At 43.5% G+C, this 68542-nt stretch overlaps 2 protein-coding genes across 3 annotated transcripts in view; one reads left to right on the top strand and one right to left on the bottom strand.

Annotated features, from left to right (window-relative positions):
- Nucleotides 1–9565, top strand: part of LOC109915642 (coiled-coil domain-containing protein 9-like) — an 84294-nt gene extending 74729 nt beyond the window's left edge. For both annotated transcript variants that reach the window (XM_048599774.1, XM_048599773.1), the window contains exon 9: nucleotides 7489–9565. In XM_048599774.1, the coding sequence (XP_048455731.1) occupies nucleotides 7489–7493 (5 nt within the window). In that variant the 3' untranslated portion in view covers nucleotides 7494–9565. The remainder of the gene's footprint in view (nucleotides 1–7488) is intronic.
- A 9739-nt stretch (nucleotides 9566–19304) lies between these two features.
- On the bottom strand, nucleotides 19305–49263 carry LOC109910641 (putative transmembrane protein INAFM2). Its single transcript, XM_048599772.1, has 2 exons — nucleotides 48241–49263; nucleotides 19305–20155 (listed from the first exon to the last, which is right to left on the bottom strand). Exon 1 carries the CDS (start codon nucleotides 48836–48838, stop codon nucleotides 48269–48271), a length of 570 nt encoding a protein of 189 aa, XP_048455729.1. The 5' UTR covers nucleotides 48839–49263; the 3' UTR covers nucleotides 19305–20155; nucleotides 48241–48268.
- Nucleotides 49264–68542: the final 19279 nt, after the last annotated feature.

The following is a 68542-nucleotide window of genomic DNA, read 5'->3' as shown; positions in this document are numbered from 1 at the left end:
CCTTCACAGGTGCTGCCAGACCTGCTGAGCTTTTCCAGCAACTTTGTTTTTGTTCCTGATTTACAGCATCCGCAGTTCTTTTGGTTGTTATCCTGCACTGTAGGATTGCTGCTCTGCTCATACTTTTTTTTCCTGTAATGACCAAGTTCCACGTTTCTGGCCAGAAGCCATGATGCTGGCCTCTTCAGAAATCTGGAGTGCATGTTAGATTGAACTCCTTCCTCTGGCACTGGATTGTTAGGGATAAACAAGCAATGCCTCCTTTTCATGGTATTAGCTGCCGCATTCTGGAAAGATCACTCAATGACAGACTTAAAAGCTCTGGAACATTTAAACAACTTTTCGGTGTGTTAGTGAATGAGTGGATTTGTGAGAGAATAGGTGAATGTGTAGGTGTGTAAGGGAGAAAGACTGGATCTGGTCAGCAGTTCGGGAGAGATGAGTGAGAGCATTCAAATCAGATTAGGATGGTCAAGGGGTGTCCAAGAGAGTGGTTTGAGGGAGCGATTTTTTTTTTCAAGAGGGAGATGTGTGTAGGGGTCACTGTAGAAGTGTGTCAAAACTGTCGAAAGTCTGTTTCTCAAACTCAAAATCAAAATTTTTTTGGAGGGAAGCAAGGAAATTATCCATTGGAAGTTCATACTCCCTGGGCAATTCCCATAGAGTTGGTGTACCACATCTTCAGTCTCTGGTCATATGTTCAGTGTCCAACTATCTAGAGACTAGATGATGTGAGTCAGTATTCCAGTTGAGGTTGAGTCATTGTTTTATAACGATTCACTATAATGCTTTTACACTCCATGTGCAAGCCCACAAAATTATAGATCTGTTTACTCCGATTTCGTAACTTAAATGAATTCTAAATCCGAAGAAATTGCAGTAGAAGGGTAACCTAAACTATATTCAGATGTTCTTTGCATGTATTTTTGGTTTTGCTATCTGAGCCATTGGCGAATAATAACTGGAACATCAGAGATATGATAAATTATTCTACTTCTCCATTTCTCCCATGGTGATCAACATAACCGAATTTTGTGTACATTTTTAAATTCCTCTTTCACTGAGAGAGAATCCATTCTTCAGTGATCACATGAGATTTTTTTTTCTACTAATATTGTGATTGATTGAATGGATTCATCTGGTTATTTTTAAAGGACTTCAGCCACGTGTCTATTCTGTATTTACATGCAGCTTTGTCTTTCTTCAGGGACACCTGATGTTTCAGCAGTTGCTTTGAAGCCAAGCTCAAAGGTATCACCCGATGCTGCCATTTTAGACATTACCAATACTATAATTGGGATGATGGTACAATTAAGAGAATTTTTTTTTCCAGATAATTGTTGTTTCAGTTCACAAAAAATCTTAATCTGTTGTTTAATTACTCTTCTTTCCTTTATTCGCATTTGTTGATTAAATACATCTTAGGTAGTCTCTCAGGATCGAGATGATATTCTTCCACTCTGGAGTTGAGGCTCCTGATGTGATTAAACAGTCCATTGATGGATCCACATACCCTACTGGAGGTGGGGCAGGTGGTGTTTGAAGATGTGGCTGGGTGGCATGCTCGGGTTTTCTTACTCTCCTTATGGTGTTTACGCTTGGCCTCCACCTGAGCCTGTGGGAGATGCTCGAAATGGTTGTTACCTTCACAAATGCCCCTTCTCCTGGGCAGTCTTGGACTAGAGACTGTCACAAGTCATTGAGGTTATTGCATTTTTTACAAGGAGGCTTTAAGGACTTGAAATGTTTTTTCCACTACCCTGGTAACTGCTTGCTGCGACGAATCTCACAGTGGAGAGCTTGTTTAGGGAGCCTTGACAGGCACTCAGACATTATGGTCTACCCAACGGAGCAAATTGACTGTAACCTGTTTCAATGCTAGGGATGCTGGCCTGAGAGAGGACACCGATATTGGAGAACGCATGCTGCCAGTCAATTTGTAGGACTTTGTGAAGGCATAACTCTTGATACTTCTCAATTCTATACATTGTTCAAGTCTCCAATGCATACTGGAGGGCTGGTAGTACTACTATCCTGTAAAACATGAGTTGTTGTTGGTTTTGAAGTCTTTGTGAGACTACCAGAGGCTGTGCTGGTACAGTGAAGGCAATGTTGAGTTTCATCATTGAAATCTACCTTTGCTGTAAATAATGCAGAGTATGGGGATTATTCCACATTGTCCACTGGCTCATTGTGAGGGGACATTGTTGTGTGGTTAGAGCAGGCAAGAAGAACTTTGTCTTGCACATGTTTAGCTCAAAATCCATTTTCTGCTGTGCTCTGGATATGTATCAACCATAGTTTGGAGCTTGGATCAAACAAGAATCATTTGCATTTGGCAGCTCAACATCAGAGATTGAGGTGGTCTTGTTTCTGAACATTTTAAATTGAACAGTTTTCCACTTGACCTGTAGCGAAGCTCCAATCCAGTGGGAAGATCCATGGATATGGGTTGGAGTGTCGCAGTTGGGAAGTTGGAAGCTGGTGCAATGGTGCATTGCTTGTCCCCAGTTTGCACTGATGGTCTGTGATGGATTCAATGGTGAGGATCACAACGTGTTTGCTGTGATGTAGCAGCCAGAGGATAGTGATAAGTTTCCGTGGACCATAAGGTTTGAGGACGACATTCCACAGTGGCTCTTGGTTAACAGAGTCAACAGGCTTGGTGAGATCAAAGAAGGCCATGTGTATAGATTGCTGCTGCTCCTTCTGCACTTATCATGCAGTATAGATCATGTCCACTGTGTTTCTTGATGGACAGAATTGTTTTGTGGCTCCAGGATGAGCTCTTCAGTCTCTGGAGGAGGTGATTGATGTGAATTATTGCAATGAGCTTCCCTGTGGTGGACAGCAGGGATATCCCTCTGTGGTTATCATATTTGGTTAAGTCTCCATTCTTGAAGGTAGTCACAATTACAGCACCTTTGAAATGCCCTGGCATGCTCTTGTATTTCCAGATGAGAGAGATGGGTCGTGTATACGAGCCAGAAGAGCTTCTCTGCAGTATCTCAGTGTTTGAGCAGGCATCTATCTACATCATTGGTCTTGTTGATTCTTAAGTATCAGATTCTTAACTTTTCAGCCTTATGTTGGAGGTTGTCGAGGGCAGCACACTGAGGGGTGAGGTTGAGGGCACCAGGGTGGAGAGGAGCAGGATGAGGTTGAGGAGAGCAGGCTGAGGGCAGTCACACAGGACTGAGGGCTCAAAGTGCTCCTTCCAACAAATGCCTCTTTGTCCTTGATGAATGCCACTCTGTTCTTAGCTGTCTGTGGGATAGGTCTTTGCGTACATGAACAATGTATGGCCTTGACTGTGTTGAAGAATCCACGCTTGTCACGGCTGTTGGAAAGTTGCTTTATTTCCTTGTGCTTTCCCACCCACCATGTGTTCTTTATTTTCTTGTTCTCTTGTTTGACTTTGGCCTTAATTTGACTGTGGACTTGCTTTCTTTCCCTCAAATTTTGATGGTGTTTCCGATACCGGAACACCTTGTGTTTGTGACTTAGTCATTCCTGGCCAAATCAGTCTTGATGTTTCCTGAAACCTCAAAGCTCCTTCGAGGTAGCTTTATTATGGAGTTAAGGGCATTCCAGACACTTTAGACATTCTGTGGTTCCTCTTCGTTGAGTGTTTCCAGGTTGGCTGTGAGGCATCAACTGGGTAGGTCTTCCTTCACGGAGATTTTGAATCCATTGAGATTGATTTACCTGAGGCAGCTTTTCTGAAGCTGCTGCTGTTTATTAGGCCGGATGATGAGATCATAGAATCATAGAATTCCTACAGTGTGGAAGCAGGCTATTCAGTCCATCGAGTACCCACTGACCCTCCAAAGATCATCCCAACCACACCCAGCCCCTCTACCCTATCCTTGTAAACCTGCATTTCCTATGGCTATTCCACCTAGCCTGCACGTCCCTGGATACTATGAGCTGTTTAGAATGGCTAATCCACCTAACCTGCCCATCTTCTGGACTGAGAGAGGAAACTGGAGCATCCGGAGCAAGGCCACGCAATGTGCAAACTTGACACAGACAGTCACCTGATGGTGGAATCGAACCCAGGTCCCTAGTGCTGTGAGGCAGCAGTGCTAACCACTGAGCCACCGTGCCACCCACTGGTTGGTCTAGCAGTTGGTCAGCTCCTGTCATGGCACGGGTGGTGTGTTTATCCTGGTGCTGCCTCGATCTAATGACGACCCAGTGAAGCAGGTACCAATGTGTGGAACGAGGCTGTTGCTGAGGTCTTGTATTTGTCTGTCTGATGAAATTGTGTGTTTGTTATGCTCTAGGCATTTCGTCAGGAGGAGGACTCCATTATGTTTACCTTCCTTTTGTCTTCCTTATCAATCATACCTTTCCAGAAGCTTGTGTCTCTCCCAGTTCTGCCATTAAAATCACCAGAGAATCAGCTTGTTTTCCTGACACGGGATCCTCCGGTGGTTCCACAATCCGTGGAGGAACACAACCTGCTCATCTGACCCAAGTGCGTACACACCGCATGCTTCTCGGACTCTGGTCACTCGTGGTAACTGTGTGCCAGTGGATGAGTGCTTCTTTCATATACCCAACTCTTTGAATGACATAGCCATGACTGGTCCCTTGCTGTGTTGTTGCCTCCTCCCACTTCATCTGTTCCAGATCCAGTGCAAATCCTATATCATCCCTCGGAAGTACAGTCTAGCCTTTAATAAGCTGAGCGTAAGCTCGTTAACAGATTTAGTTGCTCAGAATCACTAGGTCTGTATGTCAGCTGGTTTACAAAATAATATACCCAGTCTCCTTCAGTTCCTTTCTCCAATTGTCTACCAAAATCCTGCCCTTGAGTAGAATTTATATAACAGTAAGGTTCTGTCAGTCAAGTGAACGTTTCCTTGATTGAAATTGGAAATCACTACTTTCGTTCATAATTTCTGATTACATTCCAGAACTGGGAATTCTTTTGAAAGTTACTCTGCTATTTCATTTGAAACAGTTGTTGATTTGTGGATTTGCACAAATTGCATTTCATAAAGTAGTGTATCTTAAAACAACTAATGGTGAATAAATCCAGATATCAGTTGCTGAGTTGATTGCACCTATTATGGTTTGCAAATTGTGCACATTTTTTACTGTGCAACCTAAACCAGAGCCTTCATTTGTTTATTTGATCAAAATCTTAAAAAATATACACACATCAGTCTGTAAAAATGTGAAAGAAATCAGAGAACTCAGCAGGTCTAATCACATCTATGGAGAGAGACAGTTAACATCGGAATCAGTATTCTACTTTTCTAAAGATCTAATTTTTTTTTTAAAAACATCTATATAATGTAACTTTCTAACCTGACCAATTGTAAGAAATTGGCTATTTTTAATAAAGAAATCTTGCTGCAATTGAATAGGGCTTTACGCAGAATTCTGTGTGCAGTTTTGGTCTTGTTTAAGGAAGGATTAACTTCTATTACATTGAAGCTAGGAGCAGGAGTGGGCTATTTGACCCTTCTGTCATTCAGTATGGTCATGGCTAATCCTCTATCTCCATGCAATATTCTCACTTTCTCCCCATAGCCTTGATGCCTTTAAAATCTAATGATGTATCTATCTCTCTCTTGAACATACTAAGTGACTTGGTCACCATAGTCTTCTGTGGTAGAGAATTCCTGTGCTTCACTACTCTGAGTGAAGATATCTTTCCTCACCTCATCTCCTTAGTAGTCTACCACATATCTTGAGACTTTAACCCCTGGTTCTTGACCTCCCAACCAGGAAAAACATCCTCTTTGTATCTAGTCTGTCCAGCCATGTTAGAATTCTATATGTTTCAATCAGATCCTCCTCATCCTTCTAAACTGTAGTGAATATGGCTCAGTCGAATTAATATTTTCTCATAGGACAGTCCTGATATATTTGGTATCAGCCTAGTGAACCGCCATTGCACTCCCTCCATGGCGTCTATATCCTCTGTTAGATAAGGAGACCAAAACTGCAAACAATACTCTGGGTATGGTCTCACCAAGGCCTTGTATAATTGCTGTAGGGCATCCTTTCTTCTGAACTCTATCGGAGGTAGGACACTGAAGGTTCACTAGATTAGTTCCTGGGCTGAGGGGACTGTCATTTGATAAGAGGTTGAGCAAATTCTCTGGCATTCAGAGGAATGAGAGGTGATGTGATTGAAACATAGAAGATTCTAAAGGGTGGACTGGGTGGACACGAAGATTTTTGTTTCCTCTGGCTGGGAAGTCCAGAACATGGACACAGTCTCAAGATAATGTGGGAGATCATTTAAGACTAAATAGATGTTTTTTCACTCAAGGAATTTTGAATCTTTGGCATTTTCTACCCAGAGGATTATGGATGCACCCACCATTGAATATACTTAAGACTGAGATAGACAGATATTCTTGTCTCTCAGGGACTCAAGACATGCAAGGAGTGAGGGAGTCTGATGCTAGTCATATACATGTTGGTGGAATACAGATATGAGTTTGTGATGCAGCAGAAGAAAATCGACTTGAAACCCGGAGTTAACCATGATCAGACTAAATGGCAGAGCAGGCTAGAAGAGCGGTATGGTCTACTCCTGCTCCTATCTCTGATGTTCTTATATGTTCCCAGTCATTTTTGTTAAAAGCAGAACACTTTTTGTTTTGCTAAGAATGCCGCCTACCTCTATAAATTGGGAGGAGACCTGTAAACCAGTAGCATTCATGCCACCTAAATGTCAGCCGATGATCACTGATAAGAGAGAATCTAAACATTGCTGAATCCCCACCATCAACATCCCATCATCGACCAGCCTGGATAAGCCATATAAATACTGTGACTAATAGAATGGGTTAGAAGCTGAGAATTCTACATTATGTAGCTCATTCCATGTTCCCTCAGTGCTGTCCCCCATCCACAAGGCACTGATCAATGTGATGGAATATCCTCACTTGCCTGGATGAGTGCAGCTCCAACAACACTCAAGAAGCTCAGTACCATCTAAGTCAACATAACCCACTTTGGTCAGCATCTCATCCACCCTTGACTCAGAGGGTCAGGAATGTGTATCATCTACAACAGGTACTACAGCAATTCACCAAGGATCCCTCAACAGCATCTTCCAAACATGTGACCATTGCCAGGCCAGGGGCAGTGGATGCCAGGAAACACCGAAGCTTGAAATAATGTTTTCCAAGGCGCCTCTGTTCATTCACAATTGCTGGGTCAGAAGCCCTTCCGAGCAACACTGGGTAAACCTACACCACATGAATTACAGTTGTTTAAAAAGCAGCTCACCACCAGCTTCTCTTGGGTAATTATGAATGAATAACAAATGCTAGCTTTGCCAGTGGCACACTCACATCCCACAAAGAATAAAGTAGTTACATCTCACTGATGGCATATTGCAGGGATGTAGCTTGCAAGTGATGTGATTTCATGATGTGCTGATGAAATAGTTCAGTTTTCGAAGATGCACATCCTCCTAATTAATGGTTGCTTGCCTGTGCTTTTCTTTTCCAGATTGAAGAAAAATGAACTGCCATACCGACGGTATTATATAATCAAGATATCGAGATTCTCTGCTTCTTGAGTGCACTCCTCACATCAGTAATTTATTAACAGTATCTCTCTTGCAGTGTCTAAGCTATAAGTGCACAAATAATATTAAAAAATCAGAAACCTTGTATTAACTGAGGCCATATATGTTTACTAATTACCAAGCAGAAATGCAATATTAATTTCACTTGCTTCTCTAATTTTATTTGTTGCAATTACAGTATATTTAAGCACTTTATTTCTACTATATAATTTTATTTGAATTTTGAGAATGTGCATATGGTGTGGTGGTTGCAGAATAGGTAATGCTTGATAGATGGATTCAATTTAAAAATAACATTGTTCTCTAAATGTGATTTAATTTAGGATCTGGGTTTAACACGTGTTTTAAAAATTTTTGGCCTCTTTAAGGGACATACAGGTTTCAACAAATGCCTGTGGACAATATTGATGTGAATTGTGGTGTGCATTGCTGTTATATTTATGCTTTGCTAACAGAATTGGTTTAGAAGGTTGTAACTTAGTCCCTGGCAGAAAATGCAGAACAAAACATTAATGTGCATTGATATGACAAGGATAGTATAGAGAAAGCTAACTTACATGCTCTTCAGATAAAGTATAAATAGACTCTTAGAGGGTCACAGCAAAATTAGTTTAGACTCGTCTCAGTCCAGTTTCCAGTAGACCCTGCTTAAACCTGACACCACAGTTGATGAATTTGACACTTCTGCTCAGACAGGAAGGTGTTCGTGTGTGTTGGGAAATGCAATAACTCCGTATTAGGAGAGAAGAGTATTCAGGCGCCAGGGCTGATGATACACTGGCAAGGCAGTCTGTCGAAAGGAGATTGCTGCACTAAATATGATTCCTCCATTATATGTAACTCAACAACATATTGAGTGTTCTTCCAGCCTTGTCTCTTCAGGTGACAGCCCATTACCCTCTGTTTTTAAATCATTCTTACAAGTCTACAATCATTTGCATTTTGAGGAAGAAAATAATTTACACCTGAAATAACAGGTACATGGATGCAATCTATTCAGTTGTATCTTGATAACAAGCAGTATTATGATGAACCTGCAGGTTACTTTTGTTAGTGTGGCTGTATTGTTAAGTCTGTTTGTGGAATATGCTGACATCATTTATGGCAGATGGCATCACAGCACGTTTTGGTACAAAGCCACACAGATTTAAATCTTGGAGGAAGAAGTAGCAGCTTTTAACCAGAGTTTTCCAGGATTGAAATCTCTCATACTCTCAATATGCTGATACCTATCAATTCCGGCTAGAAATTGGTATCTGTATAAGGCAGGTAGCATGTTAGCTGATTTAGCAATTTCTGAATTCTTGGAGCATTACATTGAGGTTAATTTATAACCTCTCAAATTGTGCATTAGACTTCAAAACACAAGATTTGTCATTGTTAAAAAAATTGAAAATATTGGCAATCCCAGCATTGTGTTCCTCGTGTTAATGAGTGAAGAACATAGTTTTTTTTTCAATAGGGAGCACTTGTGTGAATACAGTGGGTTGGCGAAGATATTTAGGGACTGCAATCATGCAGGATTTCCAGCTTTCATCTATAATTATCATTCTTTAAAAGCAGAAAGGTTAAATTCATCTGAGTGATACTGTTCAGTATTAAAGGTTGGATCGGAAGTGGGAGCTGCTACGTGAGAGAGGGTGGGAGACAGAGAATGCTTTTAGATTCAGTAGCAGGCTGAAATATCGGCATAGTTCTGTGTTAATAGACACTTTATGTTTACACATTTCAGTAGTGTATAGTGTTTGATATTTTATTTGTATTTACAGTTGAATTGATATTTTTGTTACTCATGTCATGTAACCAACAATTAAGATGAAGTGAGTCCTTGGAAACCACGGTTACTGATGTACATGCTAGGGCATGGTTTGGAGTTTATATATTTAAAGCAATTAATATCTGTGGCGACCTTAGACTGGATTGAAAGTTAGAATAGTTCATTTTGAAAGCTGATATAAAATTCAATGAAATTATTAAAAACAAATTGTCTTGTTTTAATCGTGCCTCTGACAGAGTTTTTCTTGTAATCGTTGAAAATTTCATATAGAGTTCAATAACTTGTTCCTAAAATGTTAAATTGAGTTTAATCTGTAGAAATTGGTGATATTACATTGATTGAGATGCAGCACCCCACATGATGTACTGAAGATTTGTGTTCATAGTTACTCCTGCCATCAGGAAGATGGAGAACAGAAGCTGAGCACTGAACACAGGCAGGGAGAAAGGCAAAATGCATATCAAGTTCCTTCCTCCTGTTCACATATTTTAGGCAAGGTCTGGATACAGATTATCTGCCCATTTGCAGAACATATCCTCTGACAGAGGGAAGTTTGAAAAAGAATTATTTAAATGAAACCATTTTAGGTCGAGTATTTCTGTATTAAAATTGGTGAAACCGTCACTGGCTTCTGCCTCAAGTTGTTTCATTGAGGATTTATAAAGTGCAAGTGTTGGGAAAGGGATATTGCTGTGGATAATCTATCCAATCTTCTCTTTTAATACATAATGCGTCTTGTGAAATGTGTGTATTTTCCTGATGTTAGGTCTGTTTTAATAAATGTAACTCTTTTGAGTTTGTGAAATAGTTAATAACGTGGCGCGTTTTTGCAGAAGTGACAAGTGAGTTGAATGGACGGAGCCACTGATGTTTGCCAGGGCCAGTTCTGGGTGTCTTTGAGGAGCTGACCCCTCAGCAAACAATGTAATAGCCCAGAAATTCCAATTTGTTTTAGAAAGCCTACTTCCAACAATGATCTTGGAGGAAGAAAAATATACACGGTTACATTTTGCTGATCTGTACTGTGGAAATTCTTGGGTGGGAGCTGAGGCCTGTCCAGGAATGTTCGCAGCCAGCAGCAGAGGGAATAGTCATGGAAACCGTGTCCCCTTTTTTGGTAATCTGCATGCTACGTTCTAGGATGTATGTGTCAAGCAGCACAAACACCCAGTTTGACAGCTCCTGTAAAAGGATAAGTTTGTAAGTTAATTGTGAGGGGATAGGGTGCCACATTATTGAGCGCAGGGTGTTGGTGGGAAGGGGTGTCAAATGCTAGGTGTATGAGGGATGTGAGGGCTACCAGGTAATTGGATGTATGTGTAGGGTAAGTCAAGGGATTGGGTTAGTGATGGGAGAGGAACCAGGTCAGGTGGGCTTTGGAGGCTGCGAAGAGGTCCCTGGGGTTGGGTTTGGTTGATGGGGTTATGGGGAGTGGGCAGAGGTGGAGGCAGGGGTCAGTAGTAAATTTGGCAGTTCACTATAATAGGTACCCAATAGATGGAGTAGATTTTTAACCCTCTAATATTTCCTGGGTAATTGTTAATATTAAGTGAGTTAGAGCCTTCTGAAATCTCCTCGTTTTGGGGCTTTTTCAGAGTGGTCCAGATGTAGGGGAATTGCCATTAGGATTTTCAATTTCCCAGACAATTCCATCAAAGTCTGAAGAAGGGTCCAGACCCGAAACATCAGCTTTCCTGCTCCTCTGATGCTGCTTGGCCTGCTGTGTTCATCCAGCTCTAAACCTTGTTATCTCCATCAGTCAGCTGCGTTAGAAATTTCCACATGTTCCCAATGTGCGGCTCCAGTCTATGTTGTCGGTATGACTACCTGAACATTGAAATATCTGGGCTAATGTATTGAATAAGGTTTTACCGAGTTTATGTATTGCTCCTCATCCAGGGACAGTTGTGAATTGTTACGATCCTGATTCAAGCAGAAATTATTTCCTTAATTGTGTTCATGTTAGAAGTGAGTTTATGTTTCAGCATCTACTAGATATCAGTATAGCTAACATCATCTTATGATAGAAACTCAACCCATTAAGATTATGTACAAATGGCTAATGTGTTAAAATAAAAAGTTATTGTTTTTGTAAATGCATCCCCCAAGAAATGTAGCGTAAGGCTGTCAGGTGAACCTCAACATTCAAATGAAAGAAATTTTGAAAATTGAAGTTTTCTTGATGAGTTTGATTTTCCAGGGCTGTAAATCAGGTCATTAGCAACATAAACTATTCGTAATCAGCTAACACCATGTAATTTGAGAATTAATCTAAGCTTTCATTGATGAGCTCAAGATCATTATTCTATTTGGTTCAAAGCCTCAGCCATATTTTTGTTTGTTTTCTGTGTTCAGGAAGTAGTAACCAAAGCCCATGCTTAGTTTTCAATTCCTGACTACACTAAGTGTGTTCAGAGTAGTCCATGCTGACAGTCCAAATCTTAAATAAGAGATAACAAGGTGTAGAGCTGGATGAACACAGCAGGCCAAGCAGCATCAGAGGAGCAGGAAGGCTGACGTTTCGGGCCTAGACCCTTCTTCAGAAATGGGGGAGGGGAAGGGGGTTCTGAAATAAATAGGGAGAGAGGGGGAGGCGGATAGAAGATGGATAGAGGAGAAGATAGGTGGAGAGGAGACAGACAGGTCAAAGAGGCGGAGATGGAGCCAGTAGAGGTGAGTGTAGGTGGGGAGGTAGGGAGGGGATAGGTCAGTCCAGAGAGGATGGACAGGGCGGCGGGATGAGGTTAGTAGGTAGGAGATGGGGGTGGGGCTTAGGGTGGGAGAAGGGGATAGGTGGGAGGAAGGACAGGTTAGGGAGGCAGGGACGAGCTGGGCTGGTTTTGGGATGCGGTAGCGGGAGGGGAGATTTTGGACATTTTGAAGCTTGTGAAGTCCACATCGATACCATTGGGCCGCAGGGTTCCCAAGCGGAATATGAGTTGCTGTTCCTGCAACCTTCGGGTAGCATCGTTGTGGCACTGCAGGAGGCCCAGGATGGACACGTCGTCTGAGGAATGGGAGGGGGAGTTGAAATGGTGCGCGATTGGGAGATGCAGTTGTTTAGTGCGAACATAGTGTAGGGTTCTGCAAAGCGGTCCCCAAGCCTCCGCTTGGTTTCCCCGATGTGGAGGAGGTCACAATAGGAACAGCGGATGCAGTATACCACATTAGCAGATGTGCAGGAGAACATCTGCTTGATGTGGAAAGTCTTCTTGAGGGCTGGGATGGGGGTGAGGGGGGAGGTGTGGGGGCTGGTGTAGCTCTTCCTGCGGTTCCTCAGACAACATGTCCATCCTGGGCCTCCTGCAGTGCCACAACGATGCTACCCGAAGGTTGCAGGAACAGCAACTCATATTCCACTTGGGAACCCTGCGGCCCAATGGTATCAATGTGGACTTCACAAGCTTCAAAATCTCCCCTCCCGCTACCGCATCCCAAAACCAGCCCAGCTCGTCCCTGCCTCCCCAACCTGTCCTTCCTCCCACCTATCCCCTTTTCCCACCCCCATCTCCTACCTATTAACCTCATCCCGCTCCCCCCCGCCCCGACCTGTCCGTCCTCTCTGGACTGACCTATCCCCTCCCTACCTCCCCACCTACAATCACCTCTACTGGCTCCATCCCTGCCTCTTTGACCTGTCTGTCTCCTCTCCACCTATCTTCTCCTCTATCCATTTTCTATCCGCCTCCCCCTCTCTCCCTATTTATTTCAGAACCTGCTTCCCCTCCCCCATTTCTGAAGAAGGGTCTAGGCCCGAAACGTCAGCCTTCCTGCTCCTCTGATGCTGCTTGGCCTGCTGTGTTCATCCAGCTCTACACCTTGTTATCTCAGATTCTCCAGCATCTGCAGTTCCTGCTATCTCAGTCCAAATCTTAACCTTGATTTCATCTTCTGAATGTAAATGCTGCAACACTCTAGTCAAAGATGTATCACGAGCATCCAGTGAAATAAAGTATTCTGTACAGTTCTTCAAAAGCGTCAGTATGAATTGTGTTTTGAAAAATGCTGTTGCCTTTTATACAGTTTGCTAGTGACATTTCAGCTAAACTTGCAATGAATTGAGTCTGCACCACTATGATTAGATGCCTACTTTTACTTTTGACCTAATTTAGTCCACAGTGATAGGGTGAGAGCCTTGCTTCCAATAGGATCCTATGTGTACTTCCAGCAGGCACAGGTCTGCAGTGTTAATTGCCAATACTGCTCAGGCCCAAAGATGACTAGGGCAGAAACGGTGTCATTAAGTTATATAGGGGTGCCGAAGATTGAGCAACATTGAGTAAAGTGAGCTGAGGTTTACTCTGCACCTATCTTTACGTTATTATCACGTATAGCAGAGCGATGTGGAAATGAGGGAAAGTTTTACTGGGTGACTTGCCCAAGGCAAGAAAGAAATCTGGAAGTTTGGGGTTGTCTGTGTGCTCTGGCATTTGAACTGCACAATGTGTTCGTGATGTTACTGACAAGTTCCCTGTCTTGAGGGTAGCCTGATTGACAGGTTTGGGTTCCAGTTGAGCAGGGAAGCCTGCAAAAGAGGCAGCAGGACCAGGTAGGTCATATCCCTGGACACTGAAGGGTCCAAACTTTGGCTCAATGGAAGGATGCACCATTTGGTTTGTGAAGAAGTTTGAGGTTCCAGGAGGAAGCACTTCAGCCTCTTCTGGCCCACAAACCGGTCTCTAGGGGCTGTCCTTGCCTTGGTGCGGCTGTAAAAGGTTTCTAACTCCTTGAGAAGTTTGGTCAAATAGTTAAAAGCTAGAATATCAGATTAAACCTGAGGTTTATAATCCTATTAGTGGGCGACAAGGTCCTGTCATTCGCAGTCACCATCACTGAATTAAGTTATTATGCAGACCATTTTGCCCATGGAGGATCCAGTGTTTGCTTAGCCACCGTTTTCAGGGGAGAAAAAACTTGTAGAAAATGTCAAAAAAAACTAAGATATGTAAAGTACAATGACATAATCCTCTAATTCCTGCATTGAACTGCCCAACATCACCTGCCATTTTATTACTGGAGTGCTTGCATCTGGGTGTGCATTGTTCCAATCATCCTATTGGAAGACTGTCCAACAGAATAAGGATGTGTGACAAATTTTATATAATTATTTTATTGAGCTTTTTTCTTCCAGTAGGATATCTCTGTTTGCACTAAAGCACTGATGTTGTTCTCTTTCATTGTCTACGTTTGTATCAAATATGTTCATTGCTGATGAAGTTTTCCAAAAACATAACACTTGCAAACATGGGAATTTACTGTTTTTTAAATGCCTGGATTTTGGCTATCCTGTCTGAGATTAAAAAAAAACAGAAGTTAACAGGTTGGAACTGACATGCTTCCAAGTTTGGGAATTTAACCCCCTTCAGCTACCAATCCCAACCTCTACTCCTGTGATAAAATTCCACAAGTGCATGAAATGCAAAAATGACCATTCCCCAACATTTAGTAATGTACTTCTTGGAATGTGAATGGAACTACACTATAGGCCACTAATATTTGAACTGGCAGTGGAGGAATGGAGACCCAAACAAATAATTTTCTGATTGAATTTTTCCAACAGAATTTCCTGTCTAATTTATAATTTATGATATCACTAAGCTCTTAACAACCCCTGCACTATAGCTAACACTTGGCCCAGTTTACTTAGAAGATCTTTTAAAATTTGCACAAAGAACTTTGTCCTGCCTCTGAGGCACTAGTTACATCACAGCTGGAATACTGTGGACAGTTTTGGGCCCCTTGTCTAAGGAAAGATGGACTGCCCCTAATGCTAGTATAAGGTAGGTTTATTAGGCTGAGCCCAAGTTGATTAAAGCAGTAGTGTGGAAAAGAGGGGTCCTATTTCATGGGGCACTGGTACAGGTATTAGGACAGGAGGAACTGTAACATTGGAACAGGCTCTATGTGAACTGATCTAGGAATAATGTTCTTGCGGCAAATAGAGTGGTGGCAAGGACTTTAAACTAGTAAAAGTTGGGGTGGGGAAGAGAGCTAAGGGGATGTCAGTACAGTTTAAACATCAAGTAATGGGGCACAGTAAAACAAAATGTTCAGGAATCCTATTCCAGGTATGGCAACACTGTGAGAAGTGTAGTGATTGTACAGAGAAACAAGAAACAGGAGAGTAAAACATCAGTGCTAAGGGACAGGTTACAGTGTATGACCCAAATAAGAGTTCAATATATGAATGCATGAGTATAGGGAATAAATGAGCTGCAGACACAAATTCAAATTAGAGATTATGATATAGTAACCATTACTGAAACATGGCTGCAGATGGTTGGGACTAGGAATGAAATATACCAGGCTGTAAGATAGGGACAGATAGGGAAAATGGCAGAGGTGGAGTAGCCCTACTGATTAGAAACAAAATTACTTCATTGGTGAGGAAGGATATAATGAAGGGAAAACATGCAGTGGAGATTGAATGGATGGAACTGAGGAACGGTAAAGGATCTAAAACTAAATGTAGTGTATAGACCCTCTGGTAGCAGCTCTGAAGGGCTAGATTGTGTGAATGCAGAAATTAGGCAAGAATGCAGCAAAGCCAGAATATTATTAACAGGGATTTTAACTTAACCTAGATTGGGAGAGGCAGACAAGCACCTGTCAAAAGGTAGTGTGTGTGTCCAGGACAGTTGCCTACAGCAGTATGCCCTGGTTGCACCAAGAGGACAAGCAATATTGAATTGAGTAATGAGCCAGATTTAATTCATAACCTAATTGTGTGTGAACATTTATCAAATATTGATCTTAACGTGATTGAATTCAGTGTAGAATCTGAAAGTGAAAAACATGAATTAGCTACTAGAGCTTTAGATTTAGGTCAAGGCTGACATTAATGAGACTGACACTGTCCACAGTAAACTGGGAAAATTTAATGGATAAAACAACTGAAGAACAGTGGAGGATGTTTAAAGAAACATTTAACATAATACAACACTAGTTTATATCCCTGAGAGGAAAAAGATTCAATTCACAGAAAAAAGAGGACAACAATAGACAATTAAAGAGATAAAGGACAATACAAAACTAAAAGGAAGGGCTTACAAAAATGCAAAACAAAGCGTACGTCCTGCTGAATGAAAAAGATACAAAGACTAGCAAAGGGCCAGAAAGTAGCTTATAAGAGCTACAAATAGAGATTGTCAAAGAAAACCTGCAAGAGACATCAAAATCAATGAGAAGGAATTTTACAGTCTATAAAGGCACAGTGGGTAGTCAGGAGCAATGTTGGCCCACTAAAGATTGAAAGTGGAGATATTAACAATAAGTATGAGGCAATGGCAGACATGCTGAATAATTAGTTTGCCTCAGTATTTACAATATAAAAAGACGATAGCTTACCGAAAGTCCCAAGGAAATTAATAGTAGAAGAGACCCTTCTACTTTTTTTTGTAGTTGAAGAGATGGCTAAGGTAAGACAAATTTCTGTTATGTTGTTTATATGGACTTCCACAAGGCATTTGATAAAATTCCACAAAAGAGACTGTCAACTAAGGTTCAAGCCCACAGAATTGAGGGCAAATTACTGACATGGCTAGGGAAATTGGTTGAGTGGCAGGCGACAGAAAATAGGAATAATGGGTAGGTATTAAATTGGCAGGATGGGACCAATGGTGTTCCTCAAGGATCTGTGTTAGGGCTTCAATTATTCACATTCTGTCCCATTATCCAAGTTGTTAATAAATAAATAGTCATATATTAAAATTTGCTGATCATGCAACGTTTGGCAGCATTGGAGACAGTGTAGATTATAGCATAAAATTACAAAGGGATATTGATACACTAATTGAAAGAGCAAAACTATGGCAGATGGAGTTCAATGTAGGCAAATGTGAAGTCATTTTTTGGAGCAAAAAAGGGGGGATCAAAGAACTTTCCAAACGTTACGAAGTTAAATACAGTGGATATGCAAAGAGACTTAGAGGTTCAAGTTCATAAACCTTTAAAATGTCACAAACAGGTGCAGAAAGTAATCAAGGTGGCTAATGGAATGCTGGCTTTATATCTCTAGGACTGGAGTACTGTGTGCTGATCTGGGCATCACTTAGAAAGGATATATTGGCTTTGGAGGGAGTAAAACATAGGTTTACAGGAATGATTGCTGAACTTCAGGAGTTATGAGGAAAGATCACACAAATTTTTCTGTTTTCTCTAGAATTTAGAAGGTTAAGGGGTGATCTGACTGATGTCTTCAAGATATTAAAAGGAAAAGACAGGATAGATAACAATAAACTATTCCATTGGTTGTAGATTCTAGAACTAGGGGGCGTAGTCAAGAATTAAGGCCAGAGTGTTCAGAAATTTGGAAGGTTTGAGTTATAAAGAAAAGTTATAAAAATAGGCTGCAACCTTTTTCACTAGACCGTAGGGGATTGAGATACCTTATAGAAGTTTACAAAATAATGAGGGGTGTAGATAGAATTAATGGTATTGTCTTTTGCCTAGGATGGGGGATTTCAAGATGAGGGGCCACATTTTTAAGGAGGTAAGAAAGACTTAAAAAAGACATGGGGGCAGATTTTTTTTGTTTTACACAGGGTGGTTCGCATGTGGAATGAACTTCCAGAGGAAGTGGTGGATGTGGGTACAAATCCAAACGTCTTTTAAATGTTGTAAAAGTAAAGGTTTGGAGGGATATAGGCCAGGAGCAGGCAGGTGGGACTAGTTTAGTTTGAGATTATGTTCAGCATAGACTGGTTGGATCAAAGTGTCTGTTTCCGTGCTGTATGACTCTGAGAGATGTTAGGAAGCATTTTTTACACACAAAGGCTGGTAGAGGTTTGGAACTTCTTCCACAAATGGCCGTGGATGCAGGATCAGTTGTTAATTGTAAATATGAGATGCATACATTTTTGTTAAGCAAAAATATCAAGGGAAAAGGGTCAAAGGCAGGTTTATGGAGTTAGGCCACAGACCAGCTATGGCCTCAGTAAATGGGGTAACATGTTTAATGGGCTGAAAGACCTATTTCTGTTCTTTCAACAAAACATTGATGAGGCCTCTTCTGGAATACTGTGTCCAGTTCAGGTTGCCCAGTTAAAGGAAGGATGTTTTAAAGCCGCAGAGGGTTCAGAAGAGATCTACCAGGATGTTACAGGGTGTGGAAGGTTTGAGTTATAAAGAAAGGCTGGATGGGCTGGGATATTTTTCACTGGAGCATAGGAGGTTGAGAGGCGACCTTATAGAGGTTTATAAAATAACAAGACTAGGGGGCACATTTTTAAGGAGAGAGATTTAGAAAAGACAAGGGGGACTTTTTTTTTTAAACAGAGGATAGAATGCTTTACTGCAGAGCATTGTTCAGAAATCAGTAATCAAAAAGGAAATCAAGGGTTATGACGAAAAGGCAGAAGAGTTGATTTGAAGATTATCAGATCGACTAAGGAGCTAATTGAATAGTCTACCTCAACTCTTATGTGCTACTTGGTGCACAGCATGGCCACACCGAGGAAGATCCTAAGTTTAATCTTCAGGCTCTAGTGAGATGGCTTTCTCTTGGCCAAGAAAAAAGTTGACTTATATTCCTGTATCTGATTACTGTTTCATGGCCTCAATGGAAACATTCAAAGTATGTATATTGTGAGAGGGCATGATGAAGCAATATCCTTTGTAAAGTCCTTAAGGCATGACAAAATGATTGAGTTTTAGTTACAATTGCAAAAATGAGAGAGAAATGTATTTTTTTCCACATTGCACAGGTCTACCTAGGGGAAGCGAGTTTGCACAAGAAAGAAGATGCAAGATTCAGCAGTTCTTTACTGCATGAATACATTTATGAAAGCAGGACCTGGAAGGGAAGGTCATCTTATGTTTGAATGTGCCCACTGCTGAGGCTTGCATTTGGCAGACGGACAAGAAACCTTGCCACTTGTTTGTGATAATGCAAGTGTAAGGAAACTCCAGATGTAGCAGTGACAAAATTAACCTTATTTAGTTAAGTAGACAGGTTACAAGTAAATAAATATTTGTTTTATTTCCCCACGTTACATAACAGTGTAGCCAACCTCACCGCAGAATGTCACAAAAAGAAAAAGCTCTAAGAAATCAAAATCTTTACAAAGGTTCACTTCAGTACTTTTATACTTCGGTATAAATATGTATAAATATTTTAATATCTGCTTTTTGGGTGTATTGAGGAAATCTCCTGTAAACTATATTTTATTCCCATGTTGATAATAGGATCAGCTATGATGTTTTGGTGGGATCAAAGGATCATCCCTGTGTTAATGGTCTAGTTTGATGGGTAGGGGTGGATTTGGCTTGCAATCCCTGCAGAATAGCTTTCAGAGAGTTTCAGAACTCTGAACAGCCACATCCTGGAGCTTAAGAGTAGAGGCCTGCTGGTTTTACACATGTTTACTGAGTAGTTTGACTAGGGAATTGTTCTGAGTTGCTATATGAAGCTGCCATTTCTGAGAACATGGGTGACAGATTTAGACATGTCTGCCATATCTGTCCAACTAGATATACACTGCTATACAATGTAATCATGGCACTAGACTGCAGGCTGTGGCCTTTTGCAGAGCTGCCTCTGATGTTCTCCAGATGCGAGGCTGGAATGTTGGTCAGTGAATCCTAGGTCCATTACTGTAATGACAGCTGGCATGGTATAGCCCAGAGACAATCCATATAGATGATTGGATATATTGATGTTCTTTTCCTCAGCAGCATAGTCACCTGTGTAGACTTGAATTCTATCACTATTAGAATAGTGTCTCTGCTCGTCATTGGAACCCTTTCTAGTTGTCCTAAGAAACTGTGATGGCATCATGCAGCAACTCAATCCTGGGATGTCGAGAGTTCATCTGCAGAAAGGCAGAAAGGTAGTTTCATTATCAACTTTGAAAATTTACAGAATGTGTGAGGTTGTCGGATTGCTCGCCAAGCTGGCTGGCTGTAGTTCAAACTTTTCGTCACCGTGCTAGGTGACATCATCAGTGTGGCCTCCGATGAAGTGATGTTGTTCTACTCTGCTTGGTATTTATATGATCCGGTCTGTTAAGTTGAATTGTTTAATCTCCGGATCTGTTCTGCATGGGTTTGTATATGGGGTCTAATTCCACATGTTTGTTGATTGCATTACAGGTCGAAAACCAGGCCTCTAGGAATTCCCATGCGTGTCTGTGGTTGGCTTGAGCTAGGATGGTCACGTTGTCCCAGGTAAATTGATGGCCTTCCATGACATGCAGGACTAACATAGTTTACAAAATACCTTGCTATGACTACAACAAACATTACATTAGCCAGACCGGAAGGAAACCAGCCATCAGGATACATGAACACCAGCTAGTGGCAAAACAACATGACAAACTTTCCCTCATCTCAGTGCAACCGGACAACATGACTATCCTAGCTCAAGCCAACCACAGACATGCACGGGAATTCCTAGAGGCCTGGTTTTCAACCCGTAATGCAATCAACAAACCCATGGAATTAGACCCCATATACAAACCCATGCAGAATAGAAACAGAAATGACACAACCCAACTTAACAGACCGGATCATATAAATACCAAGCGGCGTAGAACAACATCGCTTCATCGGAGGCCGCATTGATGAAACGCCTGAACGATAACCAGACAGCTCAGCAAGCAAGCCAACAACCTCATCTACAACCCGAGCTACAAATCTTCACATGAACCTTACAGAATATGTAATAAGACGAACGATAAAGAAAAGCCCAACTTTACATTGAACAAATGTGATTATCAACGAGTTTTTATAATCTTCCCACTTCCTACAGACAAAGGGGGTGGCCATGGGTACTCGCATGGGCCCAAGCTATGCCTGCCTCTTTGTAGGTTACGTGGAACAATCCCTCTTCCGTACCTACACTGGCCCTAAACCCCACCTCTTCCGTTACATTGATGACTGTATTGGCGCCGCCTCGTGCTCCCACGAGGAGCTCGAACAGTTCATCCAATTCACCAACACCTTCCACCCCAACCTTAAGTTCACCTGGACCTCTCTGTCTCCATCTCGGGCAACCACCTAGAAACCGATATCCATTTCAAGCCCACCGACTCCCACAGCTACCAAGAACACACCTCCTCCCACCCACCTTCCTGCAAAAATGCCATCCCCTATTCCCAATTCCTTCGCCTCCGCCGCATCTGCTCCTAGGATGAGGCATTCCACTCCCGTACATCTCAGATGTCCTTGTTTTTCAAAGACCGCCCTCGACCGTGTCTCCCGCATTTCCCGCAACTCATCCCTCACACCCCGTCCCCGCAATAATAACCAAAAAAGAATCCCCCTCGTCCTCACGTACCACCCCACCAACCTCTGGATCCAACGCATCATCCTCCGACATTGCCATCTGCAATCCGACCCCACCAGCAAAGACGTTTTTCCCTCCCCACCCTTATCTGCTTTCCGGAGGGACCACTCTCTCTGTGACTCCCTTGTCCGCTCCACACTCCCCTCCAGCCCCACCACACCCGGCACTTTTCCCTGCAACCGCAGGAAGTGCTACACCTGCCCCCACACCTCCCATCCTAGCCCCCAAGAAGACTTTCCACATCAAGCAGATGCTAATGTGGTATACTGCATCCGCTGTACCCGTTGTGGCCTCCTCTACATCGGGGAAACCAAGCGGAGGCTTGGGGACCGCTTTGCAGAACACCTACGCTCGGTTTGCAATAAACAACTGCACCTCCCAGTCGCGAGCCATTTCAACTCCCCCTCCCACTCCTTGGATGACGTGTCCATCCTGGGCCTGCTGCAGTGCCACAACGATGCCACCCGAAGGTTGCAGGAACAGCAACTCATATTCCGCTTGGGAACCCTGCAGCCCAATGGTATCAATGTGGATTTCACAAGCTTCAAAATCTCCCCTCCCCCTACCGCATCCCAAAACCAGCCCAGCTCGTCCCCTCCTCCCTAACCTGTTCTTCCTCCCACCTATCCCCACCTCAAGCCGCACCCCCATTTCCTACCTACTAACCTCATCCCGCCCCCTTGACCTGTCCGTCCTCCCTGGACTGACCTATCTCCTCCCTACCTCCCCAACTACACTCACCTTTACTGGCTCTATCCCCGGCTCTTTGACCTGTCTGTTTCCTCTCCACCTATCTTCTCCCCTATCCATCTTCTATCCGCCTCCCCCTCTTTCCTTATTTATTTCAAAACCCCCTTCCCCTCCCCCATTTCTGATGAAGGGTCTAGGCCCGAAACATCAGCCTTCCTGCTCCTGTGATGCTGCTTGGCCTGCTGTGTTCATCCAGTTCCACACCTTGTTATCTTAGATTTTCCAGCATCTGCAGTTCCTACTATCTCAGATTCTAAGGTGTGCTGTCTTTTGAATTGAACAATTAGGCAAAGCTCTTTAGTGAACTGATGTATATCCTTGGCAGCTTTTAGCTTTTCAGTGCACTCTCCTGCTCACATTTCCCCCATCAATGTCGTGAAATTTCACTTAAGTAGCCTTGTTATCATAGTTCTTTTGCACTCTTGCAAAGATGATCTGTCTTGTTTTGAATGCATTCTGCAGATAAACTTGGTTAACTTTTTAACCTCTGAAAAACTGTTCCCCATCAACTGTTATCATTCTCTACTGCACAAGGTAAAATTGTTCTTTCGATGGAATGATAAGCAATTGAAATTTAATGAGGTTAAAAGTAGAGTCAAGCTAGAAGTTAGACACGATCAGGTACTATCAGCTTTACTACTGGATGTCATTTAAGACTTATTTCAAAAGTCTGTGGATTCAAATTCAAATCCAGATACACGAGCACAAAACCGAGGGGGAATATTTAGAATGCAGTATTGTGTACTGTTGCAGTTATCGTCTTTTGGATGAGTCAATCAGTCAGATTTTTTTTTTTGCTGTCTCATGGCCGTAAACAGTCTCACTCCAGGGTTTCAAAGAAGAGCAAGGGTATTCTCTCTGGTGTTATAGTCAGTAGCTAATCCCTCAAACGAATGATTGGTCACTGGCATACTGCTTTGTACGGGAATTTGCTGTGGGCAAATTGTCAGCTGCATTTCCTACATTATGAACGTTGGGTGTAGGCCCCTTAGCCTCTCCTGCCTACACTACCATTCAATAAGACCATGCTGCTGTTAAACTTTCACTCCCTTGCACACGAAGAACTTGTCTCAGTCTTAAAACATTCACAGACCCTGCTTCCTTTTGAAGAAGGGAGTTCCAAAATCACTCCACTCTGAGGAGAAACAACAGTTTCTGTCTAAAATGGGCAAGCCTTTATTTTTAAATGATGACTCTTCATTTTAGATTGTTCAGCAAAAGGAAACATCCTTTCCACATCCACCATGCAAAGACCCCTGTGGGATCTTGATTTTCAATCAAGTTGCCTCCTCTAAACTTCGGTGGATAAAGGCTTAGTATCTCCAATCTCTCCTCGTAAGACAACCTGCCCATTGCAGGTGTTAGTCTGGTAAACCCTATCTGAACGTCCAACACATTTACATCTTTGCTCAAATAAGGATACTGTACACACTACTCAAGGTTGTGATCTCAGCAATGCTCTGTATTACTAGAGCATAGCCTCCCTACTTTTGTATTCAACCCCCTTCATCATAAATAGTAATATTCTATTTGACTTTCTATCTACTTGCTGTACCTGCATACTAACGTTTTTGCAAAACATGCAGTAATATGCCCAGATCCCTGTATAAGTTAGAGTTCTGCAATAACTCTATTTTCAGAATATGCCTTTTTTTTATTTCTCCTGCCAAAATGAACAATTTCACACTTTCCCACATTCTAGTCTCTCTCCCAAATCTTTACTCATTCACTTAAGGTGACTACAAGTGTTAGTCTTCACAACTTACTCTCTTACTCCAAGTTATCATAAAAATAGCCCTACCTTTGGTTCCTTTCATATGACTTGTAAAATGTTGAAACCTCAGCCCCAATCCCTGTGGAACACTGATTAAAATCTTGCCAACCAGAAAATTGCTAAACACACTGTTTCCTTGGCTAATTATCTCTCTATGCCAATATTTTACGCTCCACACAGAGTTTTTATTTTTTGCAATAACCTTTGACATGGCACTTCGTCAATTGTCTTCTGATAATCTAAACACCATAATATCCCCCCTTTATCCACAGCACATGAACAGAACATAATTTCCCTTTGACAAAACAATATTGACTCTGTCTTGAATTTTCTTAAATATTCTTTCCTAACATCCTTTAATAACAGCCTCTGAACATCTGCAATAGGGAAAATAATCAGTTAATTGGCCTGTTTCTCGCATTTTGATTAAAAGCAGTTACATTCATAATTTTCCAAACTATGGGAATCCTCCATAAATCTAGAAATTTTGGTTATTTACTATTTACTGTTAAGACAAGGGCTTTTAGTGCTGTGTCAACATATGTTGCCCATCCCCGTTACCATTTGTAAGGTGGTGGGCTTGCTTTTGTGAAGCACTATAAAGCTGCCTTCTTGAACCACTGTAGTTTGACCCAGTGACACTGAAAAAAAGGTGATATATTTTTACGTCTGGACAGTGACTTGCTTAGAGGGGAGCTTGCAGGTGGTGTTCCCAGATATCTGCTGCCCATATCCTTTGAGATCAAGGATTTGGAAGATGCATTCTAAGGAGACTTGATGAGTTGTTACCATGCATTGTGTAAATTGTACACACTGCTGTTACTGTATTTCAGTGGTGGATATAGTGCCAAGCAAGTGGTCCGTCTTGTCAATTTGACATTTGGCAAGTGGACAGTATTCCACCACACTCCAACTCATGCCTTGTAAATGGTGGATAAGCTTTGGGAGCAGGGATGAATTACTCACTGCAAGATTCTTAGTCTCTGACTTGATTTACAACCACGGTTTATATATGGCCAGTTCAGTTCAATTTATGGCCAACACTAACCCCTTGGATGTTGATGGTGGGTGTTTCAGTGATGGAGATGATAAATTTGAACATGGACTGTTTCAGTGTCAGAGCAGTCATGAATGGTGCTGAACATTGTGCAATCATCGGTGAACATCCCACTTCTGACCTTACGATAGAGGGAAGGTCATTAATGACGAAGCTGAAGATGGTTGGGCCGAGGACACTACCCTGACGAACTCCTGCAGAGATGTCCTGGAACTGAGATGACTGACCTCCAACACCACAGCTATTTTCCAACGTGCCAGGTATAACTCCAACCAGAGGAGAGTTTTCCCCTGATCCATTGATTTTAGTTTTTTTGGGCCCCTTGATGCCACATTCAGTAAGTACTAACTTGATGTCAAGGGCTCTCACTCTCACCTCACCTCTGGCATTCGACTTTTTTTCTGTACACGTCTGAAAAAATTGCTGAAATGATGTCCAGAGTAGAATAGTGCTAGTGAAACCCACACTGGGGGGGGGTCACTGAGCAGGTGGTTACTGAGCAGATGCTGTTTTATAGCACTATTGGTGACACCTTCCATCACTTTACTGATGATCAAGTGTACACTGATGGGCCGTATTGGCTGGGTTGGATTTATCCTGCTTTTAGTATCCCATCACCGCTGCCTCTTCCCCCAATGCGTTGTTTAATTGTCCACCACCATTCACGACTGGATGTGGCAGGACTACAGAGCTTAGATCTGATCCATAGGTTATGGGATCGCTTAGTTCTGTCTATCACTTTCCTGTTTGACGTGCAAGTTATCCTGTTTGGTAGCTTGACCAGATTGACACCTCATCTTTAGGTATGCCTGGTGCTGCTTCAGGCATGCTCTCCTGCACTCTTCATCGAACCAGGCTTGATCCTCTAACTTAATGGTAATGGTAACGGTAATGGTAAAGTGCTGGGCCATGAGATCACAAATTGCTTTCAAATAGAATTCTGCTGTTTACTATGGAGGTGTATTAATTAATCCCATGGGTGCTAACCAGCAGGAGCTTTCTTTGCCCATGTTTGACCTGATGCCATGAAACCTTGTGTGGTCTGGAGTCAATGCTGAGGACTCTCAAGGCAAATCGCTCCTGACTTTATGCCACTATATCATTGCCTCTGCTAGATCTATCCTGCCAGTAGAGAAGGCTACATCGAACAATGGTGCTGGCACAGTTTGAGACATAGTCATACTCATGGAATCGTACTTTACAGACAGCGTCAGGTGTTTTTCTTGACTAGTATGTGAGACAGCTCTCCCAATTTTGGCACCAGGCCCCAGATGTTAGTGAGGAAGACGTCGCAGGATCGGAAAGGTAGTGTTTGCCATTGTCATTTCCAGTGCCTAGGTCAATGTCATGTGGGCTGTAATTTCTTTTTTGAGACTTTATAGTGGTTTGATACAACTGAGTGGCTTGCTAGACAATCTTCGAGAGCAGTTAAGAGTCAACCACATCGCTGTGGGTTTTGGAGTGGGCCAGACCGGGTAAGGATGGCAGGTTTCCTTTTCTTAATGGGATTAGTGAGCCAAATGGGCTTTTGTAACAATCAATAATGGCTTAATAGTCATTATCTGACGTTAATTACAGATTTTGTTGAATTCAGATTCCGTCTGCCTTAGTGAGATTTGAATCTGAACATTATCCAAAACGATGCCACTAGTTCATTTCAGGGACCCGGGTTCGATTCTACCCTAGGGCAACTGTGCACGTTCTCCCCATGTCTGCGTGGGTTTCCTCTGGGTGCTCCGGTTTCCTCCCACAGTCCAAAGACATGCAGGCTGGGTGGATTGGCCACGCTAAATTGCCCCGTAGTGTTCATGGATGTTTAGGCTTGGTGGGTGGGGGATTCTATGATTTATCACCTCTGTCTGTCACAAGTACTTCATTAACTGGCGCACACATTGGGACATCCTGAGATTGTACAAAGTGCTGTACAAATGCAAAGTTCATTTTGATTTCAAATACAGAACCACCAGCAGTAACTTTATGCTTAAAATTCCTACTCCACCTGAAGCATCAGCTACACATGCAACTAAAACATGCACCTTAGTTGAACTATTTAATCGGATGGATAGCATATGGGGATGTTGAGTTTGTAAATTATTCTATTTAAATATAAATTGATAACTTTTACTCAGCTTCAAAAAGTAGGATTTAGTGCAACATTCTGGCAAATTAATCTGTTGGATTGGTTTAATTTATTTGAACCCAACAGATTGAGGGAAGAAATAGCATCATATAGGCAGGTTGGAATGGGAAAATTCATGGAAGAACAAGAGGTATCCTCTAATAGAACAGGAAATACTCAGCAGGTCAAACAGAATCTGTGCAGAGTTAACGTTTCAGGTCAGAGTCACACATTGGAAGTATTAGCTCCGTTTCTCTCTCCACAAATACTGCTATATTTTAGATTACCAACACCTGCAGTATCTTGCCTCTGTCAGTGAAATTTATATGAAATCGAGCAAGATCACAGCATCCAGGACACACTGAGCAAATTTCATTGTTATAAATCCATGCTATTGTATGACTAGATAGTAAAGGTATTTTCCATATCTTGGTGATTATGATATCTTTTTGGAGCAACCTGTAGCTCTGAATCCAACAGGCTAATTAGTGCAGACCAACAATTTGTAATGACTATATAGCAATCTTAGTTTTGATGAGAGGCAACAAAAATGATTAGCCTCTATGAGATGGTACAGAGCCAGCAGTTTATATATGTGAAAGCTTTGGAAGCAGTATTTTATGACCACATTTCAATTTGAATATTTAACAACAGACAAATAAAATTCTATCAAGTTACTAGACCACCCAGCAAGTATTTTCTGGTTGTCCACTTGAAAAGCTATTCCCAAATTCTGATTCTTCAAAATGAATATCTAAGTATTCAAGACTTGATTTATTTGCAAGCCTGTTGTTTTTGTGCTAAGAGATGTAGCAATGACAAAAGCTTTACTCCACAATTGACTGCACAAGAGTTAGTTTAATTGAGATTCCCAACTTTGAGCTACACCATTGTCGTCAAGCTGTCAAAACAGCCAATCGCATCAAAGAATTTCAGCAAACCACCAAACAGGGAAAGGGACGACTAATCTACTCACTTTCTAAAAAAAAACTTACATTAGTAAAAACTGGGGCCAAGATAGAAATTGTAATATAAACAAAAAATTTGATAATTTAACAATCAGCAAATATAGATTTAACTTTTTTTAGGACTTGTCAGTTGTTCAACAACATCATTTACTCACATCATCATTAAAGACCAGTTGTATGTCAAATGAGCATGGCTGAACATTTTATGGAATTTTTTTTATTTTTGTGGATATAACAACTGAGGACATGATTTGAAGTCCAGGTAAGGACTTGTATATGTAGAATTCTACAGACTTTTACTTAAAAGACAGCAGCTTTAAATTTCCTAATTAAATTCCACACTTCTTAATCATGGCACAAGGAGGTGTAGTGGTAATGTCACTGGACTGACAAACTTGAGGCCTGGGACCATCTCACTGTGGCAGCTGCTGGAATTTAAATTCAATTAATTACAGGAATTGTCTTAATAATGTTCACTAATTATCATTGATATTTTTTAAAACCCATCTGATCCACTAATCGCCTTTTGAGAAGAGAATCTGCCATCCTTATCTGGTCTGGCCTACATGTGACTCCAGACCCACAGCAACGTAGTTGACTCTTAACTGCCCTCTGAAATCATCTAGCAAGCCACTCAGTTCAAGGGCAGTTAGGGATGGGCAGCAAATATTGGCCTTTGCCAGAGACACCCACATGCCTATGAACGAATAAAGAAAAACATATTTGCCACTCTCCAATCCTCTGACACATTACAATAGTATCTAGAGAAAATGGGAGAATTATGGCAATCCCTTTACACCATCTCCATCCCAATTTCTTTTCACTACCTGCAGTTGCAAGCAAAACAACTTATCCAATCTAAGAATTGTCAGTCTTTCAGTTACATCCTTTTTCAACCCTATCCATTCCCTTTACCATCTTTCCTGTTACCAATATTTTGGCAACATCCCTTTCCTTAGGAAATGCCAAAACAACGGACAAGTACTTGCCCGGTATATCTAAACATGTTATCCTATTTGTCCTCCATAGGAGGCACCGTGCCTCTTAATAGTTGCTTAATACTTAGAGGCCAGTAAAGGATTTTTAGTTTTCTTTTCATGTTGTTTACTATCTGTACTCATATTCCCTCTTTGCCTTATTTTCTTCTTCACTTCAACTTATTGTATCAGATCAGTCTCTTAGAATCATAGAATTCCTAGTGCAGAAAGAGGCCATTTGGCCCATCAGGTCTGTATAACCTTCCAAAGAACATCTCACCCAGATCCATACCTTCAACCCTATCTGCATAACTTCACTAACCCAGCTAGCCTGCATATCCCTGGAACTACAGGACAGTTAGCATGGCCAATCCACCTATACTGCACATCTTTGAACTGTGAGAGGAAACCAGAGCACCTGGAGGAAACCTACTTAGATGCAGAGAACATGCAACACATACACAGTCACCTGGGGCTGGAATTGAACCTGGATCTGTGGTGCTGAGGCAGCACTGCCAACCACTGAGCCTTTTTGAAGAATTTACTTGCCATGTATTATACATTGTCTTTTTCTCTTGCATTCTATATCTGTCTCCTTTGCCATGAGGCAGGACTTGGTTTGGTTTCCTTAGCTCTCACCATTATTGGAATATACCTAGCCTGTACCTGAGGCATCTCTTCCTTCAAGATCACCCATTATTCCATGATTTTTTTCTGACCCTCTAACAAGGGGAGAAGGGTAACTTCTTCAAGGTAGGCATCCTTAGAAGACGCAACTTGTTATCTCAGATTCTCCAGCATCTGCAGTTCCTACTATCTCTGAAACAATTTTAACCCCACTGCGAAGCCTCTTCTAAGGATGCCTACCTTGAAGAAGTTACCCTCCTCCCTCTTCCTGCTCCTCTGATGCTGCTTGGTCTGCTGTGTTCATCCAGCTCTACATCTTGTTATCTCAGATTCTCCAGCATCTGCAGTTCCTACTATCTCAGTACAGGTATATTCTGACCCTTCAGCACAGTGCCACAATTTTCTCATAACAAAACAAGCTGCATAAATGAACTCAACGGATCCAATTTGCACTAAGAAGTAGGATTTCTGCTCAGTACATATATTAGATGGTATAAATTCATTCCTCGATGTTTAGATCTGTTAATACATATTGGTCATCATCCCAGTCTTTCTTTTGTGTTGGTGATTTGGGTCCACCTGCCTGTTTTGCCATCATTATCTGATCTACTTCCAGAACAGTTGCAGCAAGCCTAATTCCCCAGCATTTAACCAAGAATGGGTCTACTATTCCAGCCTCAAACATGTCCTTGAACCTTCACCCTCTAATCAAAATCAATATTTTTGTTTCCCTCCTGATGTACTTCATATAGCTTTGAAATTATTTCATTACATACAACACTTCTTCAGAACTCGTGTCAGACTTGAAACGTTAACTGTTTCTCCACAGATGCTGCCACATCTACTGACTTTCCAGTTTTATTTCAGATTTCCAGCATTTAATACTTTGTTTTGATGTCACCATCTACACCTGTCCTTCAGCTTTGTTTGAATAAATTTAAAAAGACATAAATACTACAACACTTACCTTTTCTGAACACTTTGTATTTGTGAACATTATGTCTCCAATCTGTACCAGTTTTAGGCCACATTCCATTCTGGTTCTAACATCATATTCCCACTCTATTCATGTTTGTAGCTTACCAGCTTTAATCTTTATGATTTGTGTGTTTACATACACATGTATCGGAACCTTGTCTTTGTGTTTCTTGTTGTCCTTCTTCATCTATTCCTATCTAATATGCAGCTACTTCCATCTGAAACTCCATCCTTTTTGCACCTTATTACTTTCTTTATTTTCTTTTATTTGCTGGTGCTGATCCCAGCGCCAAACTGATCACCCCCTTCAAGCTCGATTCATGATTTCTCTATCTCTTCCTCCCCTCCCAGCAACCACGTGTATACACACACACACACAAGGCAATCATTGTCTTTCCAGATTGCTGGGCAGGGAATGAAGTAAGAATATAATACGATTAAAACCAGCCTCAGGTTTTCCCCATTCCTGTGCTCCCTACTTCTCATTTGTAATCAAGGCTTCACTGGGTGAAATGCGGCATTCCTACAGACACCTGGGAATCACTGGCCCAAGACCACGCAAAGTGGAAGAGGATGAGGAAGAGGAGGAGCATCCGGGAAGGCGTCGAGCACCTCTAGACTTGCCGTCAGGAAAGAAATGGAAGCCTGGCGCAAACGGCAAAAAGGAACACACTGCCACACCAATGCTCCACCCACCTCTTTCCATAGCCATCACCTGCCCCAAGTGTAACAGAGCCTGCAGTAGCCATGTCAATCTGTACAGCTGCCTACAGATTCACTTTGAGAGTGTAAGACAGTCATCATCGTCTGCGAGGATGATGATTTGTAAATATTGGAGCATTGCAGTCTGGATGAGGATTTCATGTAATTATGGGTTTTTTTACTCATTTAAAACAGATTCTTCTCCCACATTTTATGGGAAATTCAGTAACTCTGGCAACTGCCGATGCTTAGAACAGATATTTTAGCACTACTCAGCAATTAAACTTGGAACTGCACCTTCTGTATGGCTCAGCAACTCATTATCTTTAAATAAACAGTGCCCACAGGTAGCTGAACCATCTGAACACCCTAATGTTCTCATCTTGGCTGCATAAAATCTGCCACCGCCCTACTCTCGTTGCTTTCTCAGCACTTTTCTTGTTCTGAATCTTATTTTCCATCCAGGTAACTTCAAATCAAAGGGTTAAATATTTTAATCTTTTCATAAAACAAATTTGAGCATTGCAAGTTCGTGTCTTCCTCACTGGCAGTAAGATCAGGCAGGAGCATTTGGAACAGGGTCAGCGTGTGGCTGAATAAGGCATCATTTACTATACAACAGGCTCGACTTTATGAGACAGCAGATGGCAAATTCATATTTGAGCCTTGAGTAATCAAGGTGTTTCAGCACAAGTTATTGAATAAAGCCTGTTGGATTAACTGTAGTTACATCAAGCACAAGAAAGTGTATTCGTGTATATCACAGTATCGCAGAATGCAACTGCAGACCAACAGGTCGTTTAGTCTGCCATTACTTTGCTGGATCTTTGAAAACACAGCTGTATTTGGCTCTGCGTCGCTTGTTTCCTTTCATCTGTAACACTAAGTTCCCAACCTTCAGGTCTGATTCCCTTTTAATACTATTTATAGACTTAGCTTCCACCACCTTTTCAGGTCCAGCATTACTCTCAGTGGAAAAAAAAAAATTCACTCATTCAAAAGCAAAAGTGCAGAAGCCCGAAATTACTGATTCAATTTGTTTTAATACGTACACAGCCTCACATATTATTAAGACAGTTCTAGGGCATTATTTCCTCACAGTCCTTTTATCCACACATATGCAGAGCTAATCTCTCTTGCAAAGTGACCAAGATGGTTCCAAAGAAAAATATCATATTTTTAAATAAAAACCGAAAGAACCGCGGATGCTGGAAATCAGAAACAAAAACAGAAATTGCTGGAAAAGCTCAGCAGGACTGGCCTTTCCCAGTCCTTTCCGAGAAGGGTTACTCAACTCTAAACATTAACTCCTGATATCTCTCCACAGATGCTGCCAGACCTCCTGAGCTTTTCCAGCATTTTCTGTTTTTGTATCATATTTGTAAAACTTAATACATTTAAAAGTACAACAAACGTTGCTCTCCTTCACTCAAGACGTTTCAGCATTAGATGTGTAAGAAACTTATATATCTGTGTATAGGACTTCCGTCTTTTTGTAAGATGAATGAACATGTTGTCTTTAAACTAAATGGAAAGATTGACAGTATAAATGATTTTATGCTCCATTCTGGGTGACGTACATGTATCACTGAACTATTTATCAGTTTTGCCAAACCCAGTCCCTTTCATAAAATGACGATGGTACAACCTGTATTGTCACCTTCTACTGAAAATGTTGTCAGATTTTCAGCATATTATAACACATCACAGTTCATTAATTCAACCTGCAGCTGGAGTTGAATTCAGCCGGGAGATTTCTGTTTGTGACAGTAAAATCATATTTATTCCTCAAGTGACTCTGTTTTCAAGGCAAAATACACTGAACAATTATTAAGGATTCGTCATGATTCCACTGCTGGATATAAATGGATTACTTTCAGGTTCTGACAAGTGATATGCCAGAGACTGGTGGTGTGGCCTCAGTTATTTATAATTTATATCAATGACTTGGTTGAACAGAACTGAATGTTATGGTCATCAAATCTGTTGCTAATACAAAATTAGGCAGGAAAGTAAGTTGTGAAGGTCTGCAAGGGGATATAGATAGGCTAATTGAGCAGGTAAACATTTGGCAAATTGAATATAGTTGTAGGAAAATATGAACTTTGGTAGAAAAACAGCATATTATTTGAATGGAGAAAGACTGCAGAAGTCTGAGGGACAGAGGGATCTGGATGTCCTGGTACATGAATCACAAAAAAAAAAAGTGTTAGTGTGCAAGTAGATGAGTGTACAAGAGATGAGGAAGGCAAATGGAATGTTGTTGTTTATTTCGAGGGGAATGGAATATAAAAGTAAGGTTGTTTGCTACAGTAGCATAGAGAATTAGTGAGGCCACATCTGGAGCACTGTGTACAGTTTTGGGTTTCTTCCTTAAGACAGACATAAATATATGTTAGACACGATTCAGAGAAGACTCACTTAACTGTTATGTGGGATGGAGAGAGATTATCTTACAGGGAAAGGATGGACAGGTTTGGCCTATACCCGTTGGAGTTTAGAAGAATTTCACTGAAAAATAAAAGATCCCAAGGGGACTTGGCAAGGTAGATGCTAAAAGGAATTTCCTCCTTATGGGAGAGACTAGAACTACAACTAGAGCTAGAATAATTTCAAAATAAGGGGTACCTTGTTTCAGACCAAGATATGGAGAATTATTTTCAATCGTAAATCTTTCAAACTTCCTGCCCAAATCAGTGGTAGGCAGGAATGAGGAGCAGAAGGTACAATCATGATATTTTTATCCTTCATTCACTTCTGGGAAAAGGGCGTCGCTGGCTAGGCAGCATTTATTGCCCAGCCCTAATTGCCCGGAGGGCAGTTCAGAGTCAACCACATTGCTGTGGGTCTGGAGGGATTCAAATTCCAATTTGAATCCGGGTCCCCAGAACATGAACTGGATCTCTGGATTAACAGTGCAGTGATAACACCACTAGGCCATTGCCTCCCCTAATCTTACCGAATAGCAGAGCAGGCTAGCGGGTGCTGGTCAGCCTAGCTCTGATCCTGCTTTGTGCATTTTTATGCTGGATATCATACCACACATTTAGTTTTCTGATAGACAACCATTACAGTATCTGTAAGAGTGGCACAAAAATGAAACAAGTTTTGGAAGAGGATTCATTCTCCGAGTTAGGAAAACCTCAAATCTGAACAAATTATGATGGTCCTTTCGAAGACAGGAATACAAGTTACACACAGATCAAACCAGGTAATATTGGCGGGTCTCCTACCCTGAACGAGATTAATCGTTCGGTTGCATTTTTACCACAATCTTCCAGCATTACTGAAACCATTTTTTAAAATCATCTCAGAAAAGTTTTAACATTTAGGAGTGGAATGGCAGTTCAGTGATTAGCACTGCGTCCTCACAGTGCCAGGATCCCCGGGTTCGATTTCAGCCTGGCCAACTGTCTGTGTGGAGTTTGCACATTCTCCCAGTGTCAGCATGGGTTTCCTCCCACAGTGCAAAGATGTGCAGGTTAGGTGGTTTGGCCATGAAACGTAGGGTTACAGGGATAGGATGGGGGGTCTGGGTCTTGGTGAGATGCTTTTCAGAGAGTCAGTGCAGATCCAGTGGGCTGAATGGCCTCTTTCTGCACTGTAAGGATCCTGTGATTCTACATTATTAGATCAGTTCTTTGGATGACCAGGCCAGTAACCACTACAGTACTGTACTGAGTCACTGTTTTGATAAGTCGTACTAAACACTTCCCATAAGTCAATGAACAAAATTCCAGTTTACAGAACAGTACAGTTCCAGCAGCATCTAATCAAATGAACTGAACTTAACATTCTGCAGTGGGGGTGGGGGGGGAAGAAAGAGGAGAACTGGTTTTGAAATCAGATTGCCATATTTGACTGTACAAACCCAGCTGACCACTTTGACTGAAAAGGATGTTTCAAGTTCCAGAGTAGGGAAAAATGAAAGCTATATTTGGACTAAGTATAGAATACACATACTCACTGTCTTGAGTTTATACCAATACCAGCTGTTTGAGTAATTTACTGTATCTCACCTTTAGGAGATAAAACATAATGGAAGAAACTTGGGAGAGGGAAAGAAAGGGATAATTAAAAATTCAGATGAGTGCCAAACTATCATTTTTATTTTTCTCAATTTATCTCTTCAATAAAGAAGTCGCCTCTCCTGGAGTTAGTTTTAAAAACCCCAGTGCCCATTATATTCATTTTGGTCTTGACTGTCCTTTGTCACCTCCTATTTCTCATTTATATAAAATCCCTACAGGGTGGCAGCAAGCCATTCAGCCCATCAGGTCCACACTGAACCTCCAAACAGCATCCAATGCAGACCCATCCCCCCTATCCTATCCCCGTAACCCCACCATTCCCATGGCTAATCCACCTCGCCTACATATCCCTGGGCACTATGCGCAATTCAGCAAGGCCAACCCACCAACCTGCACATCTTTGGACCATGGAAGGAAACCCACACAGACACGGGGAGAATGTGCAAACTTCACACAGTCACCCGAGGCTGGAATCGAGTCTGGGTCGCAGGTGCTGTGAGACAGCAGTGCTAACCACTGAGCCATCATGGTGGAGGTCCCATGTATCACGTTCTCAGGAAGGTTCACCGGACCCGGAACATTAACTCGGTTTCTTTCCTTCTTAGATGTTGCTGAGCTTTTCCAGCAACTTTGTTTTTGTTCCTGATTTGCAGCATCCGCAGTTCTTTCGGTTTTTACCATGTATCTGCTGCCCGGATCTCCTCTGATGACAGCCTGCTCTAATTCACCACACCTCTCTGGGCTTTTATGTTGTCAGCCTGCCATCCAGTTATGGATCAGCCCCAAAAAGTGAACATTGTGAAGCCTGAAGCTGTTTCCTTTGACCCACTATAAACTCTCTGGTTCAGCCAGATTGTTCTTTGGCATTTAATTGACCCTGAGGTGAGATTCCAAACCCAGAAACCTCTTTCACCAAGACCTCTGCCAACTCCACTTCTGAAAACGGCGCATTATTTCTCTGCGTCAGCTCATTTTCCGAAATCCCCATCTGTACTTATCCCAATGCTTTCCTGGCAGGCCTGCCATCTTCCACCCTTTATAAACTTGACCTCAAGAATCTCTACTGCACGTTTCCTCACTTACATGGAGTCTGTTCACCTATCCCTCGTGTAGATCACCCATACTTGCTGACATTGTTATGAAATCCAACAAGCATCCCACGTTAAAAATTACTGCCTCTGTGTTCAAATTTCTATATATGCTTGCTCCTCTCTTTCTTTGCAACTTCCTCCAGCCAAATAATCCACTTTGATGTTGGCATTCCTCCAACTGTTGCCTTCTCGTGTATCTCCCACTTCCTTTATCCCTCCGTTGGTGGAACAGCCTTGAACCATCCGGTCCCTTAGCTCTGGTTTTCCTTTGCAAATCTTTTCATTGCTCTCCTCCTCTAAGGCACCCCTTTCTCTTTTAGACCAACATTTTCATCAGCTGTTCTAATGTCTATTCCTTTGACTTAGTGTCAGTATTGCTTGGCAATGTTGTTCTGAAACACCTTGGCATTTTATTAAAGATTCAATATTAATATGTAGCATCTTCAACAGAGCAAAACATCCTAAGATGCTTCCCAGGAGCATTACATACGATGTTGCAAATATCTTGGCTCAGAAGTCAAATTTTAGAATGCAGCTATTAATTTCAAAATTAGGTAAATGGATTTATCCAGTTGACGTACATCTCTGATGGAAATGCGACTCAAACAAGCCTGAGTTTATTGTAATTAAAAAGGTAGTCATTTTGTTTTCAATAATTTTGGCCTTAACGCTGGGAACATTTGAACAATGGATGATCTATCAGTAAGTGTGTGGTAGTTCCAGAGGGATTCCACTTACTTCATTTTATTGCAGTTCCCAGATGAAAAAAAATGTTGGTCGACAGTAAATTCCTTAATAGGAAATTCTGTATTGTCATAAGTTTTATTAACAATCAAATTATTCATATAGAATCCCTACAGTGCAGAAAGAGGCAAATTGGTGCATCAAGTCTGCACCAACCCTCTGAACAACATCCCACCCAGACCCATCATCCCAACCTTATCCCTATATTTCCCATGGTTAATCCACCTAACCTGCACATGCCTGGACACTACAGAGAAATTTAGCAAGGCGAATCCACCTAACCTACACATCTTTGGACTGTGGGAGGAAACTGGAGCACCCGGAGGAAACCCACGCAAACACGGGGAGAACGTGCAAACTCCAGACAGACAGACAGTCACCCGAGGCTGGAATCAAACCCGGGTACCTGGCACTGTGAGGCAGCAGTGTTAACCACAGTGCCACTGTATGGATTGCAGAATCAAAAGAATTACATTGAACGTAGAATAATCAATTTACATCTTTGCTTAAAGACATCCCACAGCATTCCCCAAACTGTTAGAGAGATATGGGCTATGGAGTAGTATGTTATTTTTTAGGGTGTCTGAGTGTTTGCTCAGAAAAAAGCCTTTGCTTTGGTGTACACTATTTTTTTGTTGGATTTGGAGAGTCTACAGAGAGATGATTGTCAGTCAGACCTGGACTTCAAACAGAGAAAATGTAATGTAACTGTCCACAGTGCAGAATGGGGCTCAGTCCCATTTTGTATTTCAGGTGGGAAAAAGAAGGTTTGTCTAACTAGGGACAGAAATCTACAGTGGTCCTCACAGAGCTTTGTGACAGAAAGCAGTCGGCAGAGTTAGCTTAGAAGCTGTGGGAAGGCAGTTGGGGATTTGCCAGCAGCCAGTAAAAGGTACTGAGGCATCTACAGTTGAGAGGTATTAAATAAAAGCTGAGGGTCATTTGGCCAAAAAGCTAGTGGAAAGACCTCACAAAATTGTGCTACAGAGAACACTGGAAGAAATAAAGTGAATTCCAGACAGCTGTGGCATATTTTGTGGGTTGGTCCCTTCAGAAATGAATGAATCTTCATGGCATAGGAGGTGGGGTCATAGAACAGTATGGTACAGGAACAGGCCGTTCGGCCCACAATGTCTGTGCTGACTATGATGCTATTTGAAACTAATCTTGTCTGCCTGAACATGGTCCATATCCCTCTATTCTCGTTCTGCTCATGTGTCTGTGTAAATGCCTGTTACACTTTGCTATCATATCTGCTTCTACCACCTCCCTTTGCAGCTGATCCAGACACCCACTACTCTCCATATTAAAACAAAACTTACCCCTCCCTTGACCCAAAATCTATGCCCCTTAGTATTTGACAGTTGCAGTCTCTTTCCCAGGGTGGAACTATCTACCCTATCCATGCCTATCATCATTTTATATACTTCTATCAGGTCACCACTCAGCCTTTGATGCTCTAGTGAAAACAACCCAAGTTTGTCCAACCACTGCTGAGAGCTAATACACTCCAGTCCAGGCTACATCCTGGTAAACTGCTTTTGCACCCTCTCCAAAGCCTCCACATCCTTCCTACTGTGTGGTGACCAGAATTGCAAACAGTACTCTGAATGTGGCCTAATCAAAACCTTTGTACAGATGCAACATGACTTGCCAACTTATATATTCAGTGCCCCAATCAACGAAGGCAAGCTTGTTGTATGCCTTCTTTACCATCTTATCCACTTGTGTTGTCACTTTCAGGAAGAGTCTTTGGATATCATTAAGACAGAGCTAGACAGGGTTAGAGGGTAGATGAGAATGTGGAATTCACATCACAGAGAGATCAGCCACAATCTTACTGAAAGTTTGAGGAGACAAGTGGTCTACGTCTACTCCTACTTAATATGATTCTTGTAGTGAGGGAATTGTTGGAAAACGAGTTTAAAAAGTATTTGCTTTGTTTAACTCTAAGGTACAATAAGGTTTGTCAAGAATGTGATATTGTGTGGTAGTCGTGTCGGTTAATCACTGGGGTTATTTGGATTTTTCTTTAAATGTTAGCAGTCTCTAACCGGATCATAAGGAAATAGCAAGTAAGGTGGCTCAAATCTTGGTCAAAGTGGTAGGTTTTTAAGAAGTGGAAGAAAGTGAGGTAGCATGGTGCAAGGAGACAGAGAGGGGTAGGGAGGGAATTCCCAAGCTTGGGGCCTAGGCAACTAGACACACAGCCACCATTAGTGCAGGAATAATAATTGGGAATGCACACAAGACGAGAATTAGTGGAACACATAACTAGTTGTGGGGACGGAGGAGATTGAAAGAGAAAACTGAGGTAAGGTCATGGAGGGATATGAAAACAAGAATGGGACAGTAAAATCAAGATGGTGCTCGACCAGGAGCCAACGGATAGAATCACTAGTATGGAAGCGGGCCACTTGGCCCATTGAGTTCACACAAACCCTTCGAAAAGCATCCAACCCAGATCTACCACCCCTCCACTCCCTACCCCTGTAACCCTGCATTTTCCATGTAGATTAGCAAACACAGTAGTGATAAAGAAACAGGACTTTGTGCAAGTTAAGATGTGGTCAACACAGTTTTCATAGAATCCCTATAGTGCAGATATAAGCCATTCGATCCATTGGGTCTGCACTGCCCCTACGAAGACTATTCCTCCCCCCACCCCATACCCGTGTGGCGTTTTGGATAACCTCAAGTTCGTGGGAGAGAAAATGGACCCGAGGGGCAACTTTTTCACGCAGATATAAGGAATGAGCTCACAGAGGAAGTGATAGATGCAGGTACAGTTATACCATTTAAGAGACATTTGGACAGGTACGTGAATAGGAAAGGTTTAGAGGGATATGGGCCAAACTCGGGTAAATGGGACTAGTTCAGTTTGGAAAATCTGGTCAGCATGGACGAGTTGGGCTGAAGGGTCTGTTTCTGTGCTGTGTGATTCTACGACCAGGCAGGAGCGTGTTCAAATAGTTGAGTCTAGAGGTGATAAAGGTGATGAATGATTCAGTCATAGATAAGCTGAGACAAGGGGAAGTTGAGTGATTTTAGAGATGGATTTGGACAGTCTTTGTGATGGGTTGGAAGCTCAGCAGCAATGACCAGATTGTGAATGGACTGACTCCATCTCAGACTGATGCTGGGGACAGACTTTGAGTAGGTAGCTAGGAAGCAGAGTTGGAGTTTGGAGCAAGGACAGAAAATAATGGCTTCAGTCTGGCTCAGTGGACCCAGGTTCGATTCCACTTCTGTCTGCGTAGAGTTTACATATTCTCCCCATGTCTGCATGGGTTTCCTCCGGGTGCTCCGGTTTCCTTCCGCAGTCCAAAGATGTGCGGGTTAGGTGGATTGGCCATGCGAAATTGCCCATAGTGTCTGGGGATGTCCCAGCTGGATGGATTAGACATGGGAAAAGCAGGGCTGGGGTGGCATGCTCTTTGGCAGGTCAGTGTTGACTCGATGTGTTAAATGGCCTGCTTCCACACTGTAGGGATTCTACGATTCAGTCTTCTCCATATTTCATAAAGGTGACAAGATTAGTTGACAGCACATGAGCCCACTTTGGTTCATTTGAATCCTTGCAATAGTTTCAACAACACTTCCAATAGGTGGGACCCATGGATAATTAACAAGAGGGAGAACTCTGGCTAACCTCTCTTTCCCCTCTCCACCAAGGGTGCTTGACCATTACTCTTCCCTTGGCTGTGACTAATCCATCTCCTTTCAGCAGGGTTAAAATCAGAGACTTGCTCCAATCTGTAGTAATAAACTGACCTGTTAGGGAAGCCTCAGGGTGAATCATTTCTCATTGAACCATAAATTCTCTTCCAAATTAACCAAACGTTTATTACAAAGTTGCTGAAAATTACAAACCGGATTGTGTATGTTGAATTACTATTGAAGTTTCATTAAAATTAACGCTTGTAAATGATTTACTCATTTCCCACAAACTGCTCCTGGCAGTAACAAGAACTCTAATAGGGAATAAATGGTTCCTCTTGATAACATTACAAATTATGACTGTGGGAAGATGGGCTGTTTCATACAGACCTGGAGAAAGAATTATTTTTATGAGAACCACACCACTTTGATGGAAAACAAAGTTCTGTACAATCCGAAATTTAGGGGATCGGTATGTCATACAACAAAACATACAGAGGCAATGATGGCTAGATGCAGTAACACCATTAACCCTGTCAAATCTGCTTCTCCAAATCAGTCAGATCACAATTGATCTGGATCTGAATACCATTGACCATGTGTGTCTACGCCAAGCAGCATTAGGAATAACTTTAAACTTGGTGGGGTGCAAAATGGGCAATAATGGATCTGCCACCCCTACGCTTACCACTACTCATCTGCTAAATTTGTACCTACCCCCTCCTTACTGAAACCAATGAAACAGAATACCAGACACTCCGTATACTGAGGGTGGCCACACACTGCAACTCAGTGGCCCTTCTAAATTTGAATTCCATTCCTTATTAACCTGTTCTGATTCAACTAGGGAAATAAGCCATTTTAAACAAAGGTTAACATTTAGTTATGTTTAGCCATCGTATTTAGTCAGTCAAATCACAAGATAATTCTATAACACAATGGCCATATACTTGAATCCCATTCCAAAGATATGCAGACTATAGGGGATTGTCCATGCTAAATTGCCTATACTGTCCAGGGGTGTGCAGGCAAGGAGGATCAGCCATGGGAAATGCAGGGTTGCAGGGTTACAGGGATAAGATAGGGTGTTGGGTCTGGGTGTGGGCTCGATGGGCCAAACAGCCTGCTTTGTAGGGATTCTATGATTCTTCTATGAATCATTCTGCCGCAAATTGTAGTATTCAGTTATTTCTCGAATTAGGATTTCCCTGTGGATTTCTCCTCCACTATTCCGGGAGTCTGTACCACGTACCATTAACTCCAAAAATACATCTCCGCTACAATATTAGTTCTGTATTCTTTACTATAGGGTCACAAAATAAAACAGCACAAAAGGAAGGCATCAGCACACTGAAGGAGCAAATTACTGCAGATGCTGGAATCTGTGCTGAAAACAACAAATACTGGAGATCACAGCAGGTCAAGGAGCATCCATGGAGAGAGAGCAGGCTAATGTTTCGAGTCTAGATGACTCTATAATTTCACTTCCCTCTTCAGGGGAGGCAATGGTCCATTGGTATTATTGCTAGACTGTTAATCCAGAGACCCAGGTAATATTCTGGGGATCCAGGATGGTGAAATTTGAATTCAATAAAAATTTGGAATTAAGAGTCTAATGATGACCATGAATCCATTGCTGACTGTTAGAAAAACCCTTCTGGTTCACTAATGTCCTTTAGGGAAGGAAACTGCCATCCTTACCTGGTCTGGCCTACATGTGACTGCAGACCCACAGCAATGTGGTTGACTCTTTGGACAATTAGGGATGGGCAATAAATGCTGGCCTGGCCAGTGATGCCCTCATCCCGTGAATGAATTTTTTAAAAATTCAGCACGTTGAGTCTGCATCAACTTTTTGAAAGACAATGCAGTTCCATTCTCCCACTCCTTCCCAATATTCCTGTAAGCAAATAGCTGGTCATCTTTTAAAAGGGCCCAACAGAATCAGTATCCACTAGTCCGTTCCAAACCTTAATCACCTGTTGTATCGAAACACCTTTCTCTCAACTTCTCAAATCTGTGCTCACTGACCTTTTAACCATCAAAAAAAAATTATTTTTGTTTACTATTCTAAATCCTTCCTGTGTTTTCTTTTAAAAACCCTCCTGTCAAATCTCCTCTCAGCCTTAGAGAACAACTCCTGCTTCTCCAGTCTCATCTCACATCTTTGCAACCGATCCCAGTGAATCTGTTCTGAACCGTACTAAACCCTAAATGTTTTATTCTCTCATGGAATGTGGACGTCACTGGCCAGGCCCAGTATTTGTTGCCCATCCCTAGTTGCCCATTGAGGTGGTGGTGATGAGCTGACCTCATGAACTGCTGCAGTCCACATGCTGTCGATTGACCCACAATGTCCTCAGGGAGGGAATTACAAATCCTTAAAAGTGTGGTGACCAGAATTGGACAAGTACTTCAGCTAGAGCCAAACTAATTTTTTTTTTTAAGGTAACTTCATGGCTTGTGCATACTAAACCTCCATCTACAAAGCCCAGGATGGCAAATGCTTTCATTAAGCTGTGCTGCCACCTTCAAATCTTTGTATCACCAAATTTGTTCTTGTGTTCCTATTAAAACTGCACATAATTTGTACTGGCTCTTTAAAATGTCTCACCTCAGCCTTTTCAGCAGCCATGTGTCACCAGCCCAGCTGTGCCCTTTCAGAGTCTAATACTTTCTCCTTCAGAGCTTATGCCACTTCCCAGTTCAGTGTTATATGCAGATTGTGAAACTGTAGTCGAAATCATTAATGTATATCAAAAACAATAGTCATCTTCATACTAACTGAATCTCCACCTTATACCTCCCTCCAGTGCAACACGCAGTAACTCTGATTTTTATGACTTAGGCAGTTAGCTGTTTGTCCTGCGTGTTTTCATTTTGTTAATTAAGCCGACAGTGAGATAGTTTTGAAGGTTCACCTACACGTCAACAACTATCTTTTAAAGCATAGGCTTTAAAGAGAAGCATGCAGCATAAACACCACAATAAGGATTTGAAAAAAAAATTGAATCATAGAATCCCTAAAGTGCAAAACTAGGCCATTCGGTCCATCGAGTCTGCACTGACCCGCCAAAGAGCATCCCACTCGGATCCCTACCCTATCCCCGTATATACAGTAATCCCTGCGTTTCACATGGCTAGCCCACCTTGTCTGAATAGGCCTGGTCACTACGGGGGAATTTAGCACGGCCAGTCTACCTAACCTGCGCATCATTGGACTGTGGGAGGAGACCGGAGCACCTGGAAGAAACCCACGCAGACACAGGGAGAACATGCATGTTCCACTTGGAGAGAAAACTGCAAACATGTGAAGAAAGAGCGAGAAAAGGGACAAACTGGATTGCTCTTCAGAAGAACGGGTCTGCATGATGGGTCAGTGGTTAGCACTGCTACCTCATAGCACCAGGGACACGGGTTCGATTCCACCCTCGGGTAACTGGAGTTTGCACATTCTCCCCGTGTCTGCATGGGTTTCCTCCGAATGCTCCAGTTTCGTCCCGCAGTCCAAAGATATGCAGGGTAGGTGGATTGGCCATGCTAAATTACCCATAGTGTTCAGGGATGTGCATGTTAGGTGGGTAAGCCATGGGAAATGCAGTGTAGCAGGGCAGAGGGGATGCTCTTCGGAGGGTCAGTGTGGACTCGATGGGCTGAACGACCTGCTTCCACACTGTGGGATTCTATGAACCAATGAACAATTACTTGCTGAATGGCCTCCTCCTGTTCTTCGGTGCGACTTTGAACCTGTCCTCCTATTTTTGTGCACACGGGGGTGCATTTTACTGCAGACTTCGGGATCTCAACAGTGGGACGAAACAGGAGCGCCGTACCCACGTTTTCAAGCTGCCCCCCCTCTCCCCCTCCCCACGTTGGCACAATCTTGCTGTGGGTCATTTTCTAATTCACCCACCTGCGTTAGACAGCGGGCTCCCGGTGCTGTAGGACCTACTGAAGCTCTCAAACCTCACAAACCCCCACCGAGAGAGGTGGGCACTGTTAAGTCAAGTAGGCAACAATAAGGGCACGTGGCGGGGATTGGAGACAACGCGACCCCCTGCATCTAGAGCGTTCACCTGCCCTTTGGGGCAAGGAGACACTGGTTTTCAGGATGCTCTGTCTGCTACAGTGAGCATCAGGGCCATTACATACTGGCTGGATGCTGGTGGAAAGCTGTTGGGATGGTCGCAAACAGACAATACCATGGGTTTAAGAGACATATTTTGTCCTAGTTTCTTTTAAATGAAGAAAGGTCGAGATCAGAGGAGCTGATCAGGTCTGCTTCGAAGCCCATAAGTAAACAGCCTTTGAGTTTTTTTTTCTAAGGGTGGAACAACAGCAGCAGCTTGAATGGGTGGGGCTATGCTCCTACAGAACCAGGATTCTTAGTTTTAGTTTTTCAGTAACAATTGTTGCTGGGGTCTTGAAGCTGGGTTTGGAAGCTATAGCTACTCACACTCTCTCTCACTCAGATTTTTCTCCATGTTTTTCCTATTGGACTGTAGAATTTTATGAGAGACAATCTATTTTTCTGAATTTGTCTTTGTCAAGAGTGTGTTTATGGTATGTTACTACACTGGAACAATTATTCAACGTACCTATTATTTTGTTCAGTGCTTTGATAGTTGCAACTAAGCCAATCGAATTACATCTGCAACACAAGACCTTATGCTTACCTTTAAAATAAGAAAAAGTTAGGGTCTAGACTATCTTCTAAATATATTTTGAGGGCTTCTGGTCTGGTCCATAACTTGTTTGGGTCACTTCGTGGAACAGTTCCTGACACTGGCCCTCCCTGGGAAACTCGGGAAATGCATTGGGAATGGTTCTGGCAAGACACATCCCACCCTCCCCTTCCTCTCTCCTTGTACCCTCCCCCCCTCAGCCTCCAAAGCCCTGGGAAAATCCAGCCGACAGCACACAACGTGTGTGGGGGCGGGGGGGGGGGGGGGTTTCGGGGACATTGGAAATGGTCATACCTTGGGCTACCTTGACTTCTCCACTCCCACAGGAAAAGGTGACTGTAGTTTGCTGGAGTGCTGGGTAGCTGCAAGAGCAGATTTTTTTTTTGGTTTTCTTTCTTTTTATTGGGAACTATTTATTCTTCCACAACGTTATTATCAGGCAGGGAACAAAATGGAAAAAGAACCCAGTCCATAGACCGCGACCAGGTCTATCAGAATATGATACCAAGGGTAAAGGATTTGGCAGGTTCCGTCAGGGCATTTGTATTGGAATTAGATGGTTATTTTGGAATTGCAGGATTTTTGGCAAAAGACGGGACAATGAGTGAGCTGGCCCTTCAGCTGGTGAGCTGGTGCAGATATTTATATAAACAATTTGGATGAGAATTTAGGGGGCATGGTTAAATAAGATGACACCAAAGTTGGTGGTGTAATCGACAGTCAAGAATGGCCTCTTTCTACAATGTGAAATTTCTCCCTTGTTGGAGCTGGGCTTTTTGAATTTCTACAGAAGTTGGTTTAGGTGCCTTTGAATGTGGTCCAGGAATAAAAAAAGAAGTGGTCCTTTTACACTACTGCCCATTTCTGCCTAGAAACTGGGTACACAGAGACGCAACTTGTTCACCTTTCTCCTGTCTACCTCTTGCACTCAGAGCTCTATAGAAATCAGCTCACCACCACCCCCCCCCCCCCCCACCACCCAGATTTTCTCCACACTGTCACTATTGACACCTCGACGTTTCAGCAATGATTCACAGTGCACCATGGTCAACAGAATCCTGCAGTCACCTTGACCACCAACCTTATTCCAGGGAACTATTGTGAACGTAAAAACCTACTGAAGCCTTGGGATGACAATTATTACCCGTAAAATCCCATTTTTTAATAATATAAATCATGGTAGCCTAACACATCACCATTTCTCTGCATCCATCAACAGTCGAATACTCATGATGCCAAAAATCCAAGTCCTGATTTTATTTTCTAATAAAATGTTCCAAGTTATTGACTTTCCTGCAGATTACGGTTATGTACCTTCACATCACCACAAACACACCTGGATTTGTTCCTGTTCGACTAAAGCTCTCCCAGCCTCACGCTACGTTTCACAACAATTTGGGTGGGGGTGATTTGTGTCACACATTGCCAAGGAAGAAGGGGCCTTATAGGACTCTTCAAAACAAAGAGTCACTCCGTTTTAAACAATAAGGCAATAACCCCTTCTGTCTGCCCATGGTCCATGTCCCTCTATTCCCTGCTTATTCATGTACTTATCTAAAAGCCCCTTAAATGCCCCTATCATATCTGCCTCTGCCACTATCCCCTGGCATCCTGTTCCAGGCACGGACCACACACTGTGCAAAAAGCTTGCCTCTCACAACTCCTTTGAACTTTCCGCTTTTACCTTAAATGCATGCCCTCTAGTATTTTAAAACGTGTTAGCAGTTTTACGTCCAGAGCTATTTCTACTCATCTCTAGGTAAGAAATGAGCACTAACATAGTTCTTAAAATGTTTATTTGGGGTTGGAAATCAAACTGCTAGTACAGATCACAAGTTGCACCCAGAAACAAATAAATGAGAACACAGTCGTTCACTGATATATTTTACTGAACCTACTATCTCCATTAGTCATGTAATAATCTAACCATTCCCAGTACCAACGAAAATGTGCGCAGACTCTCTCAAGAACAACTGAAAAATCCAGAGCCTCAATTTTTAATGCCAGCTTGGTCTGAGATCATCAAATAGTGATCACTGTACCCCACAGAAAAGCAGACCTGTGTTAATATCTTTTAGAAAGTTTGGAAAGAGAATTAATTAGAATTTCTGACTTTTGATGAGAAGTACATGTTGTCTCTCTCTCTACATCTTCACCCCACTCCCTCTTCCCACTGTGTGTCTCTGCGTGAAAAGATACATTTTCTCATGTAAGCTCAAAGAATGGGCAGAAAATAAACAAGAGAATAGACTGAAATTGTCCCAAGTGTGTGAAGGGGTGGGGGACGTAATGTTGCTGAAACCACTCGACGTTTATAGAGAGAAATTTTGAGGTCAGTTCTGAGGGGTTTTGCCCAGAGACTGACCTCCACCCCCTCCCTCCCATGCCCAGATTTGGGGTAACTTCTTTGAATAAGTTCTCGGCGCAAATGACAAGGCAGTACTTACAGTCCGGCCTCGGAAGATCCGCCCGCTTTTAATGCCTGGCCGTCACCTCCTGGGTCCCGTTCTGAGGTGGGGGCGAGTCGGAGAGACTTGGCTGGCTATCCGTGCTCTCGGGGCCGGCTTCGGTGGGACCTGGCGGGGCTTGGGCGAGAGTTAGCGGCGTCGCTCGGAGGCTCCGCGTCGTTAAGCTACTGCCACCGCCCGGGACGCTGTATGAGGTCGGCCGGCTCTCGGGGTCAGGCCGCTGACCGGGAGGGTTCTGGCTGACCAGCGGCCGCTCAAAGTAACCGGTGCCTCCCATCTGCTGCGTCCCGAAAGCTGGGCTCCGTGGGTCGGCGGGAGTACCGGCGGAGGCGGCGTCCGGCGGCAGCATCCTCCCGGTCGGGTTAGCGGCGGTGCTGGTGCTGCCGGTGCTGGGCTCGGCAGGTCTGACCGGCTTCCAGATCAGGCTGTAATACACCGCCAGGATGATCGCCGCCAGAGATACCGACAACACGTACGCCAGCACCGTGGCCAGTCTCACCCACTTAGTGTTCCCTTTCGCCGCTGTCTTCGCCTTTTTGTCTCCGGTGAAGGTGGCCGGTTTGCCTTTGTCTTTCATGGTGCAGTCCCCCTGGTCCTCTCTCCCACGCTAAAAGCTCCGGACTCCCCCACCCCCTTCTCTGTGTCTCAGATGCCAGCGACCCCCCTCCCAACAGTAGCATTGAGCAGAGAGCTCACTGCAACCCTCCCTGTGCCTCCCACATCATCCTTCGCCTCTGGGAACCCAGCACCTTCCCCCCCGCCCCGCAACTCGCTGCTATTGTCGCCTAAGATCTGCCTCCTGCTGCTGTCAGGGGCGGACGGACACACACACACAGACAGAGAGAGAGAGAATGCAAACAGCTCCAGTCCAAGCCCCGCTTTGTTTACTGCTCCCACACACACCCTAAACACACAGCCTCTCCGAGCGGCACCAGCTGTACACCGTCCTCAGAGCAAAAATAAAACCCCCCAAGCGGCGTGTCTTTCCACAAAACAGCCGGAGGCAGGCCAAGGGAAAAGAAAAAAATCTCTTAAAGACACCCCCCTGCCTGCCGTATTATGTGTGTATCAAATATAGTGCCCGTATCGATGGGTACACAGTGTGTTTTCATTTTATATATATAGGTGTATCGTGTTTCTGTGGGTGCAGAGGTTTATATAGGTGTACTGTGTGTGTGTATACGCCTGTGGATGTACATCATATGTGTATATACATGTGGATGCATGTTGTGTATATCTGTGGGTGTACAATGTGTATGTATAATCCTGTGGGTGTACAGTGTGTGTATATGTATCTGTGAGAGTACAGTGTATGTGTAAATACCTGTGGATGCACAGTCTGTGTGTGTACAATGTGTGTGTATATGTGTGGGTGTACAGTGTGTATGCACCTGAGAGTTCACAGTCTGTGTGTATCTGTGGGTAGACAGTGTGCATATATACCTGTGGGTGTACAGTGTGTATGTACATATCTGTGGGTAGACAGTATGTATGTATATCCTTGTGGGTGTACAGTTTGTGTGTGTACCTGTGGGCACACAGTGTGTGTTTCTGTGTTGTATACCTGTGGGCGTACAGTGTCAAGATCTATAAGTGTACAGTGTGTGTATCTGTGGTCTACAGTGTCTGTCTATACCTGTGGGTATGGGTACACAGCCTGTGTGTATCTGAGTCTGATATTAGTGGGTGTACAGTGTGTATCTATACCTTTAGGTATACAGTCTGTGTTTGTATGTATCTATATATCTGTGGGTGTAAAGTGTGTATGTTTATCTGTGTGTGTATCTGTGTCTGTATACCTGTGGGTGTTCAGTGTGCGCATGTGTGTGTCTGTAGGTGTACAAATTGTATATAGCAGTGTAGAGTGGGTGTGTATCTGTGGGTATACTGTGTGTGTATGTGTGTGCGTCTATGGGTGCACAGTCTGTGTGTATCTGTGAGTGTACAGTGTGTGTATATATACCTATGGGTGCACAGTGTGTTTGTGTGGATAATCCTGTGGGTGTACAGCATATGTGTATCTGTAGGTGTACAGTGTGTATATATACCTGTGAGTGTACAGTGTCAAAATGTGTGTTGGTAATTTGTAACCATGTTTGTTGTTCCTCTCAACTTTGGCTGAAGACAAACAAATCATCAGTACATAGATCACATTCGCATAATACTTCAATTATCTTGTTTATTCATTGTTGAAAAGTTACTACAGCATTTTTCATTCCAAATGAATGGCCTCATGTTGATAAAGTCCATTCAGGTTACAAAATGTGAAATTTCTGTGGATGCATCGGTCAGTGCAACTTTGACAATACTTCTTTTGATAAAACAAAATCTTGTAGTAATCCTAAATATGAATCTGTCATTGTTGTTCCATTGACTTTTCAATAAGCTATACATAATCATCCTGACTCATGCAGTTTCAGTACCATTACAGTTGGTGAGATCCAGCTACTGTGACTTAGTTCAATAATGTTATTTTCCATCATGAACTTGATCTCTTCCTTCACTTGGGCTAAATTCTGCAAGGATGTAAGGACGTTGCTTTGCAGGTGGCAGATCCCCTGTCTTAATTCCATGTGGAGCCAAGGGTGATTTTCCTGACTTGTTTACACAAGTCAATTCATGGGCCGACAACAGAATCTCTAAATCACCTTGATATTTTTCTAGGAGATAGCATAATGTACATCTAACTTTTAAAAACCTCCAAATTACCTAATCTGGTTACTCAATGTCCAACTTTAGAATGTAAAACTTTTGATTCATTCTCAAATAGTTCTCATTTTTCAGACCTTGCTTGTTTCACCACATCTCTCAGGATTAACACCCTTGGTTTTAAGGAGGGCGCTAAACGACCTACATAGATCCTACAAAACAGATCTTCAACAGCTGCTATCAGAATTCAGGGTACAGATTTAATTAAGATCTAATAGAGGTTTTCAAAGTCATACGTGGGCTGGATAAGGAGAAACTCATAAAAATAAATGAGTGGGGGGCATGGATTTAAAAGTGATGTGCAACTCAAGCAAGGGTGATGTGAGGAAAAGAAAATCTTTTTGACGCAGCAAGTTGTTAGGGTTTGGAATGCACTGCCTGGAAATGTGGTGCAGTCAGGTTCAATTGAGGCATTTAAGAGGACACTGAGTGATTATTTGGATGGAATTTGTGTGCAGGACTATGGGGAAAAAGGCAGGAGATGGGCATGAGGTCATAGAACCAGTGCACATGTGATGGGACAAATGGCCTCCTGCTGTGATCCTGAGAATGGCTTACTCAGCCTGTCTCCTTGTGGCTGGTTTTAGTTAAGCAGCAGAGTGAGCAAAATGTTGGGGACAGATTCCTGCACCTCTTGTTTAGCCAAGTATGGACTTTGGCCTGTGAATCTGAGGAGGAAAAGAAGCTACAAGTATCACAGAAAAATTGGAAGTGGTTAGGGAGATTTCAATCGAAGACTTCTTGAAGGTCAGTACATAATCTGCATCCACGTTTAAAGTTTGTTTTTCTTTTCTGCCTCAAATCTGCAGTTTTCAAATGTTTCTGCAGATATGAACACAGTTGAGAAACCCCTGCTCTGAATGCCACAATATATTGGGGCAATTGTGAATGTGAAATTCAAAACACTGTCAGATGAGCCACGTTCTTACTGAAGGGTAGAGCAAGTTCAAAGGAACAATTTTCTCCTGTTCTTATCTATTATTAACACCTATTTTACATCTCTATAACTCCTTTACCATCCATTAGTACTTCCTTAGTCCTTTGCTCTGGGCACCCTCACAATCTGTTCCACTTGCTCCTTCTGTGCATTTGTCAACAGCATAAAAAAAACACCATTTTCCGCCTCCTCTCAGTTCTAAAGTGGAGTAATTAACTTTGTTTGACTCTCTGCAAATGCTACCAGACCAGCTGAGTTTCTCCAGCACTTTCAGTTTTTATTTCAGATTTCCAGACAAACCTTCCAAAAACTGGCTGATCTTCAGAGTTTTATAGATTTATTCTTCCATGAAATGTGAAACGTTGTTCATCCCTAATTGCCCTTGAACTGAGTGACACACTGGGCCATTTCGGAGGGCAGTTAAGAGTCAAAACACATTGCTGTGGGTCTGGAGTCATGTGTAGGACCCAATGTGTAAGGATGGCAGATTCCCTTCCCTAAAGGACATTAGTGAACCAGCTCTGGTTTTATGATGATCGAACCATGAGTACCATTACTGATGCCAACCTTATAATCCAGGTTTAATAATCAAATTGAAATTTCCCAGTTGCGGTGGTAGGAATTGACCATGAGCCTGGGGCTCTAGATTACTCTTTGAATAAAATGAGCACAAAATCAGTGCCTAATTAATGAGAACAGTTAGACATTTCCTGATGGGCCACTGTAACAAAACTACAACTAGTGATACACAGAAACCGATGCTGCCCATCCCTGGAAGCGTGCCAAGGCAATTAATTCTTCCAAATTCACTGTGCGTCCTGCACTACAGACCCGATGGTTTGGTTGAACTTGAGAAAGTCACTGAAAGTTAGGTTGCGTCTTGTCATAGCCATAGCGACCTGCATTTGCATAGCCCCTTCAATGCAGCGTGGCATTCCACTATTTAAAAAAGGTGTGTTGGCGCTCCTTGTGACTGAAGTTCATTAGTGCCAGATTTCTTTTAACGCTCTGCTCGTGAGAAAACATTTCCCTGGTTTCTATAACCCGTACATAAGCAGTCAGGGTGCAAGAAGTATATAAATTCACCTCTTGCCCTCCCACAATATATGGCACCATCCAAAAGTGTTTATTCTCTGCAGCCACATTCTAAATGTACTAGTTAGATGCTAGCCAGCATTCAGAGGCACAACCCCAGCTCTGAGACAGAGGGTTCTGCATTCTAACTCCGCTGCAGAACTTCCAGTATATAATTTAGGATGATGCTCCAGTGCGGCCCTGACTGTGTTTCGCTGCTGAGGTACCTGCCTTCCTAATGGGGCTCAACAACCCTCTCAACTGAAGCTGAAGTCATCATATGACACTGTTTTGGAGCACAACGCAAGTAGTTCCTGGCACAGCACTACCTACTGTTGTTATTTGTGAAGTTGCACTGTAAGCAACATCATGGACAAGGAGAATCTCTATGGGGAATTATCCGGGTGAATTGCTGACTATAGTTGCTGGTGATTGTGGCCATTGTGTCAAGGATTATTATTACTACACTCTTCATGGACAGTGTCACTACCTCTGGACCGAGAGGCCCAGGTTCGAATCCCACCACTCCAGAGCTGTGTAACAACATCTCCAAGTATTGATTAGAAAAATTGGTTAAATAATTTTTGTTTTTATCCACAGAGTCCTCTTGGGGTGCAGTAGCAGTGTCCCTACCACTGGACTGGGAGGACTTCATATACCTGATCTACTGATCTGGGTTTGGAAAAATAATACATCCAAACATGACTAACCCACAGGGAAGATGATGCTACTTGTGTGTGGAAATGACAGATTCTCCATGGAATCCCCTACAGTGCGGAAGCGAGCCATTTGGCCCATCAAATCCACATCAACCCTCCAAAGAGCATCCCACCCAGACCCTGTATACCACAGGGCTAATCTACCAAGCCTGCATGTTGCTGGCACTACGGGCAATCCACCGAGCCTGCACATTTTTGAACTGTGGGAGGAAACTGGAGCACCGGGAGAAAAAACCCACAGGGAATGTGTAAACTCCACACAGACAGTCACCTGAGGGTGGGATTGAAGCCGGGTCCCTGGCACTGTGAGGTAGCAGTGCTAACCACTGAGCCACTGGGCTGCTATTCTTTGCCCATTATTTTAGCTCGGAGGATATGAAAATGTGACTCAACTCAACCATCCCCCTCGAAGCCACTCTAATCACCTGATGCACCTCACCTACCAAACCCAGGGGAGTACCATGAGCTGCCATGCACAAATTAAGCTCTTCCCACCTGCTCCAGCACAGCTCACTTGTATCCCCGGATCCACTGGTAAAATAATTATAATGAAATCACTTTGTGTCATCTTGCGACCAGCATGCACAGACCATGCACAGATATTTCTACCTTGTTCCCATATGCAGGTACCATAGAATGATCCCAACTTTGCACACTTAAACCCAACTTGCCCCAGGTATCACGTGTTTTGTCTCGGAAAACATTCCCTCCCCACCTTGTCTGTCCATAGGTGAAACACAACAAAGTGAAATGTTGGGGGAGGGGTGGGTGCAAAAAAACCCTGTGCTACTGTCCTAATCATCAGATACTGCTCCAGTTCTGAAAATGAGACTGGTATTTGAATAAAAATGGAAGGATTGTGCCAGCTCACAACAACAACAACAACAACAACAGGCTATGTTGAAATAATGCCTACATAGTCCTGAGGCACTGGCTTATGGGGTGGGATTGAACAAAGTTTGACTAGGCCACCCAATGGCGGGACAATTAGGTCAGGGAGACCGAAGGGGACAGAGACCCTGGAGAACTGTGGGGCTGGGAGGTGCGGAGAGAGACCTGCTGCAGATCAGTGCAGAGGAGGATCTCATTGGAGGCAGTTTTAGAGAAGGTTCACTAGGATGATCCCCAGTATGAGGGAATTGTTTTATGAACAAAGGTTGAACAGTTGAGACTCTACTCACTGGAGTTTAGAAACATTGAAACAAATAGGATTCTTAAGGGGCTTGACAGGGTCAACGCTGCGAGGATGTTTCCCCTCACGAGGGGGTCTAGGACCAGACGGCATAGCTTCAGAATAAAGGGGCACCAATTTAAGACTGAGACGAGGAAGAGTGAGTCTTTGGAGCTCCTTATCACAGAGAGCTGTGGGGGCATTATGTATGTTTAAGGCTGAGATGGATAGATTCTTGATCCAAAGGGAAACCAAGGGTTACAGGGAAAAGGCAGGAAAGTGGACGTGGGCAACATCAGATCAGCCACAAGTGGCTAAGCGGGCTCAAGGGTCTGAATGGCCTCCTGTTGTTCCTATTTCCTCTGGTCTTATGGCAGAGCCACATGAATGTGCTGCATGAAGTCAGTTCGAACCTCAGATTTGGAGAGTTAGAAACTGACTCATTTTTGAGAGACACAAACACTGAAAACACTCTCTTCTCTTTGTTGTGCAGTCCCTAGAATGAGAGCCCACCACACCCAGTGTGATCCCCAGCTTCCACACAGTCAGCTCACTTCATCTAATCATCCTTAAGCTTTGAAAAGTTTTGAGGGAGTAGCTTCCATACGACTTCCAAACCAGTCTCTACATGTTTTTAAGGCAGAAGTGGATGTTAAACAAAGGGGTAAAAGCTATCTGGGTGGGAATGTGGATTTGAGGTTACAATCAGATTGGTCATGATCATTGGGCAGGCTGTACATGAGGAGTAGTAAGTGTGGACATTGCTGGATCCCCACAGATTCCAGTCCCAATTCCATATGGCCTGATTTTTTAAAAAAAATTTGATTTGATTTATTATTGTCAAAGGTGCCTGGGTACAGGGAAAAGTTTTGTTTTGCGTGCGATACAGGCAGATCCTACCAGACAAAGTGCATTAGGGTAATAGAACAGAGCAGGGAATACAATGTTACAGCTGCAGAGAAGGTACACAAAGAGAGAGATCAACATTAACTTTAAAATTTGAGAGGTCCATTCAGCAGTCTAATAGCAGCAGGGAAGAAGCCGTTCTTGATCTGGTTGGTACATCTGTTTAAGCTTCTGTATCTTCTACCTGACAAAAGAGGTTGGAAGAGATTATAACCAGGGTGGGAGAGGTCTTTGACGATGTTGGCTGTCTTCCTGAGTGGAGGAGAGGTATAGATGGAGTCAATGGATGGAAGGTTGGCTCTCGTGATGGACTGGGCTGTGTTCACAACTCTCTGTAGTTTCTCACAATGCTGGGCAGAGCAGTTACTGTACCAAGCCATGATGCATCCGGATAGAATGCTTTCTGTGGTACATTTATAAAAATTGGTTAGTCTTTACAGACATGCTGAATTTCCTTAGCCTCCTGAGGAAGTAGAGATGTCGTTGTGTTTTCTTGACTGTAGCATCAATGTGGGTGGGACCAGGACAGATTGTTGGTCGTCACCACTCCTAGGGGCTTGACAGTCTCAACCATTTCCACCTCAGCACCATTGATACATCTGATACAACTATTACAGACATGCCGAGTACCTCTCCTCAGATAAGTGATGGTTAACCCCTCACTCCATGGAAGTCAGTTTGACCCACCTAACCATAGAAAAGTTACAGCACAGAAAGAGGCCATTCAGCCCACCATATCTGCCTGACTGATTAAACTAGCCATCCATTCTGACCCCATTCACCAGCACCTCCAAGTTTGAGTTGAGGGTTTCCATCTCTACCATCGAACTGGTCAGCACATTCCAGACACCCACTGCCATCTAGGGGATAAAGTTTTCCTCATGTCCTCTCTAGTCCATCTACCAATCGCCTTAAACCTGCATCTCCTGGCAATTGACCTCTCCGCTAGGGGAAAGCAAACAGGGTCTTCCCTGTCCTCAATATCTGAGCGCCTCGTTATTCTGTTCGCCTCAACTGAGTCACCCCTCAGCCTCCTGTGTTCTGAAGAAAGCAGTTAGCCTATCCAAGCTTTCTTCGTAGATGCGAGTTTTTCGAGTCTTGGCAATATTCTTGTAAAGGTCCTTTTTGTTTCAGTTGGCACGGTGGCTCAGTGGTTAGCACTGCTGCCTCACAGCGCGAGGGACCTGGGTTCGATTCCACCCTTGGGCGACTGTCTGTGTGGAGTTTGCACATTCTCCCTGTGTCTGTGTGGGATTCCTCCCACAGTCCAAAGATGTGTAGGCTAGGTGGATTGGCCGTGCCCAGGGATGTGGGTTATCCATGGTTAATGTGGGGTTACAGGGATAAGATGGGTGGCCAAGTCTGGTTGGATGCTCTTTGGAGGGTTGGTGCAGACTCGATGGACCGAATGTCCTCTCCATGCGCTTGTCGGTATTCTACGATTCTCTGGAGCCAATTACGTATTCCCTGCGACATGGTGACCAGAAGTGTACACAAAACTCCAGCTGTGACCCTGTGCTGAAATCTCAGGGAATTACTCTCGTTGCCTCGGCATAACCAGCACCTACAACACCAGGAGTAAGGGAGGAAATCAGAGCAGAAAGGATTATTCTGTTGAAAACGCATCGGCAGGAGGTGCTCTGTTGGTAAAGCATTAGGAATTACTCGCGACGGTCTGTGCTTCAAGAGTAAAGTGGATGGTGCCAACACCTTGTAGCGAATGAATTTGGAATCCTCTCCATGGCCAATTATGTGTGAATTGGGTTGGATTGATTGATTTCTGTCTTCTGCTAATAGCTCGTTCTCTCAAATACCTTCATCTCTGACCATTTCCATTTTCTTTTATTTCAGGCAGCAGTTGTCGTTCTAACACCATCTGGTTCTCAAGTTAGCCATAGCCACCCCGTTTATTGAACTTTAATGTATGACTCTTCCTCAATGCCTTGCACCCGCCACCCCCCCCACTCCCCACCCCCTCCTCTGCATAAGCAGTTTTGCAGCTCTCCTGGGAGATACAACTGGTTTGCAGCAAAGTTCAGATCCTGCAGCAGAGACTTCGGCTCTAGGCTGTCAAGGCGGTCCTCGTGCCAGCTCAACAGTGGGTGGGTGTGGACTTTGGTCAGGGGAGACCAGTTCAGGCCCCAGTACAAGACCCAGCGGCAGCATTGTGGCGAAGTCAACCCGAAGCAGACCACCGGCAACAGTGGAGTCAAGTTTGGGATCAGTGCAGCACCAGGCAGCATGGTCCAGCGTCTGCTTTGGCGAGAACCAGCCCAGCCCAGGACTCATGTTGACGAGGGCACCAACACAGGCGAGCTGGCACTGAGCTGTGGCAACTTCCATTCCAGCGGCAGCAGCATGGCACGGGGATTCATGTCTGGCCGCCAGGCCTGTGACCCGTGACAGAGCACCTAACCAGAATGACTGTAAAGTTGGAGACTTTCTTTATTTCTCCATTTTTTCCTCCCTTTATGTTCTATGTTTTGCATTATTTTTCTGTGTTTTAGAACGGCACTGGAGAGTGGCGACACTAGAACGTAGAACATGTACAGCACAGTACAGGCCCTTCGGCCCACGATATTGTGCCAACCTATTATCCTACTAAGATCAATCTACCCTGCACACCCTATGTTTTACTATCCTCCATGTGCCTATCCAAGAGTCGCTTAAAAGTCTCTAAAGTATCTGACTCTACTACCACTGCCGGCAGCATATTCCACATGCCCACCACTCTCTGTGTAAAGAGAGTGTACCTCTGACATCTCTCCTATACCTTCCTCCAATCACCTTAAAATTATGCCCCCTCGTAAAAGTCATTTCCACCCTGGGAAAAAGTCTCTGGCTATCCATTCTATCTATGCCTCTCATCATCTTGTTAAAACACTATCAAGTCACCTCTCATCCTTCTTCGTTCCAATGAGAAAAGCCCTAGCTCCCTCAACCCTTCCTCATATGACCTGCCCTCCGGTCCAGGCAGCATCCTGGTAAATCTCCTCTGCACCCTCCCTAAACCTTCCACATCCTTCCTATACAACCATACAACACTTTTCACTGCATTTTGTTACAAGGTACACATGACAATAAATGAATGGAATCAAATCTTTGACTTGTGTATCTACTCTTTCACACTGACCTCTCGATTTCCCACCTGGTTTTGAAATAATAAATTGTGTAACACCTTGAGGATGGTTGCAAGATTTGCCGTAGTAACAAGCCCAAAAATGATGGTAGTTTTTTTAGATTTTTAGGTGCTGTTGCCTCAGTGAGGGTTCTTACTTTTGAAAGGGACCCGCATAGTCACTTAGCATTAATAAATATTTGATGGCACCAGAGAGTGGCGAAACTACACAATACTTTTCACTGTATTTTTGTAACAAGATACACATGACAATAAATAAATCAAATCAAATCAGTTCACACTCAAAGCTGGCTTCTTGGCAAATAAATAAACACTAACCTTAAAGGTCACACCACAGTCAACTGCTCGATAAAACCCGATTATTTTAATTTATTCACACGCACTGCATTGTACGACTTGCTGCAATATCGTGCTGAGAAACAGGGTTTTTTTTGTCTCATTTCAACATAACAAGTGCCAGATGCTGATTTTCATGTAAATGGTTTTCATATAAGTCCAAAGATGTGCAGGTTAGGGTGGATTGGCCGTGCTAAATTGCCCGTAGTGTCACAGGGATGTGCAGGCCAGGTGGGTTAGCCATGGGAAGTGCAGGGTTAGGGTAGTAGCATGGGTCTGGGTGGGATGGCCTTCGAAGGGTCAGTGTGGACTCGATGGGCTGAATGGGCTGCTTCCACACTGTAGGGATTCTATGATTCTGTGGTGATGTGTTAAATATTTGGGAGCGACAATGTGGCTCCACTATAAAGCCAACATTGGCATTCATTTTTGAAGGCTGTTTCAGCGAGACATGTCAAAAGGGGTTCCCCTTTCTTCTGTTTTGAAGGGGGTCCTGTTGGGGCGTGGGTGACACAATGGGATTGAGGTTATTGAATTTACTGTCCTGTTAAGTTGCTGGTGGCCAAAGGCTATGGTATGGGTAGTGATGGTGAATTCGATAAGCAAGTGAAGATGGGAATCTACTGTATTCTGATCCAGCTATGTTGACCGAATGGACAGGAACATAGGCTCAGGATTTGGCCATTCAGCCCATTGAATTTTCCTGCTTTTCCAACTCAGGTTGGCATTCAACTTGGAGATGTCTGAACACTCATCATGAATGTTCTTTCATTTCATTTTTTTTTCAATATCGTTCTGGTATAAATAACTAGAGTCACATCAGATGAACTGAACTGTATTGCTACCAAGGTATCATAGAATGGAAAACATTCTTTGACAATCATCTAAGAGAATGATTAGCACAGGTGATGATTTTAGACAGGGTGGTTCAGAAGGCATTAAGCACATTTACCTTCATTGCTCAGACCTCTGAGTATAAGAGTCAGGACGTCATGTTGAGGTTGTACAGGACATTAGTGTACCTCTTCTGGAATAGTGTGTCCAGCTCTGGTCACCCTATTATAAAAAGGATATTATTAAGCTGGAGAGGGTTCAGAAAAGATTCACCAGGGTGTTACCGGGAATGGAAGGTTTGAGTTGTAAGGAAAGGCTGGAAAGGTTGGGATTTTTTTCAATGGAGCATAGGAGGTTGAGGGATGACCTATAGAGGTTTATAAAATCATGAGGGGCATAGATAAGGTGATCAGCAGGGTTGGGGATTTCAAAACGAGGGGGGCATATTTTTAAGGTGAGAGGAGAAAGATTTAAAAAAGACATGGGGGCAACTTTTTTTACACAGAGAGTGGTTCGTGTGTGGAATGAGCTACCAGAGGAAGTGTGGATGCAGGTACAGTTAGAATGTTTAAAAGACATTTAGATAAGTTCATGAATAGTAAAGGTTTGGAGGGATATGAGCTAAACGCAGGCAGTTGGGGCTAGTTTAGTTTGGGGTTACAGTCAGCATGGACCAGTTGGATGGAAGGGTCTGTTTCTGTGCTATATGGCTGTAGGACTCCATGACTGTATAATTGCAATCCATTGATGTGACCTAAATTGGAACTCCATCAGTTAGTCTGGAGTTTGTACCATCTGAGATGACTTAATTGAAACATGCAAGATTCTGGGGACATAACTGGGTGAATATGGAAAGAATATTTCCTCTCATGGGAGACTCTAAAACTAAAGGTCATTTTTAAAACATAAAGAGTGGCCAATTTAAAACAGAGATGAAGGAACATTTTTCTCTCAGAGGATTGTGAGTTTTTGGAATTCCCTTCTTCATAAGGCAATGGATACAGAATCTTTAAATATTTTTAAGGCAGAGGTAGAGAGATTATTGCTTACCAAGGGGGTGAACAATTATTTGGGGAATATGCAGGGATTGAGGTAAAGTCAGATCTGCCATGATCTTATTGAATGGAGGAACAGGCTCAATTATTCCAGAGGCTGTAGTGTTCCAAGTGGAAAATGAGGTGTTGTTCTTCCAGCTTGCATTGAGCTTCACTGGAGCACTGCAGCGAGCCTCAGACAGAGATGTTGTCCAGGGAACAGGCTGGTGTGTTGAAGTGACAGGCAACTAGAAGCTCAGGGTCTTTTTTGCGAGCAGAACGTAGATGTTCTGCGAAGCGGTCACCTAGTCTATGCTTCATTTCCCCAATGTAGAGAAGACCACATTATGAGCAGCGAATGAAATAGACTAGATTGAGTGAAGTGCAGGTAAATGCTGCTTCACCTGGAAGGTGTGTTTGGGTTTTGGATACTGAGGAGGGAGGAAGTAAATGGGCAGGTGTTACACCTTCTGCGGTTGTAGGGGAAGGTGCAGTGGGTCTGCGGGCGGGGGAGGAGGGAGGAGAGCTATTGGGAGTGAAGGAGTGGACCAGTGTGTCCTGAAGGGAACAGTCCCTGCCGAAGGCGGACAAGGGAGGGGAGGGCAATATGTATCTGGTGGTGGCATCTTGCTGGAGGTGACGGAAATGGCATCTGATGATCTTCTGGATGTGGATGCTGGTGGGATGGTAGGTAAGGACAAGGGAAACCCTATCACTGTTGCGGGAGCGAAGAGAAGGGGTGAGGGCGGAAGTGCGGGAGATGGGTCGGACTCGGTTGAAGGCCCTGTCGACTGTGGTGATGGGGAATCAGTTCTGAGGAAGGGTCACTGGACCCGACACGTTAACTCTGAATTCTCTCCACACATGCTGTCAGATCTGCTGAGCTTTTCCAGCAACTTCTGTTTTTGAACCAGAGTTCTCGTTCACTGGCAGGTCCCTGAAAGGGGTCAAAGGTTGTGCTGCTGTAATTACAGGCCAGCTGAATAGCTCCTCACTTGCTATAAGCCAAGACATATGCCCCTGCCATCCCTCCCATCAACCCCAAGCATAGAATGGTCACCCCCAGGAGCTCAGATTTTCCTGCAAGAAGTCAAACTCACTGCCAGGTTTACAGAAATATCTGCAGGAGTTCCTCAGGGTAGTGTCGTCGGCCCAACCATCTTCAGCTGCTTCATCAATGACCTTCCCTCCGTCATAAGGTCAGAAGTGGGGATGTTTGCCGATGATTGCACAGTGTTCAGCACAATAAGAGACAATCTAACCACCACCCCTTGACATTCAATGGTGTTACCGTCATTATTAACATCCTGGGGGTCACCAATAAGAGATAATCTAACCACTACCCCTTGACATTCAATGGTGTTACCGTCATTATTAACATCCTGGGGGTTACCATCGACCAAAGCTCAACTGGAGTCACCATACAAACACAGTGGCTACAAGAACAGGCCAGAAGCTGGGAATACTGTAGTGACTAACTGACCTCCCAACTCCTCAAAGCCTATCCACCATCTACAAGGCACAAGTCAGCAGTGTGATGGAATACTCCCCACTTGCCTGGATGAGTGCAGCCCCAACAACACTCAAGAAGCTTGACACCATCCAGGACAAAGCCGCCCGCTTGATTGGCACTACATCCACAAGCATTCAGTCCCTCCACCGCCGATGCTCAGTAGCAGCAGTGTGTACCATCTACAAGACGCACTGCAGAAATTCACCAAAAATCCTCTGACAGCACCTTCCAAACCAACGACCACTTCCATCTAGAAGGACAAGGGACGCAGATACATGGGAACACCACCCCCCTGCAAGTTCCTCCCCTAGCCACTCACCATCCTGTCACAGAAATATATTGCCCGTTCCTTCGCTGTTACTGGGATTCTGGAATTCCCTCCCTAAAGACATTGTGGGTCTACCTACAGCACATGGCCTGCAGCAGTTCAAGAAGGCAGATCACCCCCACCTTCTCAAGGGGTGACTGGTAACGGGTAATAAGTGCTGGCCCAGAATGTGTACCCACATCCTATGAATTAATCAAAAGTAGATGACTATTTGTTTGAAATCATCAATAAACAGAGACATATTCTTGAGGATCCATCGTACAGCTATCACTGGATCTTCCTTCTTGTGCCACTGGGCAGGATTATTCTGCTCCCCACTGGGTGAGGGTTAAAAGTTTTGATTCTTGGTCTGAAGTTAAATTGCCACAATGAAGTTCTGCATCCTTAAACAGCAGGATTATGTTCCGTCTGCACCTGCTGATCAGAGTTTGTGCAAACTTGGGTCGATGAAAGACATGCCCAAACACGTACTTTAAAATGGAATACAGTGGACCTCCTAACAGAATTTAAAATGTTAACACACTATTCAGAGTTAATGGATTCAAGGTTTGGGTGTGTCTGACTGATTCGGTTTGCTTAGCAATTGGGAATGAAGATCTACATAGACTTAACATGTCACGATTAAAAGCCAAAGAGTTAAAAAACTGTCCAAAAGATACAGACCACATCAGTAAGCCAATTCAGAATCAGATTAAACCTCTGTGGTCCCCAACTAGAAGTCATATCATTTAGACAGAAGCCTACAGGATCAAAAGATCACTTTGTGCAGATAGAGAGGAGAGGACTCATTAGGTGATTTTGCAGATGGGGAATGAGCAAAGCAAATTGTTTATCATATCCAGTTCCTCAGAAACATTCCAGAAAGGTTTGCTAGACAAGCTGGAGACTTGTAGCACGGATGGATGCAAGTTCGAAGCGATTCTCACAGAGTGCTAATGGGGTCCTTATGTCAAACTCAGCAGTTGACACAGTCACTAAAACGCCCAAACATAGCGAGACAGGTGGAAGGTGCGGCCTTCTGCAAGCACCAAGAGCATTCCCCATTTTCAATGAAGTTTGGGAGGCTTGTGGCAGAAAAGGCCATTGGCAGAGGCAGTGCACTGGGGTAAAGGCTGATACAGCGACAAAGAGCCGTGCACAAACCAAACAGACCATGCACAAGGAGTACAGAATTTTTGGATGAGATTAGCCTGGGGCAATGCTAAAAAGGAGGTGGTATTGCAATTTTGATCAATTACCGTGGTAGGGAGGGACAATTACCTGGAAAGTTATATGAGGCCATATGGGCAGAACTTTAAAAAAACAAACAGGGGGCAACCACTTTGTTGGGAGCATATTACCCAGACCGTCAGGGAGAGATAAAAGGGTTGCTATGTAGACAAATGGCAGAGAAGTTATGACAATAATAGGGCATTAATAGTTTGGGATTTCAATTTCCTCAATAACAATTGGGACACACAAAGTGTGAAAGGCTGAGAGAGAGCAGAATTCTTAAAATGCATTCAGGGGTGCTTTTAAAGCCAGTCTGTAGGAAGTCTGGTGAGAGGGGACCGTGCAGGACCTAATTTAAGTGAACCAAGCCAGGCAAATGCTAAATGTGACAGTGGGGGAGCATTCAGTGATAGTGACCACAATTCAGTAAGATTTAAGGTAATTATAGATAAGGACAAACATGGACTGGAAATAAAGACTCTGAATTGGGGGAAACAGCAGATTTTAAAGAAATAGGCACAAATGTTACTGCTTGAATGTATCCATCCAGGCTAGTGGGGAGCATCCCATCACAATACTGACTGTGGCTTGTAGATGGCAGACAGGCTTTGAGGAGTCAGGAGGTGAATTACTCACTGCGGTATTCCTGCTGTTGTAGCCACTGCGTTTATGTGGTGAGTCCAATTGAGTTTCTGGTCAATGATAACTCTCAGGATGTGGAGGTGCCGGCGTTGGACTGGGGTGGACAAGGTCAGAAATCACACAACACCAGGTTATCGTTCAACAGGTTTGTTTGAAATCACAAGCTTTTGGAGATTCTCTCCTCCTTCAGGTGTTAATGAGGGAGGTAGTATCCGAAACAGAATTCATAAGTAAAAGATCAAAGGGTCACACCATTGATGAGGATGTACTAAACAAACCTAAGATGCTGTTCAATCTTTAATCAGTTAGAAGGTTTTAATTGATTAACATGTATATGTAGATCCCTGAATTCCTTTCACTCACTGCATTGAGAGAGCTAAAGGTTTTATCAGTGTATAGAAGTTCTCAGCTGAGGACTCAATTTCTGTCCCACTTCCAAAATGGACCCCATTGGTCTCGGGGCAGACACAGAGGAATTCATCAGAAGAATGAGATTCTGGGAATTCTTCCAAGATGTCAGCAGCAAGCCCAATGAGACAACCAACAAACCGGAGCATCGACAGAGAGATCCATGGGGGAGCTGGCAAAGGAGGAGTCGAATTGGACCCCTCTGGAGGGCTGTTGCCTGGGGGTCTGACAGGTATGCCCAAGCCATCAGAGAATGTGTAAACACCGGGTTTATCAGCCGCACTCACAAAGCAGTGAAAAACGTCACACAGGCACAATGCATCGCCATCCCTGTGCTCTCAAAACCAATCACAACATTGTCAACAAACCAGCAGACAAAGGAGGAGCCATACAGAATAGACTACTGCAAGGAAGTGTACTGACAGCTGAAAAACCAGGAACACTACAGACAATTACCTTCCGATCCGACCAAAGAACACACCTGTTAACTGAACAGACTGGTAAAGACTTTTGATCCAGTCCTTCAGAGTACCCTACGCACTCTCATCCCGCGAAGTTCACGTGTAGGGGACTTCTACTGCCTTCTGAAGATACACAAAGCCAACACACCTGGATGTCCCATCATATCAGGCAATGGGACCCTGTGTGAGAACCTCTCTGGCTATGTCAAGGGCATTTTGAAACCCATTGTACAGGGAACTCCCAGTTTCTGTAGCAACACTAAAGATTTCTTACAGAAACTCAGCACCCACGGACCAGTCAAATGACGAACATTCCTCCTTACAGTGGGCAATTCAGCACTCAACACCAGCATCTCCCATGACGACAGCATCGCTGCAACACCTCAGTACTCAACACCATCAACTGCCAATTTCCAGTCACCATCCCACAACTCACTCGCTTCATCCTTGACCATAACGTCTTTACCTTCGACAACCAGTTCTTCATCCAGACACACAGAACACTCATGGGAACCAAATGTGCTTCCCAATTTGCCAACATTTTCATGCACAAGTTCGAACAAGACTTCTTTGCTGCACAGAACCTCCAATCAACGCTATACACCAGATACATCGACGACATTTTCTTCCTTTGGACTCATGGCGAGGAATCACTGAAACAACTACATAGTGATATCAACAAGTTTCATCCCACCATCAGACGTACTATGGACTACTCTTTAGAATCAATCTCATTCTTGGACACACACGTCTCCGTCAAGGACAGACCTCTCAGTACCTCACTCTGTCGCAAGCCTATGGATAATCTCACGATGCTGCATTTCTCTAGCTTCCACCTAAACATATTAAAACAACCATCCCCTATGGACAAGCCATGTTCAGATGAGGGGGAACGAGACGGACACCTGAAGGTGCTAAAGGATGCCCCGTTAGAAACAGGATATGATGCTCAACTCATCGATCGCCAGTTCCACCATGCCACAGCGAAAAACTGAAATGACCTCCTCAGAAGACAGACACGCGATATATCCGATAGGGTACCCTTCGTCATCCAGTACTTCCCAGGAACGGAGAAACGACGTCATGTTCTTCGCAGCAATCAACACATTATCGACGACGATGAGCACCTCACCACGATCTTCCCTATGCCTCCATTTCTCACTTTCAAACATCTGCCAAACCTTAAACAGACCATTGCTCAGAGCAAACTACCCAATCTTCAGGACAACATCTACCACAACACTATACAGCCCTATCATGGTAACCTCTGCAAGACAGTTCAGATCTTTGACATGGATACTACCACCACACATGGGAACACCGCCCACCACGTACAAGGCAGATACTCATGTGACTTGGCGAACATTGTCTATCTCATACGCTGCAGGCAAGGAATCCCCAGAGCGTGGTATATTGGTGAAACCATGCAGATGCTACGACAACGGATGAATGGACACTGCGCAACAATCGCCAGACAGGGATGTTCCCTCCCGGTGGTCAAGGACGTTCGGTCTCGATCTTTGAGTAATCATCCTCCAAGGAGGACTTTGGGATACACAACAACGCAGAATCGCTGAGTAGAGGCTTATAGTCAAGTTCTGTACACATGAGGACGGCCTCAACTAGAATCTTGGGTTCATGTTGCACTACAAGTGACCCCCACCACACTATACACTGTCGCACACATGCACACACACACACACACACACACACACACACACAAGCACGCACCAACACACACACACACACACACACCAACACATACCAACACAGACACACACACACACACACACACAGACACAGACACACACACAGACACACACACACACACACACACACACACCATCTCTCTCTCTCTCTCTCCCACATACACACTGCCATACAGCAGTGGTGCTTACTTTTCCCCACAGCACCCATGTCATGTGCGCTGTGCAGAGACCCAGTAAAAACACCGTGTGTGTAAATAATTTTTATTCAAAATTTCCACCAGCAGGAAAAAACATCCACATGGCCAGGGAACCAGTAACAAGCAGAGACCCAATGGGGCAAGGCTTATGTGAACGAGAAAGTGAAGGGGGACGGTAAGGACTAAATCAAAATGGAACTGGAGGGGGGAAATAAAGCACTTTACTTTCCCGCCCCCACCAAAGGCATCGAGAGCATTGGTGGACACTGCATGCTCCCTCCCCAAGGACACTTAGGCTCGAATATAACTGCAGAAGCGGGGCAGACAGTTGGCAGAGACGACCCCCATCCATGGCCCACTGCCTGGACCCGTTTGAGACCAGCCTGGCCAGTCCCAGGAGCAGCCCCATGAGGAGATCCTCCTACCAGCCCGCACCCCTTTGCTCTGGGTGCCCGAAGATCAGGAGCGTGGGGCTGAAGTGCAACTAAAAGCAAAGGAGAAGGTCCTTTAAACAGCTTAAAAAGGGAGCGCAAACCCCCACAGCTGATATCAACATGGTCCACGGACTCTGCAGCGCCTCAAGACAAACAGTTGGGCCGGGAGTCCGTATACCATCTCAAACTGAGGTTACGGGAGGGGGACCGCTGATGGCAACACCCTCCAAGGGAAGGAGGGAGGACTCCACTGGGGATCCCCGCACCCCTCACCCACCCACCACACACCCTCCCGCAGTAAATGGGCAATAAGAAATGGAGAGGCCGAAACAGGGGAGCATAAAGAGAGTGTGCGACATAGACAGATGAGAAACAGTGGATGAGAAACAGAGGGGGAGTATCAGAGGATGAGAAACAATGGAGGAGGAACAGAGGGGGAGGAACAGAGGAGGAGGATCAGAGGATGAGGAACAGAGGGGGAGGAACAGAGGAGGAGGAACAGAGGAGGAGAAACAGTG

Source organism: Rhincodon typus, chromosome 8, assembly GCF_021869965.1.
Source record: "Rhincodon typus isolate 14 chromosome 8, sRhiTyp1.1, whole genome shotgun sequence".
Taxonomy (NCBI): Eukaryota; Metazoa; Chordata; class Chondrichthyes; order Orectolobiformes; family Rhincodontidae; genus Rhincodon; species Rhincodon typus.
This window is presented reverse-complemented; position numbering and strand designations above follow the sequence as displayed.

Excerpts from the sequence above, each read along its gene's own strand:
- LOC109910641 (XM_048599772.1), bottom strand. The coding sequence starts at position 48,838 with ATGAAAGACAAAGGCAAACCGGCCACCTTCACCGGAGACAAAAAGGCG.